General features: G+C 34.6%; 7 protein-coding genes and 1 pseudogene across 9 annotated transcripts in view; 4 read left to right on the plus strand and 4 right to left on the minus strand.

Annotated features, from left to right (window-relative positions):
• Window positions 1-131, minus strand: part of LOC118061374 (peroxisomal membrane protein PMP22) — a 3,297-nt gene extending 3,166 nt beyond the window's left edge. The window contains exon 1 of the mRNA XM_035074806.2: window positions 1-131. This exon is cut by the window's left edge and continues 141 nt beyond it. The gene's annotated coding sequence lies outside the window, so the exon portion shown is untranslated.
• A 3,051-nt stretch (window positions 132-3,182) lies between these two features.
• On the plus strand, window positions 3,183-4,040 carry LOC118061400 (probable F-box protein At4g22030; annotated as a pseudogene).
• A 3,191-nt stretch (window positions 4,041-7,231) lies between these two features.
• On the plus strand, window positions 7,232-8,583 carry LOC118061375 (probable F-box protein At4g22030). Its single transcript, XM_035074807.2, has one exon. The coding sequence runs from the start codon at window positions 7,263-7,265 to the stop codon at window positions 8,535-8,537; it is 1,275 nt and encodes a 424-aa protein (XP_034930698.1). The 5' UTR covers window positions 7,232-7,262; the 3' UTR covers window positions 8,538-8,583.
• A 2,154-nt stretch (window positions 8,584-10,737) lies between these two features.
• Window positions 10,738-11,994, plus strand: LOC118061401 (probable F-box protein At4g22030). The gene has a single exon (XM_035074823.1). The coding sequence runs from the start codon at window positions 10,738-10,740 to the stop codon at window positions 11,992-11,994; it is 1,257 nt and encodes a 418-aa protein (XP_034930714.1).
• Window positions 11,995-13,603: 1,609 nt separating this feature from the next.
• On the minus strand, window positions 13,604-16,569 carry LOC118061376 (aminomethyltransferase, mitochondrial). Its single transcript, XM_035074808.2, has 4 exons — window positions 16,301-16,569; window positions 15,118-15,696; window positions 14,672-14,790; window positions 13,604-14,371 (listed from the first exon to the last, which is right to left on the minus strand). Exons 2-4 carry the CDS (start codon window positions 15,676-15,678, stop codon window positions 13,825-13,827), a joined length of 1,227 nt encoding a protein of 408 aa, XP_034930699.1. The 5' UTR covers window positions 15,679-15,696; window positions 16,301-16,569; the 3' UTR covers window positions 13,604-13,824.
• Window positions 16,570-19,995: 3,426 nt separating this feature from the next.
• On the plus strand, window positions 19,996-23,579 carry LOC118061377 (uncharacterized). Of its 2 annotated transcripts, XM_035074809.2 has the most exons (7): window positions 19,996-20,293; window positions 20,954-21,221; window positions 21,310-21,429; window positions 21,523-21,681; window positions 22,225-22,397; window positions 22,826-22,931; window positions 23,325-23,579. In XM_035074809.2, the coding sequence occupies exons 2-7, from the start codon at window positions 20,979-20,981 to the stop codon at window positions 23,352-23,354; spliced, it is 831 nt and encodes a 276-aa protein (XP_034930700.1). In that variant the 5' UTR covers window positions 19,996-20,293; window positions 20,954-20,978; the 3' UTR covers window positions 23,355-23,579. The 2 variants fall into 2 exon arrangements, with proteins under 2 accessions (XP_034930700.1, XP_034930701.1); XM_035074810.2 differs by lacking the exon at window positions 19,996-20,293 and having other exon boundaries at window positions 21,079-21,221; window positions 21,310-21,415.
• Window positions 23,580-28,337: 4,758 nt separating this feature from the next.
• On the minus strand, window positions 28,338-35,356 carry LOC118061379 (uncharacterized). 2 transcript variants are annotated; one of them, XM_073412216.1, is made up of 7 exons: window positions 35,158-35,356; window positions 34,951-35,027; window positions 34,811-34,847; window positions 33,522-33,726; window positions 32,929-33,070; window positions 32,670-32,787; window positions 28,338-28,673 (listed from the first exon to the last, which is right to left on the minus strand). In XM_073412216.1, the coding sequence occupies exons 1-7, from the start codon at window positions 35,231-35,233 to the stop codon at window positions 28,582-28,584; spliced, it is 747 nt and encodes a 248-aa protein (XP_073268317.1). In that variant the 5' UTR covers window positions 35,234-35,356; the 3' UTR covers window positions 28,338-28,581. The 2 variants fall into 2 exon arrangements, with proteins under 2 accessions (XP_073268317.1, XP_034930702.2); XM_035074811.2 differs by lacking the exon at window positions 28,338-28,673 and having other exon boundaries at window positions 32,419-32,787.
• A 5,132-nt stretch (window positions 35,357-40,488) lies between these two features.
• Window positions 40,489-43,580, minus strand: LOC118061380 (glucan endo-1,3-beta-glucosidase 1). The gene is made up of 4 exons (XM_035074812.2): window positions 43,330-43,580; window positions 41,932-43,236; window positions 41,090-41,117; window positions 40,489-40,895 (listed from the first exon to the last, which is right to left on the minus strand). The coding sequence occupies exons 1-4, from the start codon at window positions 43,400-43,402 to the stop codon at window positions 40,715-40,717; spliced, it is 1,587 nt and encodes a 528-aa protein (XP_034930703.1). The 5' UTR covers window positions 43,403-43,580; the 3' UTR covers window positions 40,489-40,714.
• Between the last annotated feature and the right edge of the window lie 27,813 nt (window positions 43,581-71,393).

A 71,393-nucleotide genomic window follows, 5' to 3' on the forward strand; every position in this document is an offset into this window, starting at 1 on the left:
ACCTAACTCCCTCTCGTCTCCTCTCTTGCTAACCTGACCAGCTGCTCGCTCTAGAATATCTAACAAGACATAAAAAAGTGACAAGTGGTACATAAGTTTTGGAGTCTCAGTTCTGTCTATGGAAGCCAATAGCAACATGAGTTACATGAGTTGACTCAACCATAGTTATTAAGCATAAGTAGGTGATTAACCGGTGGTGCAACGTTCGAGTCACAAATTCATTATCATAATTTATAATTTGGTTCAATAAATTTTTTTAAGTCAGAAAAATATTATTATTTTAAAAAATAAAACAAGATTTTAATTAAATTAATTGAATCATACCAGATCAATATCAATTATGGATTGAATTTTTTTTATAGATCAAAAGATAAACCTATCGTATCATGATCGTGTACCGGACTTCAAAACAACATGGGGATATTCAATGTCCTTTGCTTTGGAAATAGCTGTCGTATAGCAATTTTTTTAGTTGGTCAAGAAAATGATTTGCTAGCCCTTCTATTTGTTTATGGACACCAACTTGAAAATGTAAAATTATTGTGATTTGACTTTTCTTTTGATAAAACATATGCCTGTCTCTCTACTAGCATCTTGATGTTAAAATTTATTATTATTTTTTTTTTTAGGGTATCAAGTTAATAATTCCTAGAGAATAATAAATAATCAAGAAAATATTCTTTGATGGAATCATAATTTAATTTGCGTACACCTTTGTATGAAAATGATAGATTATTTGGTTTAGGAATAAGGTCGTAGTTTTGAAATTATTTAAAGAAATAAGCTATCTACATGAAAATTAGGTATCCATAATAAAGAAAAAAATTATTTAGTTTAAGGCTAAAAATATTTTAATTTTTTTCTTTAACTCACCTATAACTAATTAATTATCTGAGCATCAAATGGGATAGCACTACTCTAATGGCTAGCACAAAGCTATATGGAACTCATCCATGAGAAGAGTTCTTCTTATACACACTATCAATATAACAGTGGAGCTTCATTACCAATTTTAATGACAATTTAAGATCAAGCTTTTTAATGACAATTTAAGATGAAGCTTGGCATATGGTTCGGTTTAGAGTCTAGGTTACTGGTCATAGATCAATCTAAATTAATCCAAAAATGAATCTAAATTAATCCAAAAATAATAATGTTTTATACAATTAATAAAATTAAATTTCTTCTAATCTTGATCAATTTCACCAGGTTAGAAATTAGCTTGTTGGGTCATCGAGTTTGACCCGTCATCATCCAAAATAATTAAAAAAAATTTAATTTACTACTAACTTTGAATAAATAGGTTAATGTTGATAAATAATTCAAGTTTAATAACTATATTTATCTCATAACAAAATATTTATTAAAATTTCAATGTCATCTATTATTTAGAGAGTGTTTGGAAGTGTGGTAGCGGTTGCTTTTTAAATAATTTTTCGTGCCGAAAAGCATAATAATTTTTTTTTCATTTTTTAAAAATCATTTTTTAATATCAGCACATCAAAACGATCTAGAAAGTACAAACCAAACTCAATTTTAACAAAAAAAAATAAAAAATTAAAATTTTACAAAAAAGTGTTTGGACTGCCGTGCCAAACAACCTCTTAATTAGTTTAACTTGATTTGAATGTTCAGGCTTTGTTATAGATTACATTGTTAGCTTTATGGTTTTTTTTTTTAGGCCCAAGTTTATTATGTTTGTACTGGATGCCATGTTTTTTGTGTGGACTTACATGACTTAATCTACAAGGCCTAGTACACTACCTGTTTACAATGAGGATTTCTCAATGTTTGAAAAAAATTAAAAATAAAAATGAAAAACTTCCTTCCTTTTCTTGAAAAATATAAAAAAAAGAAAGTCAGAGATTTAAATCATTCTTTTTCTTGTATAGAATCAACTTTGGGTTTTCCATTTTAAAGTGAGTTTTTCTCTTTACTTTGGCTATCAAATATTTTGATATCTAAATTGAATCTCCTTTTGAATTTTGATAAATCATTTATATATAAATTGGAGTATTTTTTTTTAAAAAATATTTTAATAAATTTTTAATGAAATTTAAATTCGAAACTTAAAACTTGAAATCATAATTGTTAAAACTCAATTAGGTTAATCTAATAAATCCATATGGTTTAAAGTTTGATTTAAAAAAAATATTTACTTAATGAAATATGATTTATCCAGTTAAGTTAACCTAATCAGAATTTATCTGATACTTAATGAAATATGATTAAAATCGTACTAAGTCAATAAATAAGAATTATTTTAAAAAATAAAATAATGATGTTTTAATAAAAATAATTCATTTGAATTTGAACTATTAAGATGTGCCATGTGAGCAAACTTAATTAGTCATCTAGGGCCAAGCGCACGATTTCTTTTGTACAATCTTTTATTTTTTTTTCAAATCTTAATTAAAATTTATTATAAAAAAAATTATTCAACATATGCTTAAAATATTATTTCATTAAATATTATTTTATTTTGCCTTTGTTTTCAAATAATAATTTAAAAAATATTTTTTATAATATTAACAATCACTTCATTTATTATTATATATCATCAACCTAATATGTTTTTTTTTTTTTTAGAATCTGTAATCCTGAACATTCAGTAAATATAAAATTTATATTTTATTATAATTTTTTTAAAAGATTTTCACAAATTTCTTATTTTCCTTTTCAATTGCATATAATATATCAAGATATTAATTTTAATATTTGTTTAGTAACCCAACTTTTCCTTTATTTCCCTTATTATTAATTCTAAACTAATCCCAATTAATTAACAAGTCAATGATGTAATCAAGGAGAAGCCATTACCCAATTAAAAAATATTCCAAGTTTTCTTGAAGCAAGAGCTAATATATTGAGTCCAAATCAAGAAAATTTTGCATGATCGCAATGGTGCTGAGAAAACATAAATGATAACAGCTGAAGTACGTAAGAATTTTGAAGGAGACAAATATTCTATGGGGTGAACGGGTCCGGTCAGCAGCCATTAGCCAATGCTGTGTTGTGCCTTGCCAGCTCTTTTGCAAAGTCAATTCACACACATATGACCTTCACTGTTGCTTGCTTTATACACCCTCCGTTGTCTTCCTCCATTTTCATCATCAACCTCTCCTCATACGTACAAACACATTAAAGAAACCGAAGAAAATCAAAGAAATCCCATATACAATATGTCATCTTTGCAAGCTTCAAGCTTTCTTTTCTCTTCTACTTGTAGTTGTTCGACAAGAACCCACGCAGCCATTTCAGTCCCTAGACTTCCAAGAATTCCCTTTTCAGATCCAAAAAATCCATTGAATTGAACCTGTTGAGGATTTTAATTTACGAGATGGGTCCAAAGGCACAATCCCATTAGAAAACAATAATGTTGCAAATAACACAAGACTTGATCAATATGAGCCAATCATATCTACAACCGGTACTACAGCAACAGCCAAGCTTTATGCGATCTTGGAAGCTGTCGGTATAGAGTAGAGATGCATGGAAATATTGGCGAGCAACGTGACAACTGGAACAAGCTTCTTTTGAACTCGATTAATATGAATCACTCTCACAGCTGCAACCATGGCTGGTATTGCAGTAGGTGGTGCAGCAGGAGCTCCTCTTTTGGCTCTGAAGTTACCATCAACTCTTTTATTTCTGCAGCTACAGGGATGTTAATCTTCATGAACAAAATCCAACCTTCGCAGTTAGCAGAAGAGCAAAGAAATGCCACAAGATTGTTCAAGCAACTTTATAGCCAAATTCAAACTACACTTGCTCTTCGCGATCCTACCGAGTTAGATGTGAAGACTGCAATGGAGAAAACATTGGCTCTTGATAAAGATTACCCTCTTCCTTTGCTAGGGAAAATGATTGCAAAGTTTCCTGAACATTTCGAGCCTGCTGTCTGGTGGCCTAAATCACATGAATCCCCAAGGAAGCAGCACAAAACACAAGCGAAGAATGGGTGGAGTGAAGATCTTGAAAAGGAAATGAGGGAGTTTATTGAAGTGATAAAGAGAAAAGTTAGTGAATACTCCAAATAGTCCTGACAAATGGTGGTTTTAGACAAGATTTAGCATTTTTGAATCACGAAACGCTAGGTTTTCATTTCGTATCACAAAATTATGGCCATCTTAGGTCCATTAATTACTTACAGGCCTTGTCGTGGAGGTGGTGGAGACGACGATGGATTTGTTGGCAGTGCTAGCTGCAACTGGAAGAGAAAAAAAAGGAAGAAATCTACAGAGAGAAGACGGAGGAGCTATTAGTGGTTACCTATATCGTTGGTGAGAAAATGAGTTCACAAGGAATCTGAGCCACCGTCTGTCACAACATGGAGAAGATTATGGTGGCAAAAGAACTAGTAAAGAGAGAAAAAAAGAGAAAGAGACGTTGACTAGAAAAATTGGTTTTAGACCAACTTTAAATTTGATGGGTCAAAAATATAAGCCTTACAATTTTGATATTTCATTTTTTTCTTGGCTTTTTTTTTTTTAAAAAAAAGTTATTATTATTTTTTAATTTTATCATTTAATTACAGTATTGTTTTTATTTTGAAAAATAGTCTACCCTGGGTCTAAAGCTAGTATCATCTAAGCAAAATTGATGATTAAACAATAAATTTTCAATTTTTTTTCTTCATAACCTCAAAAGTAACCCAACTTTTCCTTTATTTCCCTTATTCTTACTTTATTTCCCTTATTCTTAATTTTATCCTTATCCCAATTAACAATTAAATGATGTAATCAATGAGAAGACATTAGGTTGACTACTCCTATATAATTTAATTTGAAACCCGAACTGGAAAGGATTCTAGTTGATTTCAAGGATAACCAATTTATTTGGGTTTAAAGATACTTTCAAAGAGTTCTCCATGACAATACACATGTGTTATATTATTATTATATTTATTTTAAAAACACTAGCATTATAATTATTAAGGTACTTGTATTTGTTCAAATTGAAACTTTCTTTTGGAACAATGATAAATTAAATATTCTATTGAAAAATCTTAAAAAGAAAAAAAGAAAAGAAAAAAGATCATGTTAATGATGTTGCGGGCAGGGGGCATTAATGAACTATCATATGCCTCTTAAGAAGGTATTGTTGTTGGGAAGGAAAAGACTTTGGGTTTAATCATAAAATTATGATTAAAGTTCAAGAATTGCCACCTAGTATTATGGTTATTAAGAACCTATAGTTTTGCTAGAGTCTAGGTAAATGATTAATTGTGCAAGGAAAAGAAGCATCACCCCAAATGCATCCTACCTAAAATAAGCAGCACTGTTTTTAGATGTTTTTCTAAGTCAGGTTTTCATTCGTTAGTGTTTTTCTTAGGTCTAAGATATATCATTTTAAATTATCTAATTGAGTTTAATCCTAACCATTCTAGAGTTTGAATTTTAGCATCGTATTTATTTTAAGCTTTGTATCTTTAATACATGAGGGTGTACTCTATTATTTAATCTTACACTAGAGATATTAAAGTCTATATTTAAACCCTAATATAAAATGATTGGAAAATGATTTTTTATATTTTGGTAAAATTTTATTAGATAATCATAAACTGGTTACAATATCCATTTTTTTAAAAAAAAAGATGAGAAAGATGCAATTTTTTTATTTTTTTTATACGAAAATATGGTTGGAAAACTTTTTAAGATTTGATCATATGCATGAAAACAAAATATTTTTTTTTTTTAAAGAGGAAATTAATTTAAAAATCTTAAGATTTGATCATATGCATGAAAACAAAAATTTTTTTTTTTAAAGAGGAAATTAATTTAAAAATTTTGAGATTTTTGTTGAAATATTTAAGAGGAAACTAGGTATTTAATACCGGATCTATATCTTACAGTGTAAATATATAGCCTGATATTATGCAAAATTGATAAAAAAATATGAGAGAAAATCAAAAATATTTTGAAATGCCCCTTGTAAAGTTTTTAGATTTGTTTTTCATTTTTTAATATATAATATTGTAATATATATTATTATATTATTTATAATTAAATAATAATAAATATGTGGGCTTGGCTAGCTCAGCTAATTGGGCTGAGCCCAATAGGTTAGACAATCTCATGCCATCATTTATTTTAATTTGGGTCGAACCCAACCTAACCATTTGGGCATGACTAGCACTGGTCGACCCAAAATAAAGGGTTAATTATTTCCACCACATGCATAATGCATTATCGTTCTATATGCATAATAATGGCAAGGGGGGAGGATGGATAAGGAGAAGGTGGAGGAAGGATGAGTTGCTTGGCGTGGAGAGCTGCTAGTGGCCTTGCCATGGAGCTGGTGGAGAGGACAGTGGATTCACTGGCAGTGCTAGCTGCATTTGGAAGAGGAAGAAAAGCAAAAAATCTACAAAAGGTAGATGGAGGAGATATTGGTGGTTACCCCTATCGTCAGTGAGGAGATGAGCTTGTAGGGAGTCTGAGTTGCCGTCTGTCACAACGTGGAGAAGGTTATGGTGGCAAAAGAACTAGTAGAGAGTGTTAGAAAATTGGTTTTTGGCCAACTTTGGATCTGATAGGTCAAGAACATAAGTCTTACAATTTTGATATCTCATTTTTTTCTTGGTTTTTTTTATATAAAAGTTATTATTATTTTGAAAAATAGTCTTCCCTGGGTCCAAAGCTAGAATCATCTAAGCAAAATCGGTGATTAAACAATAAATTTTTAATTTTTTTTCTTCATAACCTAAAAAGTAACCCAACTTTTCCTTTATTTCCCTATTAATATAATTCTATCCTAATCCCAATTAACAAGTTAATGATGTAATCAAGGAGAAGACATTGGCCATTTCCAAATAATCTAGTTTTCTGTAGTTCTTTATATCGTGAGACTAACTTGTGGTAGGGGCAAAAAGAACTTGAAGCAAGAGCTAATGTATTGAGTCCAAATCAAGAAAATTTTGCATGAGCAATGATGCCACACGAAGCTGAGAAAACATAAATTATAACAGCAGAATTGATCAATTTAAGTTGCAGTCTAAGGCCCGGTAGAGGCAAAGGCAGAGGCTGGAGTAAGAATCTTGAAGTAGACAAATTTTCCATGAGGTGAACGGGTCCGGTCAGCGGCCATAAGCCAATGTTGTGTTGGACGTTGTCAGCTCTGTTATGCAGTCAATTCAACACAGATGACCTTCACTGTTGGTTGCTCTATATACCCTCCGTTGTCTTCCTCCATTTTCACCATCAACCTCTCCCTCATACGTACAAACACATTAAAGAAACCAAAGAAATCCCATATACAATATGGCATCGTTGCAAGCTTCAAGCTTTCTTTTCTCTTCTACTTGTAGTTGTTCAACAAGAACCCACGCAGCCATTTCAATCCCTAAACTTCCAAGAATTCCTTTTTCAGCTCCAAAAAATCCATTGAAACCGGTTGAGGATTTGAATTTACGAGATGGGTTCAAAGGTACAATCCCATTAGAAAACAATAATGTTGCAAATAACACAAGGCTTGATCAATATGAGCCAATCATTTCTACAACCAGTAGTACAGCAACAGCCAAGCTTTTAGCGATCTTGGAAGCTGTCGGTGATAGAGTAGAGATGCATGGAAATATTGGCGAGCAACGTGACAACTGGAACAAGCTTCTTTTGAACTCAATTAATATGATCACTCTCACAGCTACAACTATGGCTGGTGTAGCAGCAGGTGGCGCAGCAGGAGCTCCACTTTTGGCTTTGAAGTTATCGTCAACTCTTTTATTTTCTGCAGCTACAGGGATGTTAATCATCATGAACAAAATCCAACCTTCACAGCTCGCAGAAGAGCAAAGAAATGCCACAAGATTGTTCAAGCAACTTTACAGCCAAATACAAAACACACTAGCTCTTCATGATCCTACTGATACAGATGTGAAGGATACAATGGACAGGGTTTTGGCTCTTGATGAAGCTTTTCCTCTTCCTTTGTTAGGGAAAATGATTGAAAAGTTTCCTGACAAATTTGAGCCTGCTATTTGGTGGCCTAAGTCAAACAAGTCTCACAGTAGAAAACACGTGAAAGCACAAGAAAAGAATGGGTGGAATGAGGATCTTGAAGAGGAGATGAGGGAGGTGATTGAAGTGATAAAGAGAAAAGACAGTGAAGATTATATGAGACTTGGGAACTTGGCATTGAAGGTGAACAAGATTTTAGCCGTCTCAGGTCCATTGCTTACTGGCATTGCAGCTGCTGGGTCTGCCTTTGTAGGCCATGGATCATGGGCAGCAATCGTGGCAGTCACAGCAGGTGCATTGGCCAGCACGGTAAATACATTTGAGCACGGTGGCCAAGTTGGTATGGTGGTTGAAATGTATAGAAACAGTGCTGGATTCTTTACTCTTTTAGAGGAATCAATTGAATCCACAATTCAAGAGAAAGATTTGGAGGAAAGGGAAGATGGAGAAATGTCTGAAATGAGTGTTGCATTGAAGCTTGGAAGAAGCTTGTCACAGCTTAGAGATCTTGCCAGAAAATCAACTTCTTCTCACAAAGATGGAAGCACCATAGATGAGTTTGCTAGCAAACTATTTTGAAAGTAGATTTTTTCTACATTACTAGCTAATCCACATTCCTTCATTACGTTCTAATACCAATTCCTTTGTACAAACTACATAGTGAAAGCTTGTTTGCAAATCCAATATTATTTTATTTTATTTTTGCATTATAAAATTTTAAATTGTCAACACCTCCATTGAATTGTTGAATTTTCTATCATGAGATCAAATGGACTGCGATAGGATGTTGTTTCTAGCTGTGGAAATTAAGGGTTAGCCATGCGCCCAATGGTAGAAATTTGAAGTATACAAGTTATTAAGGGGTGAACAGGTCCTGTCAACAGCTATTGTCCACTCTTCCTGGCAGTCAATTTTTTGAATTCGATTAAAAAAAATATTACCTTCACTTTTCGCAAGATGTTTTTTTTTAAAGGTTACTACTAGATAGTGATTTGTGCTAGACCATATCAAATTTTTTCTAATATAGTTGATAATAATATTTTTAAAATAGTAAAATAAATTTTCAACCAAACCTATCAATTAAAAAATATTCAATAAACTTGGTTAATTTAATAATATAATTAAAAAAATCAATAACAAAAAAAAACTAACTATTGACTAATAAAAAAATTAAATACTTACTAATATTTTTAAAAAATACCCTTAAATATTCTCAAAATATCTTAGTAATTTTATTTAATAACAAAAAAAAATTAATTTTTTTAATTAAGTATTATAAATAACTTCCATTTGGTCTCTCCTCTAGCATTATCAACCTCTTCTCCTAGATTAATATGAAGTAATCAATTACATTACAACTTTGTATACCAAAATTAACTTTTAAATACATTTCTTTATAAAACTTAATTACTAAAATAAATGATAGATATACATTATACAATATTTCATAATTGTCAGTATTATATTTTTTATGATATTATTTTTTAATTTAAGTGACAATTGTATGCATCTTTACTAATATTCAAATACCATTAAAGTTTAATGGTACTTAAAACAAATGACTTATAACAAATGTCAATAATTAAAATCTTATTATAATTACGAGTAATATTGATATAATTGACTTTGAAAGTTATATAAATGTCACTAAATACAATAAATTAAGATAATTGCTTAAAATATCAAACACATAATTAATTTTCTCTCCTATCTTTTCTTTCTTTGGCTTGGCTACCCACATACTTTTAGCCTCCATGCATGTCAGAAACACATATCACACCATCCTGTCTAACCCATAAACCATCTTCTTTAACTCTCTCAGGCCACCACTTTCACCAGCTACACAAGTTATCCTTTTCTAGTGCTTGCTAGTGATCACCATAATCTCTAGAGACATAACCATTGTACTATGAATGAAATATTTTAAAATATTTATAAATGGCGAGGATGATCAGGTATGAAGGCACAGGACTCTTATGACAACAGATATACTAAAAATCCATGCTTACACTCTCAAGTTTCTTGCTCCTGTAATACTTTTATTAAATTAAGTATTAAAGAGTCTGTTTTGTCGGTGATAGCTAGTTACCTAACCCAACAACCAATCCACTACTAGCTGTGAAGGATCAAATCCATTTGAAGTTCATCAATACCTAATATTTCCTTCAAGAGTATGATCTCGCATGAGTCTTTGGCTTCAGTGATTTCTAAGGGCATATACGTACAAGGGAAGGGCAGTGGCTTTCCACCGGGACAACAAGGACGTGGTGTTCTTGTGCTTCCATGACAATTACATCTCGTGAAATATCCAGAGCCGAGAGTTGGAAAGTTATCGGTCAGCTTCCATATAAATTTTGCCTTCATATAATTCGGAAGAATTAATGATATTTCCATGGATGGGATTTAAGAAACAAGAGGTCCCCTACTCGTGCATGGAAGTTAAGTCTTAAGAAAATCTTGCATGAGTGATGGTGTCGCAGACTCGCAGGAAGCTAAGGTAGGATACAACCGCTGCAGATCAAGTTTTACAATGTCAGACCTGAGACTAAAGAAACAATTCTAAAGGGGTGAATTGATCCAGTCAGCAGCCAACGTGGTGGTTTGTCAACTCTATAATATACAGTCAATTCAACCCGTATGACATTTTCTTTCCACTTGTGGTGGTTGCTATAAATACCTTCCATGGCCTCCCTCCATTTTCATCCATCATCAACCCTCTCCTCCCTACATACAAAGAAACCGAAGAACAAAAGAAATCAAAGAAACCCCATATTACAATATGGCCTCTTTAAGAGCTTCAGGCTTGCTATTCTCTTTGTCTTCTTGTAGCTGTTCAAAGGGAATCAATGCTGCCATTTCTGTCCCTAAACTTCCAAGGATTCGTTTCCCAGCTACAAAAACTCCATTAAAATTAGTGGAGGAACTGAATTTAAGAAATGGTTTCACAAGTACAATCCCATCAGAAAACACAGGACTAGATCAATATGAGCCAATCAAGTCTACAACTACTACTACAGCGTCAGCCAAGCTTTATGCAATCCTAGAAGCTGTTGCTGATAGAGTTGAGATGCACAAAAACATCGGCGAGCAACGTGACAATTGGAACAAACTTCTCTTGAATTCCATTAATTTGATCACTCTCACAGCTGCAACTATGGTTGGTGTTGCGGCAGGTGGTGCAGCAGGAGCTCCTCTTTTGGCTTTGAAGTTATCATCAACTCTTTTATTTTCAGCAGCTACAGGGATGTTAATCATCATGAACAAAATCCAACCTTCACAGCTCGCAGAAGAGCAAAGAAATGCAACAAGATTGTTCAAGCAACTTTATAGCCAAATTCAAACTACACTTGCTCTTCGCGATCCTACCGAATTAGACGTGAAGGATGCAATGGAGAAAACATTGGCTCTTGATAAAGCTTACCCTCTTCCTTTGTTAGGGAAAATGATTGAAAAGTTTCCTGAACATTTTGAGCCTGCTGTCTGGTGGCCTAAACCACATGAATCCCCAAGGAAACAGCACAAAACACAAGCGAAGAACGGGTGGAGTGAAGATCTTGAAAAGGAAATGAGGGAGGTGATTGAAGTGATAAAGAGAAAAGATAGTGAAGATTATATGAGACTAGGAAACTTGGCATTGAAGGTAAACAAAATTATGGCCATCTCAGGCCCATTACTTACAGGCATTGCAGCTGCTGGGTCTGCCTTTGTAGGCCATGGATCATGGGCAGCAATAGTGGCAGTGACAGCAGGTGCTTTAGCCAGCACAGTCAATACATTTGAGCATGGAGGGCAAGTTGGTATGGTGGTTGAAATGTACAGAAACTCTGCTGGATTCTTTAAACTCTTGGAGGAATCAATTGAATCCACAATTCCAGGAAAAGATTTGGAGAAAAGGGAAGATGGAGAAATGTTTGAAATGAATGTTGCATTGAAGCTTGGAAGGAGCTTGTCACAACTTAGAGATCTTGCTGGAAAATCATCTACTTCTCATGTACATGGAAGCACCATAGATGAGTTTGCTAGCAAACTCTTTTGATAGTATTAGACCTCTCTGTCCATAACTAATTCACATTCTTTTAAAAATTCTTTCTGTACATCAAAGTAACATGTACAGATTAACCCTTAATTTCTTTTGTAAATGACATTAAATTTCTTTCATCAAGATGTTATGTATGAGAAACTTCTCTCTTACTTTACAAGGGTGATGATTACCACTAAATTCATGAGATTTGATATCTAAAATGAAAAGGGAATCAATGTTCTTAAATTTTACATTTGTTCCAAGTGGCTGTAGTTCGAAGAGAGCATTGTCAAAGATTACAAGTTTCATATATTCTTGTCCCTGATGCTTACGGCTAGTTATTAAATATATGTTTCTCAAGCCCTCAAGTTATTGAATAAATATCCTAGTTGATTTAGCCGTCATTTAAGCCACGAAATTCAGAGGTTGGTCTTCGTGTGCTTTGATTCAAAGCTGTAATATTTTTATACATTCCAAGAAGAGAAATGTCAAAGTATAAAGTTTTGAATAATCAGATGTCACAGCTTTTTTTATTTTATTGAGATGTGAACAGTGGAACTTAGAATGAATGGACTTGAATTCAATTTCAAGCCATTTACAGGGCTTAAAGAATCAGTCCAATATGGCCCAAACACAAAGTCCGTCAAACTTGGTTAATTCTATTTTCAAATTGTTTTTAAATTATTTTTTAATTTGAAAAAAAAATATTAAATTAATATTTTTATTATATGATAATTTTCAAATATCTATATATATATATATATATATATATACATCATTTTAATACAATTAAAAAACCTCTTTCCGCATTACCAAACTTTAGTTGAGATTATGAGTATAACCTTTCATCATAAAAATTATAAGGATGAGATGTGCCAAGTCCTCTTGGGATTGGAAACACCAATAGTGGATAAACAAATTGTTCATGGTCAAGGGTTAAATATAAATTTGAGGATTTAATCAAGCTCTTGAACAGTAGCCGCAAATGAGAGATATGTTTGAACATCCTGGGGGGCAAGCGCTTTGTGCTTTGCTTTTCTTATATTATGGGCTGACTCCGTCGCCCGTCTCATCTTTCCAAAGCATGGTAGCTGCAGATGTGTATCGGTCAGCAGATATTCTGTATTCCAAAGGTCTTTTACCAGAAAAGGTCTATTACAGAACCTCTAAAATACGTTGGAATTCTATTATGTATGCTTCGTTGATCAAGAGACAATGGCCTTGGACTCGCACAGTTGATTCCCACAACTTTTGAAAGCCACTTTGCTTTTCGTGTAGGCTTAGAAAGGCTTTGGATTTTCTGAAGGTTCAGAGGGGCTTGGAAAAACAAGCCACCGGCTTAAAAATAGTTGAAGAAACAGGCCGAGAGGCAATGAGCTTGCACAGCTGATTTTCAGCTCTTGGGAGCCGTGTTCAGCAGCTGCGAAGACATGGGGATAAAATATTCGCGTATGCTAGTTTTAGCTATTCAGTGCAGGTCTCGTGTATACATACAAGACATGACAGCTTTTTTAAGAGCTTATAAGCCACCATACTAAAACCGCTGCCTATATACAGGAAAGGCTCACAAAATTCTTTGCCAAGCAGTGTGAAGGGGCGACGGGTGCTTGAAATGAGCAACACGCAAAGAAAGTAGATGTGGTTTTCATTTATTATCATGAAATTTGTTCTCATTTGGAACGATGTAACACAATCATTCCTGTCAACTAATAATGAAAATATGAACAAGATACAGAGAACAACTTGGAGACAGAAATAGGGGAGATTTCGTGGATGGAGTTCATCGAAAACAGGTCAAAACAGGAACCAATTAGAAAATGCAGGAACTGAAGAGCGAAACCTGAGTTAAGATGGCTTGTAATATTTAGTTGGCACAAATGGCTTTTTTGTGACAACTCCATCATAGGCCTTCCCACGAACCAGTATTTTCGCTTTGGTGCCTGACTTGTGGAAACCAGATTTCACGTACCCCATGGCTATATTTTTCTTGAGGCATGGGCTAAATCCTCCACTAGTAATTTCTCCAATGCTAGTCCCTTTCTCATCCTGAATCTCACTGTGGGATCTAGGAGGTGGACCAGTAGAGCTAAATCCTACAAGCCTGATTTTTGGACCTTCTGCAAGTTGTTTGAGTATTACTTCAGCACCCAGAAAGCCGCCTTCTGCCTTCCTTCTCTTCCCTATCGCCCAATTCAGTCCTGCCTCTACTGGTGTTATGTGCTGTTCCATGTCATTACCATATAAGCACAGCCCAGCTTCAAGTCGGAGACTGTCCCGAGCACCAAGCCCTGTCAACCTTACTTTTCCTTCAGATTTTTCTAGGATTGCTTTGGCAAGATCCACTGCATTCTCTGAAGGAACAGAAATTTCAAATCCATCTTCACCAGTGTACCTGAAAATGTCAGCAAAGAGGCAGAAGAAATCCATCATGTCCAAGTATGAAAAACATAAACATGGAAAGACATGGTTTAAATGACATAATTTACTAATTTCTTCTTCACGATGTCAAAATAAAGGGGTACTGTTATAGACAATTACCATGTTCCACTCATTTTGTTGCAAAATAAAGAATAGGGGAAATTAAGCACCCTCAAAACGCTTCTTAAGCTCTTAATGCTACATATAAATGGTCATAGATGTGCATTCCATATTTGAGGACATATAAAGTAGGAGAAACCAAAAGGAAGTGTACCCTGTCCTAGTAATAAAGCAGCGCGCTCCATTGATGTCTGTAATACGGAACTCCCCAAAGTAGACCTTGCTCAAATCCTCTTTTGTCAGGTGTTGGAGAACAGGGGCAGCAAGAGGACCCTGAACCACAAAAAAAAGAGGAAACTCCGTAAGGCCATGATATTAGGACACCGTTGCTCCTGAAAAGGTTTGGCAGTGGCATACAATAGAAGAAGAAAGAGTAGTTCAAAGCACAAAGGTATTATTACAATGCGGGATAGTACACATTTCAACAACCTGCCAGACATGCTTTAGTTGTATACTAAAGTCACGAATTACTTGAGAGCTGGATTCAAATAATTAATTTTGCAATAATTCATGAATATCAAGACACAATAAAAGATCCAACGAGGAAAAAAAAAAAGAAAACAAAAGAAGGAGAGACAAAGATAAGAACACAAAATTGACCTGGAGGGCAAGAAGAGATCTCTCATCATGGATGTGCCATGAGACATCTCCACCCTTTGCCTTGAATGACTTCATATGTGCCTCGATGTGAGCAAGATCCTTATCTCTACACCCTGCATTCACAACTATGTACATGTGATCATCCGTCACCTTGGTGATCACTGAATCATCAATTGCTCCTCCTTTCTCATTAGTAAAGACAGTTAGAGTCCCAGTTCCAGGTGCAAGCGCAGCAACATCAGCAATAACAAGTTTCTCTAGGAAAGGAACACAGTCCTTTCCCTTCAGGCTAAACCCACACATATGTGACACATCAAAAAGGCTACCATTCTGTCTACAATTCACTGTCGATTCCATGATGGAGTCCTTGTACTGAATGGGCATGCTCCACCCAGCAAATGGCACCATCTTGCCACCATTAGCAACATGGAAGTCATAAAGGACAGTCTTTTTCATCTCAGCTTCTGAGGCAAAGTATCGACGTCCCACGGCCTTCTTATCAGTCTGAGCAAGGCGGCGGGTTATTGATAGGCCAAGTTGCCACAAACCTCCTCCCCTCATCTTCTTAACAGAGTAAATCTAATCAAAACAACAATCATATGAACTCTTTGATACAACTGGTGACACCGAAATGAACATACCATAATCAGCGCAGGCCAAATACAGAATAAAGGTTCGATTTTTATCATGTGTGTAAACATAAAGATTGGATTTTAATCGTATATATGTTTACATATAATCAAACCACAAAGAGACAAACGATACCAGCAACTTAAAACCAGAGCAAAAGGGATCGCAAATATGTTAGTGTCTGAGAGAGGAGAATACAAGGAAACTAGGACATGATTTACAAGCCACTGACATTACCTGTCACAAAACAAACCAAAACATGCAATCCAGGCAACACACTAGCAATCAAAACAAAAATGACAAATCTTTCACTTCCCATTTCCAAACAATATCTCAAAACACAATCAACAATCTAAAACAAAGCCGAATGCAAAAATGAAAATGGGTTTTCTAGATCTCATTAAAATACTCATTACTCACAAGAAGCACCATCATTCAATCTCAAACCCTTGTAAATAAACCACATATAAAAAGAAAAGATGCAATCTTTACAGCATAATTGCATAGCAAATGTCATGAACATGAAAACAGAACAACAAATAGAGAAGCTTACATGGTTGTTCTTGGTGGTGGTGAGTGTTGTTCAAAGGAAAGCAAATCTTGGAGAGCTCAAAAGAGCATCTCATGCAGTGGAGTCTAGATGGATAGAGAGATAAAATATGGCCACTCTTATATGTGTTGGACATTATACTATGTTTTTTGTAGCAAGGATGTTTGGCTGGTGTGTGTAGTAGTGGGTGGAGGAGGGTGTCTCTGCCAAATCAAGAAACAGCCATCTCTACAACCCCATCGCTAGTGAGTGGTGCCTAGGACTATCGACTTTGCAGCCCCATCTTATTTTTGTTTTTTTTCTTGTTTTTAAGGTTAGAATATTTTCATATCAGCTATCTTATAATAAAATTGTATTATTTAGATATCTTGACAATAATCTCATTTGTTCCTTCTAAATTTTCAGTTAGTTTTTTAATGTTTTCCTATAGTTATTAGCATTTAATCTTGGATTAAGAAAAATGAAATTCTTGTAAACTTATTAATATAAGTATAAATAGTCTATTTTTGAGGAGGTTCAAAAATCAAACTTAAATTAGTTACATTTATATTAATTTGAGAATACATATTTAACCCAAAAAAATAAATTAAATATGCAATAATACTGTTTAATTATTGTTTTGGAAAAAAAAATAAAAGAAATAGAAACAGAATATTTTTTTAAAAAAAAAACATAAAAAAATAAATCTGTTTACAAAACAATTTTAAAATAAATTCAAAGAATTTTCATTACCAATGATACGCTACGGTTTTCTGTTTTCAGTTGCCACAGTTTCATGTGTACCTATTAGAATCTAATGGATGTAAAGAGGTACAATCCGACACCAGAGAATATGCACCCTTGATTTCAAGGACCTTACCTGAGACGATGACTGGTACTCTTATATCTGAGTGCATTAGAATTAGGGTGTAAGGTTATTGATGGTGGAACTTAGAGCATGGGATTAGTATCATTAACTGTATATAGAAGAAAAGAGAAGAGGAAAGAGGGTGGTTGGTGAGATTTGAGAGGATGCCACCAAGTCAGGGAAAGGCAATTGGCAGTTCAAATTTGGCTGCTGAATCTTGTTCAATTTCTCAAGCCAGCTTGATTTCCAATTTAAACAAGAGTCAAGGTGAGACCTGGTCGAGTTGCATGCATTTAGCATGAGGCTAAGGATGATCGTGTAGTTTTTGTAAATGGGTCTGACTATGTTATGCTTATTAAAGAATTATTTTAATTTAATAATTTAAATTGTTATTTTAATTTAATAATTTAAATTGTTAGACGAAGTTTCAGGATATAATTTATATTATTCTATAATACATCTTTTCAAGTGAAAGCATTTTAAATTTAAAATTTGTATAGATTTATATTATCTTTATACTTTAATTTTTATCAAATAAATAAAAATAACGAGATTCGAACTCAAGATCATTTGGTTATCAAAACTATGATACCACATGTTAAAGAATCATCTCAACCCAATAATTTAAGCTATTAAATGAGATTCTAGGATGTAATTTATATTATTCTCTAATAATAATTAAAATAAGTGAAATTAAGTTTGTATCTGTCATATCCTTTGCAGATCAAGTTCTGTGGGTATTTATTTTACACAATTAGGACTACAAATGAATTCTCTATTTCTTCTTTCTATTTACGACCGCTCCACAATCTTGTCAAAATCTGAAAATGAGTGGCAAGAAATTTGTTGTCAAGAACAAGGCAACCCCATCTGTCAGTTCTACAAGATTTTCCCTGTAATTTCAGTATTGTATCTCATGCTTAAGATAGACATTTTGAAAGATGATCAAACTCTTCAAAACTAAACCAGAAAGAGAGAATAATACCAACAGGTGTGTTTGGTGAAACAGAGAAGAGAATAGGATCCGAATCTGAGTATCTGTGTCTCACCCTTGATAATTACCATAAAAATCATTTCCATGTTGCATTACAATCTGATAATCACATGCATTTGTTCATGTTTTCTAGCATTTGCAATCGCGGCTTGAAAAATTATGGTTTAAGAAAAACTAGAAATTATAACTTATTATTAACTAAGATTTCAGAATAGAGTGGGACTTGTGTAAAAAATCATTTCCATGTTGCATTATAATTAGCTAATCAAAAGCATTTTCTCATGTTTTCTGGCACTTGAGGGGGTTTTTTGGACCAAAGACCTTGCTTAGTTAAGTGTGTGTTTGTCATTATATTAGCTTTTGAAAAAATAGCAATTTTAATAAAAATTATAAATTATAATTTTTTCGTTTTTAGTACAAGTCATGCAAAATTATGGTGTATTTTAAAATGATTATCTAAGGGTTTATTTGGGATTATGATAGTAATTATGATTTAAATTGCTTTTCGTTTAAAAATATATTAAAATAATATTTTTTTTATTTAAAAAAATTAATTTTTATATCAATACATCAAAATGATCTTACAACATAAAAAAAAATTATTAAAAAAAAAAAACACCCTTAGTCTTTGACTTCCAAACTCTAGTTTGGATTATTGAGCTTTCTTTGATGACTTTTTATGAAACTATTGTGCTTTTGTAAATTTTTCCTGCAAGTCTTCTATTATTGCAGCTGCCACGATATTTGTACAAGTATATCTTGATTAAGTTATCACTTTTAAATATTTGATTGCAAGGTGGTAGGAGGATGGTTACAAACTTACAAGGAAAATTGTTGTCAGGAGTTATTGACATTCTTAAAGCTCTAGCTTCCATGTTTGCTAGCAATTGAACTACTGTGGAAACTAGATGAACTAAAACTAAACATGAAACAATCAATATAGATATGTAACCCTTCGGTATTATTTGCAAAAACATCTAAAAGTGTTCATGAACTAGGATGTAAAATCACAAGGGTAATTAGGCAAGTTTTCCACATCAAGAAATTAGATATGAATGTCTTGATTTTGTTAGTAGCCAACCAGTTTTGTACATCGAAAAACTAGAATGAGAGTTTCTACAAATTATATTGCATTAGACGCGGTTAGTGATTATATTCATTTAAATATTCAAATTATTTATTATTTAATAAAAAAATCCATCATTTAAGTTGATATCTATCATATTCAAGTTAAATTATTAGTATTAATTTGCATAGTTTTAAAACCCGAACCGGCCCGGCGGGTTGACCCGGGACCCGGCCGACCCGGGCATGGGACCGGTCCGGGTGAAGGCCAAAACCCGTTTGGGAATTGGCCCGGCCAGACCCGGTCGACCCGGGACCCGGTTGACCCGGCAAGACCCGGTCAACATCCAGCCCCAAACCCGTTGACTTTTATTTTTTTTTGTTTTTTTTGCTAAAACGACGTCGTTTTGATTTTTTTTAAAAAAAAATTAAATTTTTTTTTTACCCGGCCGACCCGGCGACCCGGTGACCCGATCAAAAACCCGGAACCCGGGCCTTGGACCGGGTCGACCACCGGGCCGGGTCTTAAAACTATCCTAATTTGAGTATGATTTTGTTAGATGGTTGAATGAGTAATGATGTAGTTTTTTATTTGTAATTTATTAGTATCATTTTTTTAAAATAGTTTTTATTTAAAAATATATTAAAATGATATATATATATATATATATATATATATATATATATATATATATATATATATATATTTAAAAAAAAATATATTTTTAATATAATATATTAAAACTATATATAAAAGAAAAAGAAAACGGGTTCTTAAATATCGAACTTTGCCACGCAAAATTCCAGCAAAGGACAAACCTTCCAAAGTCACAGTCACCAAAATAGCGATTCTAACAACAATAACCAGAAAAAAATTATGGTGGAATCAAGCCATCATTGGAATCTGTCATAGCCATTCAATAAATTGGTGGCTTAAGTACTTCCCCATATCATTCAAAGAGATTCTTTCTTCCTTTCACTCTTTATTAACCAACCAACTGTCCATACTTGAGTTTTCATCAAATTGTCGATTGCATCATTACCCTCTTAGCTACGTTGCTGCTAATGAGCTTATCTGAATCTAAATAAGGTAAAGTTCATTTCTTTTGATATGTTGCTTCTTTATTTTTATTTTTAAAGTTTGTTGTGTTTTAATGGCGTTGGAGTTCAAAGATTGGATTTTTATGGCCATAATCCTTAGAGCAGAAAAACCTATGTCTTTGTTTGCTTGATTTTTATGGTTGTAATCTTATTGGAACTGAAACCCATGTTTTTGTTTGCTAAACTTCTGGTTGGTTGCCTAGAAACATGAGGGTACTAGAGAAGCAAAGTGATATGGAAGTGGCACTTGATGTGTTTGTAGCTTATGAATGTTCGTAATGAGAATTTGTTTATAGTTATTAGCTAATGAAAAACTACTAAGCATAAGCATGAAGTCTATAGCTTCAATTTTCTTATAGTTGATGAAGCACAGAGGATTATGGAAATCAATTAGAAGCTTCTTTTGTCTAAATGAGAACTCAAACTTCAACAGGGTTAAACTTGAATGCTGTTACCAGACTTTTTGTTTGTAGGGGGGGGGGGGGAGATAGTATTGTTTTCAGTGTGTTTCAGCTAAACAGTATCCTGAAACCAATTTTGGGACACAAAGACTAAGTGTTGATTTAATATCATCTAAGCAAGGATTATGATTATATCTGAATTTCGTTGTCTCCTTAAACAATATGGGTGTTTGTCTTCTGTTTTGAAGGTAATGAATTTATGATGGTTTAGCCATGGTAACCATCAATCCATCAGGAGTTATTAGCAAGTGCAGCGCATATCTGGGTGTTAACACACTTCATGATGCTTCTTTTTGCAAGATTACCCATGTCAATACTTTGAGTACTGCGTTTTCTCCTAGAATTGTATGTGGTCCTTGCAGTAATGTAGCGAATGATTCCACAGTTTCTTGGAAGGGGTGCAGCCAACTCAGAACCCATCATGTATTACAGCGAGTGGCTTCAAATAGGTGGCTGGTAAGTATCAGTGAAGCTTCAGGGTTGAAGATTTCTTTTGATTTGAGTTTGATTGGGCGTTCAGTAATGGTTACATTACATGCTACAGTGCCGATCACATGATTCTAATTCACCTGATGATGAGTATCATTCTTCTCGAAACATAGCAATCAGTTTGTTTAGGCGATACAGGAATGTCATTGACCGTGGAGGAGGTGACAACTTAAAAGTATATTAAGCAATTTAATCTTTATCCATCATTATGTGGGTCTCTTTTTGCTGTCATTCCCAAATTACATGTTTGAGTGATGCTGCCTGTCAGGAGTTTATCAGTGCTGGAGTGAATGCATATGCTGTTGGCTGCACTGAAGAAGGATTACGTAAGGAACTTACTGCTATTAGAGAATCTGGTGTTGAAATCGAAGCATTGCAGAATTACGGTGGGAGCACCAGTGTGAAGTCCAAGATACTTGCTGAGGAGGTAAGTTAATCCTGCCTTGTTGGCCAGTTCAATGTATGACAGTATATACTTAAAATTAAGGATGAATCAACACCATGGAATCTAATACGCCTCAGTGTTGCATCTTTCTTTCTTGCTGGGATATTATAGGCTTTGAACTACTTTTTAGTCAACGCTTCTCTCACCACAGTAAGGATCCTTGACATGCACTGTCAATATTGTATATGGCGGTTTTTATTGTTGCTGTCTTTATGATGCAGCATTTGTTTGAATTTATAATAGATACTGTAAGGAAGAAGACAGAATGCTAATAAAAGGAATCCATGCCCTCACTTTCTGTTGTTATGAGATACCAATGGATGCCAGAAGAATTATTTGCATTTTTTGTTTACGATCTTTATGTTCCCAACAAAACTTTTTGCAACCTGCATTTCTATGACTATTGTGATTTGCAATGATAGTTTTACTGTTGATCAGATAAATCTATCACTAGGATTACAAGTAATAAGGAAATGGATGATGGGCTAACTTGTGGCATCACAATTTTTTTTTTTCAAACTGCAGGTTGATGAGTGTATTCTGTGGTTGAGCATTATATTTATCACAATCTTGTGTACACCACAACCAACTATAGTTCGATGGTCATCTACGCTTCCAGTGTCAGATGACATACGGCTTCAGTGGAAAGGGTTTTGTGCGGTCATAGCAAATGCTTACTACATGAGAGGAATGGCATGGTGAGCTGCTTTGATCATATCTGTTTTGCTAGTATTTTGTCCACAACTCGTTGATATCAAGCTTACATGAACTTGTTACATGGTTGGTGTGCTTCCTTGACAGTCCAATCAAAGTACCAGTAAAATTTGGGTTATAACTACTTTTTTTTGTTGGTTTAACCCGTATAGAGGTTTCCCTATTGGTTGTTTGTGTGGAATGAGTAAGAGCTCGCCACAAAATTTTCCAAGTTCAGTTACATAATTTTCTTTCACTATTGTTTCAAATTGTTTGCTCTCAACATTGTAGTCCTGGTCATTTCTCAGTTTCATGTGTTTGGAAAGAACATGCCTTCTTTACTTCACCTGGCATATCATTTCGACATCTAAAAAAACAATTGCATTTAAGATTGCATGACTGGACTCAACTTTCTCTTTCATTTTTGCCAAAGGCTTCCAGTTAAGACGCTTCAGCTAGAACAAATGGCAGTTTCAGGACGTGCTGAGGAGCCATCAGTTGTTGCCAGCCGAATGCGACTTGTTTTCAGCACACTTGAGGTTAGCATACTTTGCCATCGTTTTTCAGTTAATGAACAGAGATCTAATACAAAACCTTCTTGATGAACACCATACAGAACCTGCTGCCTGTTTTTGACAAATTTCAATTCCTGAAGAAACTTATAGACCTTAAGTCATGAATTTTTTGTGCGTCATGTCTTAGTTATTAGTCTGTCAAAGTTACATTTCTTGAGAATTACTACCCCAAATTCATTCCAAGTAAAATGATGCGTTGCCTATTCTCTTTATTAAAATACCGATGATTGGTTGAAGGAATGCTTTGTAAGTGAGAGCAGGGAGTGTTGGGTTCAGAGAAATCACGTCCTTGAATATGTTGTATTTTGCTATTGTTTTCTCATTATACCATTTGGAACATTGATTTGGCTTGTGCAGGTAGTAAGTCCACAATGGCCAAGAGTCTAATAAAAGAGCTTCAGTGCAGAGATTCTTCTTTTCCCTTGATCTCGATGAAGCTTCCGGTTCCAGTTAGTCATTACAAATTATTGCAGCTTTACATTTAGCAATTTCTTAATGGTTTTTAAGCAGAAATGCCCATATAATAATAAAAGTGTCATAGCATGTTTGATGTATAATCGATGGCATGTAAATTTGCAAGGATTCAGCCAGAAATCTTCAATTATTGTTTCATGTGATTGTTAATCAACACCTGAAAATAATTTGGCAAGCAATCACACATGCTTCTTCTTGTCCAGCGTGAATATTCCACCACTTTATGCATCTGTGGAGATAATTGTTGTTTCCAAATGTTCATTATAAACAAGGCTATGGAATTTCAGCACCATGAGGTTTATTTTAGGCGATTCCAAGTTGGTTTTCATCTGCTGTCTGATATCTGTGAGGTTGCATGGTCAATGACATCAAGAAGCCTTATAAACACTGGCTAAAAAGTTTGAATTATGCCATTCATACCGTGTCTGGCAAATTTTCGAGTAGAAAAAAGTTGTGGACTGGAGTTGTGTACATTACAGAGCTCCCATGCTTTATCAGGGACACTGCTAAAAGATCAGGGAGTAAGAAACTGCAGATTATGTACATGCAGTTTCTCCAAATTTCCCCCCAATTGTGCTTCCTTGCAAGAAAGTTTTTTATAATACATAAACTGGTTACGCAACTCCCAGTAGCGCAACCAATTAACATTCAACAAGTGTGCTACTCCCATTAACTCAATTTTATTTTACAAGTCTCTGCTTGCCACTCGACTCCTTCGTTCCTCATTCTCCTTCAATCCAACTGAATACAGAATACGCGAGGAGGAAAAATTTTGAAACAGGAAGGAACAAGCATGCATTTGATTTTGCCGTTCAACTTGTTTTTTAAAATGTTTTTAAACTGCTTTTCAATTAAAAAAACATTAAAATAATAATTTTTACATGTTTTTAGATAATTTTCATGTGCTGATATATATATATATAAACCCATAATTTTAATATATTTTCAATTGAAAATCACCTCTACATAACACAAACTAAATCATAAGTTTGAGCAATAATGAAGTTAGCTCTTGAATTTTAATTTTTTTATTTGATTAACTCAAAATATTTTTTAATTAAAAATAGATATTTTAATAGTTTTTATCGCATGTGATCTTCTAAAAACAAGACATATATTTGTGAAAACACATGATTTGAAAAACATTAACCGAGAGGAAAAAACCTAGACGAAGAGGCCTATTTCTTTTAGTAAAAAATAGTTCCAATCACTTAAATCAAAGAAATTAAAATTCAGAAACTAAATTAATTTTGACTCAAAATACATGATAGTTTTACTTAATTTAGCTTCCTGGGTCTAAGTAGAGATGGGGGTTTGAAGCTGGTGTGGTATTATTATGGGCTAAGCTGGGATGGATTGGGCCCATGATCGAATAAAGCGTTTATTGAGAAAGGAATAACTATTTTACTATAATATTAATATTAATATTAATAATGCCTAAATATTTTCAGTTTTTTCTTTTATTAAGGTGAACTTAATGTATTCAGATTGTTAATATATGGATAAGAAAATATTCTTGTAAAATATGCATTTGATTTAATGATATATATTTTATGAAAATTTTGAAATTAATAATTTTAAGATGAATTAAATATTATGAGATATATGTTTAGTGAAAAAAATCCCTATACATCTTGACTTTCCTTAATTTATTGTACCATACAAAATCATATATATATATATATATATAGTTAGCTTTAACCTTAAAGTTATATATTTACGAAATAATTAATAAACACCAAAAGAATATTTTGTTGGTATTAAATTATATTTTTATGGGCTTTTAAAATATAACAAATGAATTTGCTGATGAAAAACAGTAGAATTATTATAATTTCTTACAGCAACGGTTTTAATGGATATAAAATATTCATTATTACTAGAAAATTAATAAACGATGATTGTCAATGTTTAAGCTAAATTACTTGCGGATTTGCGGATGAAGAGGGGGCATTATAGTTTTTTTTAATAGCAGTGGTCTTAATGGATATAAAATGTGCAGTACTTTCATGTCATGTCGACGTCTGCTACAATTCATCTCCTAAATAAATGTTGCAATTTAATTAATTTTAAAAAGTGTAGTTTAATTAATTAAATTTTGAGTTTATTTTTTTAAAAAAAATATTAATTTAAGTGTTTAAATCTTAAAATCACTAAAAATTTATTTAATTATTAATTTTAAAATTTTTAAAAATTAATCAAGATATGTATAAGTTAGTCCGAACATTCGCTATTAACAAAAATAAATGAATGTTGCACTTTTCACTAAACTTGTAAATTTCATATAAATTCACGTAGGGGATTACAAAGTTCAAGAATTCGATGGCGGCAGTATCCATCCAGGATGAAAGATCCTAAGGAATTAAACATGTAAATTTAGAAAAATGAAAGTTTAATGTATGCATTGCTTTGATCATGATAGTGCAAAGCCAAATGTAAGAACAAGGTTCCATAAGTTAATTAATGGCAAATCTAGAAGTTGGGTTTCGGTCTGTTTACCACCATGTCACGATCGTACAAATTCTTCGGACTTATTTTGATTAAGACTTGCACAAACATTTAACTGTATCATGGATATATAGTACATGATTGATGATTAATTAAATTAATTTTCATGTGGGTTTTTTTAATTATAATAATAATAATGAAGTCAAAACTTAATAATTAGATCTAAAATTTTTAAAATTTAGTCAAAATTTTAAAATGGATGGATAAAGAATGTAAAATATAATAAAGAGTAATCTAAGATGTGATCAACACATTTATGAATGATGGAAATAAGAAAATACAATCACAAATATAACATAAATTAATTAAAATACAAATGATTCCCACAACATTTGAAGTGATTTCATTGGAAAGCAACATAGTCTCAAGGATCAATCATGTAGGATAAAGAAATCCCAATAAAAATCACCTTATTTAAGTTGGAGAGATTTTGCTCATTCCCTAGCATATTATTATTAAAACCATAACCTACGTACAAGACCCCGTCAATAAGTAGCACGCACACAAGATCATAATATTCGAGTTCTTGTCAAGGCCGTGCACCTCCAAACCCACCACCGTATCCGCCACCGTAACCACCACCTTTCCCACCACCTTGAGAATCACTGCCCCCACCACCACCTCCGCCCCCACCACCACCTCCACCTCCACTTCCAGACCCAAATCCACTTCCAAAGCCAAAGCCAAACCCTCCACCTTTTTTACCACCTCCACCACCTCCCCCTCCCCCTCCTCCACCACCAAGACTTCCCTTTCCAGCTCCACCGCCAAAGCCAGCACCAAAACCAGATCCAGATCCAAAGTCATAACCAGGGACATAATTAGAGTTGGATGTCTCTTCCCCATGAAGTGCACCCTCCTTGCTCATTGCTAACTTCCTAGCATCTGTGATAAGAACAAGTGCAAAAAGCAAAGACAAAATAAGCCTTGCAGCCATCATTAGGAGAAAGAAACACCTTAACTAGCTTGAGATGATGTTTTCTTATGCAATGACCAAACCAGTAGAGAATTTATATATATAGCCGTAGAACTTCGAGATGACTAGTTGATGAAATTAAGGGTGTAGTTGAGAATTAATGTTGCAAATTCTACACATCCAATCATTTATACGCCGTGTTTATATAGTTAATAGAGCCATCTGCCTTCAGTGAGAAACTGCCCCCACACAATGTCGCCTCTCCCTATATCAATCAATCCTCCATTGATGAACCTAGCTAGCTTTCAATAGAATTCACCACTAACATTCATTCATTCATTTCTTTCTAGTAATTTAGGAACACACCAAGAGGCAAAAGATAGTAGTTGCCATGCATTTTTATGAAATTCCCCAAAATCCATGTGAGGCCATTCAAATGGTGAGTTATCTAGTAACTTAGGACCACACCAAGAGACACCCCACATTTATTTATTTCCATTGGCAAGATATTTTCGAGTCGTTTTCTTTTGTCCATCAAGATTATTTTTCTAATCTTAAGTTTTGATGATCACATCATGTTCGTTCATATATATTGATGCATTCTCCAGAAATTTGTTTAATAAAAACATTCCATTAAGTATCATGCAACTCAAGGGGGGAGAATGCATTCAATTTAACGAATTAGTTTAATTTTAAATTTTAAATTGTTAAATAAAATTTTAAGAATAATTTCATAATACTTCATGATACACTGTTTAATTTCAAATAAAAGCTTTTACGTGAAACTTGCATAAACATAATACAATCTTATACTGATTTTTTTTTCTTTGTTCTTTTTTTATAATAATCGAGGGTGTTATTAACAGATACTAGTGCCAAATAGCCAACGAGAAACTAGCATGGAAAAAAAAATTCTCTATTTACAAAAAAAGAAAAAAAAAAAAAGAAAAGATTTATATTATCCATATAACATGAAATACGAGCAATATTAATTAAAGCACATGAGTAGCTAGTAGGCATAACTGTTAATGAAAAGAAACAGGAAATGAGGTGGTTATATATATATGAAAAAAAAATGACCCTATTGCAATAAATCGCCGATAAATAGGTTGCTTTTACTGCCGACAATTTTGGGTGTGGCATAGGAAAATTTATAATCCCTAATTTCCAGGTTTCTATACCATGACAAAATATTTAAGACCTCTTGACCTTTTCCATTAATTGTCTGCTAAATTTGTTGCTACATCAGGAAATTTAAGTATGTATTTAATAATATGATTGAAAGTATTTTTTAAAATGTTTTTTATTTGAAAAGATAATAAATTAATTTTAATATTTTCTTAATTATTTTAGAGCTATATATATATAACCATATCTTATTAGTTAATATGTAAGATTCAATCTAAAGAGGGATGGCCGTCGACATACTTGCAATTAATATTTTTTTTATAAAAAAAACCTAATCATCCAGGCTATTTGCTCGTCAGCACTTGGCATTGAAGAACATTCAAATGCAGAGACTTAAAATTTTAGGTCCCCAGCCTTCTTTTTGTTCACAAATTAGCAAATATACTAACTTCTGAGGAGTCTATTTGAATTACAAAGTTTGGGTGATTAATTTCCTCAAGTTCCTGCTGGGACTTACAAAAATGATCAGGTCGAGAGACTTCTCAAAAGGCTCCAAAATGTTGATTAGCGCTTCATAATTTGCTTACTTTAAGCAAGAGTGAGCTCAAGAGAAACACCTGAGCTACTCTTTGCTTTGCTAAGCTTCAAAAGGGGCTTGGAAACATTTGAGTTTAGGGATGAAGACTGACGCGGAATAATAAGTAAAAGAATTAAAGCAAGAAAAAGAAAGAAGCTTTAAAGAAGAAAGAAGCTAAAGAAGAGGAGGAGAGGGGTTGGAGATGTGCAAATCTGCATTTTTTCATTCATTCAAAAGTGTCTTCCCAAATAACAAAAGAGCATATAAATAGTCTCAACCTAGAACATCCTGCTATTGGGCTCGGCCCATCAAACCAAACTGTTTAACATAAATAATAAAAATAACAATGAGCAAGCCCAAAGGGGCTAAATAAATAAAATTACAATGAGCCGGCCCAAATGGGCTAAATAAATAAAAACAACAATGAGATAGGCCCAATGGGCTTAGTCTCCCAACCAAAGCGTGACAGGCTGGGCCATCCTACGTCGTCTCCGTCCATATACTCGTGTAATCTGTGGCGTGGGCCTGGTGTCCCCATCAACTCTCCCGGGGTTAGAGAAACTCGACCCTGTCGAGTGTAGCAGTGGCCGACTCTGATAGTACTCCCAAAGATCTGGGTCAAGCTGTTGCAAAGTATCTCTAGTAATCCAAGTGCAGTCTGAGTCGGGTCGACCCACCCAGCGAACTAGAAACCGCTGAATCTCACCATTCCTGTTAAAAACAACTTGTTCATCCAGAATAGCATCAATATTATCCTTTTGTGCTGATGTCAAGGTAAAAGGGATAGAGGTTTCATTAGGATCATCAGGAGGGGGGTTAAGTGGTGTTTCGAATGGGTCATTTGGAATAGGAAGTGGTTTGTGGTATGCAACTAGATCCTCAATGTTAAATGTAGAGCTAATGCCAAAATCATGTGGTAAATCAAGAACATAAGCATTTGGACCAACCCGTTGTAGCACTTTGAAAGGCCCGGCACTACGTGCATGCAATTTTCGATTAGCTCCCGAAGGAAACCGTTCGGGTCTAATCCGTATCATAACATAGTCTCCAACATTAAACTCATTATGTCGTCTATGTGCATCAGCTTGAAGTTTATATTACGCATTACTTGCTTGAATTTGTTTAGTGATCTCAATATGCAAATCCTGAATTCTATGTGCAAAAGACTCGGCTGACTCAGACACTCTAGCATGAAGGGACATAGGAAGAAGATCTAAAGGTCTCCTAGGCTTGTAACCATGTACAACTTCAAAGGGACTCATGCCTATTGACCTATTGATGGAGCTATTATAGGCAAACTGGGCCGTAGGAAGAATCAGATCCCAATTCCGATTATGATCACTCACTAGACACCTTAAAAGGTTACCCAAACTCCTGTTAACCACCTCAGTTTGACCATCAGTTTGGGGGTGGTAAGCAGTAGAAAACTTCAATTTGGTTCCCACCATATGCCAAAGGGTTTTCCAGAAATAACTTGTAAATCTAACATCCCTATCTGAAACTATGGTTTGGGGAAGGCCGTACAACTTGACAATCTCGTCAAAATAGAGTTTTGCGACTCTGGAAGCATCTGTGGTCTTAGTACAAGGAATAAAATGGGCCATCTTAGAGAAGCGATCGACAACCACAAAAATAGAATCATGTTTCTTTGCAGTACGTGGAAGCCCAAGCACAAAATCCATGCTTACATCTTGCCAAGGGCAAGTAGGCACGGGTAATGGAGTGTAAAGACCAGTATTTTGTTTTCTATGCTTAGCGAGTTGGCAAGTTCGACACTGACCTACTAATTTGGCGACATCTCTTTTCAAACTAGACCAAAAAAACTGACGTTCCACTTCTTCGATGGTTTTATTCCTTCCAAAATGTCCTGAGAGACCTCCAGCATGAATCTCCCATATCAAAAAATCACGCACAGATGTTTTCGGGATACAAAGCTTATTATCTCGAAATAGGTACCCATCTTGGAGGTGATAACCATTTATAACACGGTGATGCTCATCCTTCAATGTCAAGTATATTTCTCCAAATTCTGGGCAAGATTCATACTCCTCCTTAAGTCTCTCAAATCCTGTGACTCCAACACTCATTACAGATAACAGCGTCACCCGACGACTCAAAGCATCTGCAGCCTTATTCTCTATTCCAGATTTATGTTTCAAAACAAATGAGTATGCTTGCAAATATTCAACCCAATGACCATGCCTATGATTAAGCTTCTTTTGGGAGTTAAGATAGCGAAGGGCCTCATGATCGGAGTAAAGAACAAACTCTTGTGGTAACAAGTAATGACGCCAATAGCGCAAGGCCTGAACCACCGCATAAAACTCCTTATCATAAGTTGAGTACTTTTGTTTTGCCTCATTAAGTTTCTCACTAAAGTAAGCTACAGGGTGACGTTCTTGACTAAGTACTCCACCTATGCCAACTCCCGAAGCATCACATTCTACTTCAAACACTTTAGTAAAATCAGGTAGCCGCATTACTGGGGCCTCCGTCATTTTCTTCTTAACCTCTTCAAATGCCCTATTAGCTCCTTTACTCCACTTAAACTCACCTTGTTTCAAACAATCTGTAATAGGTGACATGATGGTGCTAAATCCCTTAATAAAACGACGATAGAAAGTGGCAAGCCCATGAAAACTACGAACCTCATGAATAGTCTTAGGTTCCGGCCAATCTACTATCGCTTGAACTTTTTGGGGATCAGCAGAAACTCCTTTCCATGATACTATAAACCCTAAAAAGACCACTTGATCAGTAAAGAATGAACACTTTTTGACATTTGCAAACAAACTTGTCTTTCTTAGGGTGGTACAAACCTGAATAAGATGATCGAAATGTTCTTCCTTGGTTTTGCTGTAAATAAGAATATCATCAAAGTATACCACCAAGAACTTTCCCATAAATGGCCGAAGCACTTGTGTCATTACTCTCATAAAAGTGCTTGGTGCATTAGACAGGCCAAAAGGCATGACTAGCCATTCATATAAACCATCCTTAGTCTTAAAAGCTGTTTTCCACTCATCTCCAGGACGGATCCTAATCTGATGATACCCACTTTTTAAGTCAATCTTAGAAAAGATTTGGGCTCCTGCCATCATATCTAGCATGTCATCCAATCGAGGAATTGGAAAACGATACTTGATTGTAATTCTATTTATGGCTCGACTGTCAATACACATTCTCCATGATCCATCTTTCTTGGGTGTTAACAGTGCAGGTATACCGATGGTTGCGACTGATGGTTTGGAACCGAAGACAAGGGCGGCGCTGTGGGTTGTTGTGGGTGGTTTTGTGTTGCCGAGGCCGGAGATCCACTGATGTCTCCTGCGGTGTCAGTCTGGTGGTTGCCGCTGGTCTGTGTCGGAGGTAGCAACTCGGCGTGGATCGGTGGATTTGCAGGTCTTCTCGGTGGTGGGTTTGTCGCTGTGACGGGTGGAGGCGCCGCTGATGGTAGAAGCGCCGTTGATGGCAGGGGTGCCTCTGTGACTGGCTGAGACGTCGCAGATGGCAGGGGCACCGCTGCTGGAAACCCAGTTAGTCGCGGATGAACAGTAAATTTTTTTTTTTTCGATGAACAGTAACTTTTTTTTTTTTTCAGATTAGTTGTAACACATAGATCGATTAATTGTAAGAACAATTAAAAGCCGTGCTCTGATACCAAATTTGACGCGGAACAATAAGTAAAAGAATTAAAGCAAGAAAAAGAAAGAAGCTTTAAAGAAGAAAGAAGCTAAAGAAGAGGAGGAGAGGGGTTGGAGATGTGCAAATCTGCATTTTTTCATTCATTCAAAAGTGTCTTCCCAAATAACAAAAGAGCATATAAATAGTCTCAACCTAGAACATCCTGCTATTGGGCTCGGCCCATCAAACCAAACTGTTTAACATAAATAATAAAAATAACAATGAGCAAGCCCAAAGGGGCTAAATAAATAAAATTACAATGAGCCGGCCCAAATGGGCTAAATAAATAAAAACAACAATGAGATAGGCCCAATGGGCTTAGTCTCCCAACCAAAGCGTGACAGGCTGGGCCATCCTACGTCGTCTCCGTCCATATACTCGTGTAATCTGTGGCGTGGGCCTGGTGTCCCCATCAAAGACGTTCTGTCACCATCTGTTCTCCGTGCAATCTCAGTCGATTCTTCTAAACTCTGATGGCTTTTCTTGCAACCTGAGGCTGCTGCTGGCATCTTCTTATCTTGGTCATTCGTCTCCTGAAATATCAAATACCATAAACTGCACGTATTCAGTTCTACGAAATTAATTTCAATATATATATATTGAGTTTCTTAGGAGATCGCTTGGAACATATCACAAAATATTAATAAATACTTGATAAGGAGTTGGGAGATTACTTTGCTAACGCAGCTCTTGAGTAGATCAGTGAAGATAATGTAAGTATCAGGTTTCTGCTCGCACTCCTCGCTTGCTATTTCTTCATGTAAGAATGGTTCTTTCACTCTCTTTCCAATCCACTGGCGCCCTTTCTTCTGTCTCCTGCAAATATACCCCAAACTGTACTCATATATATATGGGTATTTGATTCTCAATAAGTCTGACCAAAAGGAAAAAATCATTACAAAAGAACATGATAGCAGAGAAAAAGATGTAATGAGTAGAAAAGCAAGAGAATAACGCATCTCATGAGTGAGGATTTTGACTACTACTAATAATGAAATTCTTTTTTCTTAATTAGCTGTGATGGTCAATATTTTGCACTTTAATTGCTCAACAGAATTAGCTTTTTGTTTCCTATTTCGTCCCGTTTTAGATTTTGTGAATTTAATCCTTAATTGTTTAAAATCAGAGTTATAATATTTAACTTGTAGGTCCATCCAACCAAAGACATGAGTTATGAATCCCTGACTGTAAATAAATGTAATCCCATTATTAATTGATATAATTATTAGAAATACGTTGTGGAGAAAAAAGATTGAAATTGACGAACCTTTGAGATGTCAAGCTAGCATTTTTTAGGGCAAGCCCGTTAGCAGGATTATGAACACCTCCACAACCTTGATAGAGAAGTGCCTTGTTATTGACGAGTCCCTTGCCATTTAAACGATTCTGCTGGCAGCACATTGTATGTGAGAAATAATTTGAATGATGCATCCTAGGCTCCTTACCGTTCTTCTTTGCTTTCATGTCAGCTTCTGCGCCAAGGAAATCATGTTGGGAAATTTTGATATTTTAATGTATGTATTTGAAATTAAATTAAAAGTAAAATGCACTCAATCCTAAAATTAAAACTTTGTTAAAATTTATTTTTTAAAATACACTCTTTAACATGGAATATTAGTATAATTTAAATAAATTATGGGTAAATATATATTTGATCTAAAAAAATTTTAAATTGATATATTTTGAGAAACTCAAAAGCTTTTTAAAGCTTAGACAATTTTTTCAGCAAAAAAACGTTAGAGTTAAACCTAAAATTGTTAGGTTTAATTATGATTTTACAGCGGGTAATATAAGTTGGTAATGAAGAGAATTTATTCTGATAATAATCAGTTTTAGTTTTAAAATTATTAATAAAAAGAGGATGATGAATAGTGTTTTTGGTTGATTTTTATGCACAATTTCTTCACAAATTCAGCTTAATTTTTTACACTCTTCTTACCTGATGCTTAGCTTAGCTCCTCTGTTTTTAATATCTTTTTTCTCTTTATTTTCCCTCCTAGTTTATTGCTTAGGATATGTCCTTACACATAGATATTTGAGTACATTTGAGTTTGTTGAATCTTATTTAAGAATGCACATTAATATTGTTAAAATTCCAAGAAACTTATTAAAATGAATTTTTTTCCATTAAGTGAATAACAATAAAAATCTAAGAATAAATAATCGATCATAAACTATTCATATTCAACTCAATAAAGATTCTAATTTCTCCAATAAATAAATACTTTATTTTTAGTGGGTGTGTGTGTGTTTGGGCATGGAGCTGAATAACGTCTATCACGTACTGTTGCAGCTTTAATGTAATTCTTCTTTTAGATGATAACATTCTCACATATATAAAGTACATATAATTATTCTCAGAACTAAGGAAAAATAATTAAGATTATTCATTAGCTTAATTACATGGCAATCATTGCTTGGTTACCTTCACATAAACTCATAATTAATGCCATTGATAAACACTGCCATTTCCTTTGACTATTTCTCCTCTACAAAGAATAAATATTAAGCATAAATATGATCCATTAATTAATACTTAATACATTTATTATGTACCTTGGATCATCCGCTCATGCTTCGTGCTCCTGTACATCTGGCCACAAACATGCCGAAGCTTTTACTAAAAGCTCTTAATTCAGAGTTATAACAAAGTTTTTTTTTTTTTTAAAAAATCAGCAAATTTGATCATAACCAACCTGAAGGTGGCTCTTTACGTGAGATATGGTAAGGTCCTCCACATCCATGATCTGCAGAACCATCTTTGGAGTTGCCCCTATGATGATTAATATTATACAAAACCCCCATAATAATAAAAAACATGTAAAAACTAGAAATCATATTTATAAATTATAAAAAAAACAAAGTGAAGGGGTTGTGTATATAAAATCTAAGAGATAACTTACGATCCTCTCCACCAAGCCTTTCAACTGCATGCACAAAGCAGTGATGAAGATCTGGTGTCCAACGAAGCCTGGGCATTTTTGATCGTCTCTCAGTACTGTTCCTCACGAGCACCCGCGTCAAGAGAAGACGATGGAGACCCTTTATTTGGAGAGCTCTCAGCTTCAATTCTCTCCATTGTCGTCTATGGGATTCATCAAAAAGAAAGATGGAGAAAAGTACTGGCTTCGTCTATGCAATACAAAAGAGAATAAATAGCAGGGAGACTTGGGTTCATAATTTTGTCACTTTGCTCAGCTTTTTTCTTATACGGCGGCCATTTTAGTCATCCTAGGGTTTCGATTACAGAAAGGAAAAACTGGGCAAGGAATTTCAGAGACTTGGGTTAATAATTTTGTTCAAGGAATGCCTCCATGATCATTGGGTGAAAAGAAAAGTTGAGAAAACTACACTTGTATCCAAAAGGTAATTAATTGAAAATCTTGACTTTTTTACTGCCTTGCCTTTCATCTCTATTCTCAGCCACTCTTATTGCTGCAGGTTGTACAGCTGCAAATCATAATATTCTTGATGAGATCATTTCTTAATATTCGTTCAAATAAAACAAAAGGTAACCTCTCAAAATAGCAAACTAAACATGCAAGCAACCATTCCCAGAGCAAATTCCCACGCCCAATAACCTAAACCAAACGTTACAGCAAGAAATTTCACAACAAAACAAAGCTAGAAAACCCAGGCGTTTGAAAGTGAAAGAACATGGGCACATGACCTAAGCCTTGCATGAACTCAAGGAAACATACCAAGAATTAATTTATAGAATAGGAGCTTGATAGGGTTTTAAACTGCACCATTGATGGTGGGATAGTTTTTTTTTCTCTCTCGAGGTTGAGAGAGGGCATGATGGGAAGCATAAATTAATGGTTTTTGTTCTTTTTCTTCTTCTATTTCATTGTTACACAAATGGTAAAACAAATTATGAATGTTGGGATGTGATGAATTTTTTAAAAATTTTCAAGATCAATTATTAACTCATGTACATAAATTTTTAAAGTTAATAGTAAAATTTTAATTCAAATACATTACTAAAATATTTAAAAATACATAAAATTGAAGTGAAAGGAAAAAATAAATTCATTATTGAAGTTACTTTTTTTTTTTTTCTTGGATTTTTTTTATGTTTTTCCCTTACTTTTCTCTCTTTCTCTCTCGCCTTTTCTTTTCTTTCCTTTTCTATTCCGCTTTTGCCCAGTCGGCAACATATAAAAGGAAGTAATAGCTGATTTTTTATTTTATTTTTTTAATGGCAAATAATCATGAGTTGTTTTGCTTTTATTTGACGATCTTTTTTTTTTAATACTTTCAAACTCCGTTCATTCTAAAATTTTAACCAGATTTTATTAAATATATATTTTAAGATCCCTTATAAAATTTTAGCTCAATTTGATGGTCAGATTAAAAATTACGCCAAATAATATAAAACTGGTTAAATTATGATTTTTTCCTTAAATTTCTGAATTTTTTCAAAAATTTTGAAATTTTAACCAAAGTTAAAGTATGGTATTAGAAGTCTCCATCTAAAGTTTTAAAACTTTTTAATAACTCAATTGAGAATTATAATTTTTTTTAACCTTTAAAATGTTTAACCTAGAAAACGGTTTAAAATGGGGAAATATTCTTAATTTGGATGGATTTGCCACAAGCATGGACAAGTGTTTTATGATATCGGAAGCATAATTAATGCTAAAATGGAAAAAAGATATTGGAGAATTCTTGTCTAGGTTTTGTGCCAAACCTTTCTTTAAGTTTCGTCTTTTCAAAGGAACGTTTGCCATAGATATTCCCATCCCTTGATAGTGATGATACATGGAGAAAACAATGCTACTAAATTCTAAGTCCATGTTTTATTGAATGTTAATGATTGTGACAATTATTATAAATAAGCTGACTCACTATGACAAATAGTTAAGCTTCTTTTCAAAAAGCCCTTTATCAACACCATCATTATCAAAGCTGATGAACAAAAATGATGGTGTTTCTAGGAGCGGTAGCCATCAAAAGAAAGACAAGACAGTGTTAGAATAAAAGCGGGTTTGAAAGGATTATTTAGTTATTTTTAAAAATATTTTTTATTAGAAAATATATTAAAATAATATATATTTTTTTATTTTTTAAAATTTATTTTTAACATCAGCGTATCAAAATGATCTAAAAACAAAAAAAAATATATTAATTTAAAATAAAGAAAAAAATATAATTTTTTTTTTTAAAAACGCTTTTGAAACATAAAAAAAAAATTAGGACCTAAGGTTTTGTATTTAACTTTTCGTAATAACCATATTTTTTATTATTTTTTTTAATTTTAAATTAATTTTTTTATATGGTGATATTAATAATAAATTAAATAAATTATTATTTTTAAATCTATAAATAAAAATCATTTTAAAAAAATAACCTTTATTACTTTTCTAATTAAAATATAAAATAAATATACATTTGGTAACACGCAATGGTTTCTAGATTTTTCGAATAAAAACACACAAAAATATATAATGTTTTTAAAAATCCTACCATAAGATAAAATATCAAACAGCAATTACTTGCCTTATGCTCCAGGATGGGCTATATCTGTTGCCCGGGTTGGGTTCCATGATGGGCTTGTGACTTGCACCTGTGGTCAAGATGGGCTCTACGATGGGCTATAAGGCTTCACATCCTGTGGAATGAGGAAAGAAAGAGATAAACATTGCTGGCTAAGTAAATTGACCAAGAAATGAGGAATGGATCTTTCAATGAGGTTATCACAGTCTTTAAAATCCTGACTTCCCATTTTCTGTACTGCATCGTTCAAAAATTTACCACAGTCTGGTTTCCCGGAGAACTCCCTCCCTTTTGATCTGAAGACTTTCTTGCTTGCCGCCGGCTCAAGCTACGTGAACACGCTATTTGTCAACAGCCCTGAAAAGTAAGCAGTTCGTTTATCTCAATCTGATGATCCAAATCTCTGACAAAGCCCTAGTTCATAACATACATTGAAAATGGTCTTGCGTTTTGGAATTGTGCTGACCTTATCTTTTTCAAGATCCTTTCTCCTATAAATCAGGTTCAGGCAATATGGATTGTGGGACAGATACACAGATGTGCATCCTGAATCTGATCAGACTTTCACAATAGGCATCAGTGATCCAAAAAAGATTGGTTCTTTGCTCATGTAGACAGGTTTTTTTCCTTCTCTTATTAAACCTCTCATCGGAGTCATGTTATGGTAGTTCTTGAAGAATGAGTCTTCTTTTCGACATTGTACCTCAAATCATGATTCCTGACAGCAGCATGATTCAGTGTAGATTTTACAAATGGACACAAGGCTTGACTCTTTTGATCTCTATAAACCATAAAAGAAAATGGTTTTTCATGGTGGTCTGGTGCCATTGTTCAACTCACAATTGCACCTCTAAAACTGATGACATCCACTCTTCAAACTCTGCAGCTTATAGTAAATAGCATTTTCTGATGTTTCTTCATTGACAGAAGGGTAGCAGATAAGTACATTCCATCAACATGGACATTTAAATTTCTTCTCAACTCAATAAAAAATGGGATTTACAAGCTGAGATTGGCCATCGCCTCAGCAACCCGTTCTGACCTCCAGGTGAAGATTGCGAAGTTAACTGGAAAAAAAAAAACACAAAACTCTTAAATATTTTCGAAAATGTTAACTCCAGCATTCTTGCAGGTGTATCTCAATGATATGGATCAAGAACACATGGTCTTCCAAGTGATGAATTTGGGAGAAGAGAATGCAGTTTGTCGGCATGGAATTCATGGATTATAACGGCTATTTAGCATTGTTATTCTCAAAAAACCATCTCAACCCAATAATTTAAGTTGTTAGATGAGCTCCTAGAATGTGATTTATATTATTTTATAATACACCCCCTCAAATAAAAACCCTTTGGACTTAAAACTTGCACATGCCAACATTACCTTGTGTTTAATTTTTATCAAATAAATAAAGACGGTGATATTCGAACTCGTGACCGCTTAATCATCAAGGTTCTGATACCATGTTAAAAAATCATCTTAATTCAATAGCTTATACTAATAAGCGAGATTTCAGGATATAATTTATATTATTTTTTAACAAATATTTTTTTTTATTATTATTAAATAGAGATAATTCCATGTTTTTTAGTACAGGTAAGAGGTGCTTCGTGGAATTTAATATGATTATTTAAGGCTAGAAGCTCCTGCATCTCCAGCAAATTCAAAGCAGCGGGAAGAACTAGAATCATTTCAGTTTGACTATCATGTTTAACTTATTTCAGTTTGACGATCATGCTTTCTAATGGTGATGATCATTTGCTTCATTTCATACACAATTGCACCACAAAACTAAAAATTACTGCAGCCATTTTCAAGCACAAGCAGCTTAGATATTCTTCACAACTTGAATAACTCAGCCACCTATCGGAGCTCACTAAATCAGTAGATTCTGGACAATCCATAAATTGATATTGGGGATGACATGGATAGTTAATTTAATTAACAAAAAAAAATTCATTTTAATATGAAAAGTTACATACAAAATCTTTAAAGTGTTTGTTGGGTTAATCGAGAACTAATTATTTTTGCATAATTATTAAACTTGATCAAGCTTAATTTAGATTGAAGTTCCAATTAAATCAAATATATGATAACCCAGTTTATCTAACATATTAATTTATCGTTCCATCAAAATCTTTTTTTTATATTTTTAAAACAATCTTGGTTTTTTAAAAGAAAAAATTGAAACAGATTAATGAAAGCTCATTTAATCTGCATGACTTCTAACCCGGATCGTATAACAAACAGGTTTAATAAATTTGATTTTGTGCAACAAAGATTGCATTTTTACAAGTTTTTGAAAGTTCATGCTGGTTACCACTTTTGAGTGTGGAACAAAGTCCAACTCTGTGGACAAAACATTGAAGGAGGAACCGCTAAAAAATCACACGTTGGGACACAAGTGGGACCTATGGGACAAAGGAGCGTAGGTGGGACCCGCAAGGCATTCATGAGCTGATGATGTGCTTTCGGTTCTTGCTCGTGTCATTTGAGCATCTTGGATTCACATTATGGGGCCAGCAATCTGGCTGGTGTGTTGAGGTAAATTTTCAAGAGTCCTCTACGTAGCACCCTTCGCTGCTGTTTATGACAAGAATGGCTTAAATTTTCAAAACAAGGAATATCTCTTGAAGATCCTCTTATTCTCTTGCTCATAATCATGGCCCCAAACAATCCCTCTCTTTAGGCCTCCATGTTTGCTGTTGTATTCTCTTGCTTAAAGAAAGTATACCGTACTAATCAACTTTTTAGGTCCCTTTATTGATTACATAGAAGAGCCCACAAAAAAATTGTCATTACTTAACTCCTCTCAAGATGAGGATCCTACCTGATCCATCACTCAAGTGAGTCTTTGCTTCGAACGATTCTTGGACTAAACACAGCCTAGCACAGCAAGAGTTAATCAGCATCAACGAATCAAACACTATTTGGTTACAAAAAATTGTTTTATTTTACACCTCAAGACGCCACAAAAGGAATGTGTAACAAAATAGAGAAAATTATAGTCAAGAAAGCTTGCAATGCCTTGTCCATTGCACTGATTCTACTGCTTCTGATACTGATTAATCTTGAACCACCTGCTGCATTGCTTGGTGTGGTTGTATTCACCACCGTCCTCGTCTTATTCGTTATTTTCTTGCTGCATCCAAAGTTAGATGATCGGTAAGGCATTGCTGCAAGGTGTTCTAATTAAGTAATGGTTTTGCTTTTTGCTTTTTGCATTTTCCATCTCTTGACAACCATAAAGGGAATGCAAAGATGCAGAAAAGGAACTAAAGTGTGATATACTGGTGAAACAATTAGGCCACCATGTTAAAGGGAAGAGTTTGTTACCTTCCAGGAAATATACAGCTTCCATGACCTGCCAACATTTACCAACAAGGAAGAAAATGGATCTTAGATTTGGAGAAAATAACCTGGCACTTGGTGTTTATGAAAGAAAGATGAATTATTTTCAAAAAAACCAACAGGTGAAAAACATAGCACAAACAGGACTCATTTCGCAAGAATTTATGAAAGAAAGATGAATTATTTTCAAAAGCAATCTTGTTATACATGGCCTTGAGATTTTGTTATTTTCCTGACTCCATGGGGCTCACTTGGTATAGTTTCCAAGTTGAAATCATAAATTGTTTTTGACTTGGCTGCTTCACAGCACAGAATGTTATTCCATGCCCTCTCCACACTCCAATCACTCAAGAACCCATGTGACCCTGTCAGGCTGGAATCACACAGCATCTATCCTTGGAGTCATATTTGTTCTCATTAGTTTCCATCAGTATTATCATTGGAGGGTGCGGGTGCGACTATTTACTTTCCTTCAGTGGTGTGGCATCAGGCAATTAGCACCTTTTGAACTTTTAATCCTAAATACTTGAGCTTAAGGTGACCTTTTTGACCACTCAATTACCCTAAGGCACTTAATAAATGACTGCAGATACACTATTTGAATTAACAGCATTCCCTTCTCCCTCGTGTAAATGCTCTGGATTTGAACTAGGCCACATTGTTTGTCTAAGCAGTACCCACACATTCTATTTTTAATATAGAACAGCAGTTCAATGACTCACTATTGACAAAACAAATTCAAGATCATACCCTGTATTCTGTTAAAATCAAACGAAACATAAAAGACCTGTGATTGTTTATGGCGGAGAAGAGCATAAAACACTTACTTGGATCGGTAGTGGTGATCATGGCTACACCCTTGAAATCACAGGACCCAGCAGCCCTTCCTTCCTTCTGGTAATAACTATCAAATGCATAAGAGGCATGGTTCTTCACATTATTAGGCTGGTAGCAATTCTCCCCTGGCTGAATCTCACTGCAATTAGCCTGTCCTGGTCCACATGCCCAATCCAATGCTGCTTGCAATGTCTTTGAATCAACACCATCCATAACAATACAATATGTTTGGTTGGTGGTATCATTAGCCAAAAAGGTCCCACTTCCAGATACATGAAGCAGATAAACTGGCGTCGCATTTGCATAAAACAACCCCCAATTTGCTTCTGATACCGGTGGTGACCTCAAGTCCTCATTGAACAACTCATATAAGTACACACTAGAAGTGATTTCAGGGTGCAAAGGAGTCCCGCTTTGATCAAGAACATGCTTAATCATATTAGAATTATAAGTATCTGCGTTGTCGATTGTGGCATAAGGCTCCTTCGAATCACCCTTTGAAGGCCAACCACTCTCAGTAACAAGAACCACGACATCAGTAAAATTAAAATTCTTCATCGAATAATAAGCAGCATCAACCATAGCATCAAGAACATTAGTGTAATGCAGCAAAGTATTAGGATCAACCATTTCTTTAGACGGCGTCAAGGGCTTAAACAAAGAGTTTTCAAGCGGCACCACTCCTTTATTTTGCATAAACACATAGTAAGGATAAAGATTCATCATCAAAGGAGAGCCAGTTTTTGATAAAAACTGAAGCAAAGGTTGCATAACCGAGCTCCAACTCTGATTAAAAAAAGCCTGAGAAGGTGGAAATGGATCAAGAATTATTGAGGCAGAATGTGGAGTTGAAATCTTGATCTGATTATGCAAGTTTGCAGCCACTAAAGCACTATAAAGAGACTCCATAGCTGGCACAAGCAAAGGAGCTGAAGACGGTACAGTAGTCAAAACCTCATCACCAACAGCAATTGCAGTAATTACAGTTTGTGGATAATAAGCAACAACATTTTTACCAATCCAAGAAGCTGCTGTTGCATTAGAGGAGCCAATAGCAAGAAGCTGATTATTCGGGACACTAATAATGACCCGGATCTTGGTCTTAGCCAAGGCCTTGAGCATGTCAGGGTCGGCATCATAAAGCCTGATATGTGTAACCTTTTGAAATTGTAGAAGCGAAACAAGCTCTGTTGCTGACATTAGATTGGACACATCTACTCCTATGTTGATTCCCACAAACGGCTCATTATCTTGTTGGTCCTTGATTTGCGCCACTGCTATTTTCGATGATAAAGCTGCAAATTTGACACAAAAACATCAGACCCACGAAAGCGTTGCTCTTAGTTTCTTGAAAAAGTGGATAAACAAGTGCGGTTTCTGTCAATTACCTTGTGATATTGTAAAAAGCGAAGTGTACAACAAGAAGAAGATAGTGGAGAGCGGAAGCTTAGAGAGTGCCATAACTGAGGAAGAACTTGAGTTTCACTACTTCATCTCCTGGTTCTGGTTCAGCTAAAGATTCTTGCATTATCTTGTAGGGTCTTGCGGTTCTCTTTTAAGTGAATTTTGTAGGTAGGTTCTGGTTTGTCTTTGGAGTTTGCTTGCTGTCTTCAAGAACGAAGAAAGAATTCCAAAGAAGTCTGCTTCTGACAAGAGCGAATGATATTGGCATATTGCGGGACAAATCTTAATCATAACCCCCAACTATGTAATTAGTAACAATTTAACCCTAAATAATCTTTTATATCAATTTCATCCTTCAAGATTTGTAAAAGAAACTTCGTTCAGAAATTATACAGCAAGGATAATAACTTTCTCCTACACATTAGAATCACTATTTACTATTTAGTGATAATATTGACATAAGAAATTGCCTGAGAGTGAGAACGATACTATTCTAATAGTTTGGGGGGCATATTTGAAGTTTACCCTAAAAGGTTGTTGATCTATATGAATTCCCTAAACTGGCCTTGGGACCGACAAGTTCTTTTTGTATCTTTTCCAAGCTCTCTTCGATACAAAAGGGGGAAGCACTGGAACAAGAGGAGGAGCCTTATGGTAACTTCAGCTAGGTTGACATGGCGAGTTCTTGAAGTGATGAAAGCCAATCACAGGCTGGCATTTTCAGTGAGAGAGACGTTAGAGAACTAGCCCACCAGGACAGCACCATCTACTTCCTGCCAAAGTGTCTTTCTGTAGAGTTAGCTCTTCTCACCAGGACAGTTTTTTATATTTGAATGAGGGCAGACGAATACCGAGTGAGTTTTTTTACATATTTATTGTATCACTTCTTTAATTATTTTTCTTTTTTATCCTATTTAGAGATACTAATGCTAATTAGATTATATACTAGCTATATAGATTTTCGATGAAGATTCTTTTCTGATTAGGATTTCGATGTAAAAATGGTATAAATAGGAATGTTTAACTTACGTTTTAGAATTATTAATGTTCAAAATTTATCAAATCAAAGTGTTGTCTGTTGGAGCTCACTAATTCGATCAAATAATTAACACTTGAACACACACAGGACATTTCTTTTGTTTGTTGTTTTTTCCTTATTTTGTATTTTACAAATACAAGTAAATCTTACACGGAAGCCAATAGTTGACAAGATAAAACTGGAAAGAAACTAGATTTAGCAGCAGCAAATCTTCTTCTTTTTTTACCCAAAAATATGCGAAATTGCCAGGGAACTAAAAAGCATGCAAACATTTAAGACCCTTTTCTTTTAATATATATATATAATAATTAGAAGTAAAGATACAATAATCATTCCCTGTTCGAGCTGTGTACAGAGGCAGTAGAACAAGCCTATCAAAAGATGTAGGAACTGGTAACAACCCCAACAGACACAAAGCACATAGCACCTATCTAAGCATAATACAATACAATAAAATAAAATACAAGAAGGACAGAACACAAGGCAGACCGCAGGCAACAAATTCATAGGGACAATAGTTCTTACGACTAGCTAGGACTTACCTTCTTCAAGACAGACACATATTCTATTTTGACCTAACTCATTACACAACCAGAGTGAACTTCAGACAGATCCAAAAGATAGTTTCTGCTTGCCTGCCACACTAAACATGAGCCCAGCCTCATGCTTCAATTTATGGAGAGTTATTACAGCTGATCATCAAATGAATACCAGAAACCGTAATGCTTTCTTTCAGCTCTGATACGATAAATTCTTTCGCCATTCTCTTCCTCGTCCATAGTCAAGGTAAGTTTATCTCCTTTCTTGAGCCCTTTCTGATGAACATAGTCATGCCATTCGCCATTTAGCCAAGGTTTCGGATACCTACCTTCATTGTGGATGGAGACCTCAAATCTCCATTGTTGTTCTTGCATGTCAAATGCAACAAATTGGACCGAGTTCTGACCATCTGGCATGGGGAAGGCCGAGAGACTCCTAGCCGGAAATTCCAGTCGATCATTGTTTACATCGCTCTCGGAGAGTATTTTGTTCATCACCTCCATTTCTAGTTATAATCAAATGGGATGAGCAAATGAGTAGGAGGATTAAAGCAGGAAGTCAAGTTAGTGGTGTGAGAGTTCAAGAAAGATAGTGATCACATGTAATTTTGAGAATTAGAAAAATTAGAACAGTTACATGTAGTGTTTCGTTAATTATATATCGCGCAACATTTCAGGATTGTGATCATGATCTATTTTTGTAATAAAATAAAGTTCTCCCCCAGCATACTTCCGTCATGACTCCAGCCCTTCAACTTCAACTATTGCACAATATGCATAAACTTCATAGATAAGGCGAGACCAGAATTTACCTTCAGGAAGCTGCTGGGACAGTGTTGAAGCGTGCAGAAGCTGCGGTAGATGAAGCCACAAGCCGATGACTGGTGGTTCTATTCTACCTGTCCGTGATAGTGGCGTTATTCACCAACAATTGCCGAGGGAGAGCAGGGCCTTTTGGTTCTGCTGTCTTTCCCTCTTTCGTTACTACCGCTGCTGTCTTTGGTTGTTGGAGGTGGTGCTGTTTTCGGTGACTGATTTGGTGAGTTTGGGGTGCAGTGGGTGTTCGCTGTGTGGTGGTTTGGTGATGAGATGGACGACGCGTGGTGATTGCTTGGCGAGAGAGAGGGCAGTCGATGTGAGAAGCGTGGAGGTTTGGAGTATGGCGATGGGGGCTGTGGTTTTCTTGCCGGCGTGATGATTACGATCGGTGATGGGGGTTTGGACGAAAATGGCGATGTAATTGTTTGGGTCTGCTGCTGGTTGGCGACGGTGGTTTGTGTGTGGGTGCTGAGCAGTGGGTAGTGGCGGCTGGGCTACCGTAGTGATTGGTTTGAAGGGAGGGTTTGGTGATGGAGGCTGGCGTTGAAGGCAGCAGGCAGCGCTACTGGTGAGATGTTAGGATTTGTATGGAAACCCTACAAAACAAAGGATAAAATGAGAAAGGATAAACACAAGAATTTATTTAACTATGCAAATATAAAAAGATTTTAACAAGTAATATAAAAATTACAATTTCTCTTTATTAATTAATAAAACAACTAAAAATTTCTTTATTAATAAAAAAAAATATCTTATTTATTTTCTTACAAATAACTACAACTTTTCTTTACTCTTCTTTTTTTACTTTTTATATTATTTTTTGTACGGTGCATATGAGGGTATTTGAGAGTGTGGTAGCGATTATTTTTCAAATAGTTTTTCTTGCCGAAAAGCATGCCAATAATGTTTTTTTTATTTTTTAAAAATTATTTTTGATATCAGCACATCAAAACGATCCAAAAACTACAAACCACATTTAATTTTAACAGAAAAAAATTTAAAGTTTTTCAAAAAACAAGTACAACCACAATGCCAAACGGGCAGATCTTGAAGTGATGAAAGTCAACCACATGCTAGCATTTTCAGTGAAAGAGATGTTAGAGAACTAGCCCACCAAGACAGCACCATCTACTTCCTGCCAAAGTGTCTTTCTGTAGAGTTAGCTCTTCTCACTTGCATCTTGATGATTTCTTTTTGTCCAATTTATCTCATATTTTTTGGGCATTGGGCAAGTGTACTTTCTGAGCAAATCTTAGATTTATATATGTGTTCTTCAAATACAAGTGTGCAACTGGCTATAAAGCATGAGCGCTTCCTTTACATTTTCATCAAATCAAAGCTTTTGTTTAGATTTATTAGTATAATCTACCACTCTACTTGTTGTTAAAAGACAATTTGAGTTCTTTTTTTATTATTATTTCTTTCAAAATTTAGTAATTAATAAACTTGATTGGAGAGTATGTTTGTTCATTAGATGTGTTCATAGATATATTAAAGTAGAGGAATAAAACAATGCATGATTTTTAGCAAGATGCAAAAATTAATGATGGATACCCTCCTCCATAATGGGAGCTGGCATGGTTAAATTATTATTATTCTGCTGTTATTCAAATAGAATAAAAACAAATTTTACATGGTTTTAGGATTAAATTTTACTCCCAATAGGATAATTTTGTTTTATTCAACGGACACTCGTTCATATATTCATCAATTACAATAATATTAGTGAAAAAATATATTTTGTTTCAGATGAATTACAGATTACAAGTGGGCTCGTAATTGATCTGTAGGCCATCGGAGTACAGGGGTGGTGGCAGGCAGAGGAATGGCTTAAAAGAAGAAAGCAGAAAACACTGCTTGCTGCAGTGTATCAAACAAAATAGACAGTGGCTCCTTCCAGAGTCCCATTCTCAACACTGTGCCCTTCACGGGTTTAAGAGAACAGAAGAGAACATCTGCGTCATGTTCACATGTAGGTCACCACTCGTACAAGCAAGCCTCCTTTTTTAGAACAAAAAAAAAAAAAAAAATCCTCTTTGAATCCCTTTATGGAAATTGACTCTCCATTGCCAGAGGCCTCGATTAAATTTCATCAGCTTTGTTTTTGAAGATAGAAGGTGGCTTATTTATCTGGACTGTCATCTCCTTGCCCGTAAATATTTTCACATGAATGATCCTACTGTTTACCAGGTTGGGTGGCTACAGAAGATAAATAAATGGCATTTAAACCCGACCCAAGAACCCGTGATTTAGAGTCTGATCTTGGGTAAGGTTTCAGTTTGAACTCCAGAAGCTATTAACTCTGTCAAATCTAATTAGATTAACGAATCAATTAACTTGGGACTTGATTAAATCTAATTAGATTAACACTAATAAATTAAAAAATAAATAAGATGATATCGTTCTAAAATAATGACTGATATGGAGTAATTAGGTGATTCACGAGCTGACTCGACAGCCTAATAATATGAAACTTTTAATTTCTAGATCATATATATATATATATATATATATATATATATATGCTTTTTAATATTTAAGTTGGTGTTCAACCACCAGAACCAGAAGGGTTGCTCAACTGCATAATAGAAAGCCAAATCTTCTCAGACCTAAAAGTTCAGCAGTGCATAATAATACATAATAATATATTGTTGGTTCATTATCAACCAAGCCAAGTACTTGTTTAATTTTATAACTAGCGAGGAAAGGACATATGCTTCACGCCATTCAAAGAGACATAAGATTCTCAGAATTATAGTCACCTGGAATCCTAGGGGACTTCATTTTCCCTGCCTGGATCACACGATTGAATAATTACCATTATTTTTTTAATTTTTTTTTTGGCATTGCGGCATTTGGCCTTGCTGTACAGTTTTATTTTTGAATTTATTTTTTATTTTTTTAGATTTAAATTATTTTTTATATTTTTAAATTGTTTTGATATATTATATCAAAAATAATTCTTTAAAAAAATAATTTTAAAAAATATTTTTAAGTAAAAACACTTTAATAATCTTCTTCTACTACTTTTTTTTTCCACACCTAGAAATACTAGAGAATGGGTAGGGTATTATGAGAAAAGTTTTCTTAATTTCCTTTTTTGGGCATTAAATATAGGGCTAACAGGGAAATAGATTATATATATATATATATATTATATATATATATATATATATATATAATCATTGACTTTTAAGAAAAAATATTACTTGATTCTTAAAAGCGAGAATAAAGATATGCTATTACCTCGAAGGCAGATATAGAGGGGAGATCACTTGCATGCACTCTATGATGGAATGATTGGTGATGTTGTTCAACAAACGAAATAGATGAACTACATGTTGCTTAGCTAACAAATTAAATATAATGATCCGAACCTACTCAAAGATTTATACCTAGAAAAAAGAGTATATCCTGTTTGCGTTAAGAATGTTGGAAAAATCGATAATAAGCAAGGAGTAACTACTAAATGATCAGTTCTGTATATTATGGAAAGAAGTGTAAACAAATTCAAGTAATCTGCCTTCATCCATATTAGAGTCCTTTAAAAGTAAGTATGTTTATATTTATTCTTTTTTTAATTTTACGTTTCAAAAATATTTTTTAAAAAAAATTAAATTTTATTTTTCTTTATTTTAAATTAATATATTTTTTGATATTTTCAGATTATTTTTATATTTTGATGTCAAAAATATTTTTTTTAAAATAAAAAGTATTTTGATATATTTTAAAAGTAAAAAAATAATTTAAAAAAACAACCACTATCACATTATTTTAACATTTTTTATATCCTTTTGAAACTAAAAATAAACATAGTTATAATACATACCAGCCACATGTTTACGCTTCACCACGTATTGAATCTTTTTTTTTTTGGGTCAATGCATAAAAAAATGCAATCATATTGGCAAAGCGTTTTATACCATTAAAAAAATAATTGCAAATTAAAAAAGATAATGTATATATTTAATAAAATAAATTGAAAACTATATATACCAATAAATGTTAAAAAATTTCTTACAATAACCAAATATTGAGCTGATACATGTAGACAAATTAAAATACATATTAAGATATCTAATAATGAACATAGAGCCCTTTAATTTTTTATTTATTTAATTATACAAAAATAAAATAATTCTTGTAAGTAATTATTTCAAATCCATTGAAAACAATTTATAGTACAATTCTTTCTTTTCTTACTAACATATTTCTTTCAAATAAATAAAATATGTTTTTCATGGGTTTTTAATCTAATAAAAAATTGTAAGCAATTATAATCAATACAAAAAAATATAAATGATTTTAAACAAGGGCCAAGCGATGTTGAGGTTAGGAGTAATAGAAAGGTGCCTGTGCTTCGACGCTGTACGTAGGGCCTAATGATTATGTGATTTGGGCCTCTCCAAAGTTTCAAACATGCATCAGATATTGTTGCCGTTTCTTATGAAGGGAGTTTTGTTGTTTCTGGTGATGCTGTGGATCCTGCCTCCTGTAGAAAAAATAAATAAATTATTATCTCGATACAATTTTTATATATTGTTTTATAATAATGATGGGGATAGTGATATCATCTAAATACGGGTTTGGAAAGGAATTTGTGGGGTGATGGAGGAGCTGACTTTTATCTCTGTTGACTTCTTTGTTGACTTTGATCCATATAGATGCTCCAACAATATTTACCTATTATGAAGTGAAAGGTTTTTCGCAACTTAAATATTGTGGTGAAAAATACTTTCAATTAAAATCGATGAATATTTAAAATAATTTAGAGAAGTTTTTGGTCAACTTTTAATATTTAAATACCAACCTACTAGATTCAATATTTATACTATAATATTGACCATTAATTCTCATGAATTAAAGTTATACGAGTTATTGAAATATTGGTTAAATTTTCATAGATTTAATAAACTGATTATTAAATTTAAAATATATGCTAAAAAAATAAAACATATCATGTATTTTTAATTTTTTAACAAGATATGATTTTTTGTATTTTTTAGAGACTTGGCCGAATGCATACAAAATAAAAAATATATTTTTTGTATTTTTAAAATAATTTTTTTTTAGAAGTTTTTGGAATTTTTTAAATTTAGGTGAAAACTAGGTATTTTTAATATTGGGTTAATATCTTATAATACAAGTATATAACTCCGATATTAAGCTCAATGACCATTGCTGTGCTGGTGCATGCTGCTTCTGCTAGAGCTATTGTCCTCCACAACTATTGATGAATGGTCTGGAGTTGGTGCAGAGGAAAGGAGAACTTGATGCTATTGCTAAGTTCGTATAATTGTGGCTGCTACTGGAATGAGAACAACTACCAAGCTGTCGAGGCTCGCGGTGTCGTTGCTGACCCTTCACTAATGCAGATGAGGATATGATGTGCTGGTGGAGGAGGAGCATGTGGCCTGAGGTGCTGTTGTTGCACGGTTGAGGAGAAAGTTGTTGCTGTTTGCTCACGGTGTCGCTGCTGACATTGCAGCAATCTTTTAAAATTTTCAAGAAAAAAAAATAGATATTTGAGATCTGATTAAGAAGTTACCATTTATTATTATTAGAAATTCTAACTAATCAAAAAAAATTTTATAATACAAGATTGATAATACATAACTCAAAAAGTATGGTATTCATGACTAACACTGGTGAATAAATCCGTAAAATTTAGATAAAAATATTTTATTTATTTAATATTTTTTAGAGCAAACAAAAAAAGTGGGAAGGATCCATAAGTAAAACAAAGAAAATTCCTGAACTTTTTGTAATTTTTTGATATTTAAAATTAAATATCAAAAAAAAAAAAGTGAAATAAAATTAAAAAGACATAAAATATGTTTTATCAAATACATTTTTAACCCCCAAAAAATTGAGCTGACTGAGGCCCAGCCCTGCTCTACAATTCCCTTCTCTATTTGTTTTAGGGGCCAGATTTAACCCAGTCATACAGGCTGAGCTTGATACAGCCGGCCTGGCTTGCTCACTTGCTTAGTTTAGTGACCATATCGTGTAGCAGCGAGCACGCGTGAATTAATTCACGCATGTTTTACATTGTAGAGAGTTAATTAAAATGGCAAGACGGGGGGGATAAGAGAAGAACTTACCTGGTGAGGCTCTCGTTGCTGGGATTCTGGAAGAAGATTGATTTTCGCCCTTCTGCTTCCCCTCTCCTCTGCTCTTTGGTCTTCTCTTCCTCTGCCTCTCTGTTTTTTGTTTTTGGCTTTTCATGTCTCTCTATATTTGTTTTTCTCGTCCTCCTCTGTCCTGCTCCTCTCTTTTCTTTCTTTGTTTGTGTGTTTTCGGCTGAGTCTCTGATCTGGGGTGAGAAAAGGAATTCCCTTGCCAAGAGCCTCTCTGGCTTTTTGTGTTTTCTCCCCCTTCCCTGTCTTACTTTGTCCTCTAGTCTCTCGATTCTCTCTCTGCTTCTTTTGTTTTTCTTGTCCCCTCGGTTTTGGTCTCTGTCTCTGCTTTTATATGGATATATTCCTAGTGGCTCATGATCTTCAGTGACCGTCTCTCTTCTCCTAAGATCAGGATAAATATGGATTAGGAGAGTTACTTTCTGCTGGGATTAGGATACCAACAGTCCTGCCAATACTGGACTGTTGATGATGGTTTCCTTAATGTTGATGGCACATTGTGGCGACGAAGGAAGACTGCAAACGAACAGGATAGATTGGCTGTGTTGATGGGTCGAAACGAGGCTTTCGTCACTTCGCTTCCCCTTTTTTATTGCAGGTGGATCTTTTGTTCCAGGGAGGAAGAGCATGAACAGTCCTCCATGGAACATCGCTGTTTCTTTAAAATATACTATTGTCTTGATATTTAGAAAACAATTGCTTTTATATACATTAAATTTGATTGTTTTCATCATACATTGCGTGCGTAGGGAAAAATCCTCTTCCATTAATCTCTAAATTTCAATCCACATTTTGGAAAGCTATGAACAAACATTACAAGTTTTAGTTGTTAAATGATCCCTCTAAAAACAATGTTTTATGTTTCTGTTCTTTTCTTTTAGCTTAAAGAAAGCTCAATTAGCTTTTTTATAAACTATATAACGCCTTATTTCAATTTATACACGTAGGATGCTCACGATTACTGAAGGTCTATTGCTGCTTCATTTAAACTGTCTTCACAAGAATCACAGGGATTTGAAGTAGCGGAACTAGTGGCTTACAAGGATTCATTGGATGGCCTTGGAACCGTAGGATGAGGGCGATTCTTAGGAACCGTATGAAAAGAAAGGTTAATAGCTTCCTGCCAATTTCTCATATTTTTATGGTATAAAAAGAAAATGATTTTCTGCTGCTAAATCTAATTCATAAAAAGAATTGATTTTATGTATATCATAAAGATTTTCATGGAGAATCCAAACTATAGCCAGTGATCTTCTCATGAAATTACATAGAGCAAGCAATGTATTATTATACAAAAATATATTTTTATATATTTTTATGAAAATACCCAATAACCAAGAAATGTAAAAGAGCAGAATTAAGTAAATAAAATATTCGAGAAACGATAAGTCAATAATGTCAGGCCAGCCAGGAACTGCTGAAGCCAAACAGTACTGGCAGTTGCATATTGAAAAATTAAAAGAATCATTAAAGCAGTTTTTGTTATCTTATTTCAGCCACCACTCAAGGGAGACAGAAGGTACGTCAGCTGATTTCATAATCTGATGTCATGGATGATTTCATAATCTGACGTTTTATGCATGATTTCACCTTTCAATCATTTTTAATGCGAAATTAAGGAAATAATTAAATCGTTTTATGCATGGTTTCACCTTTCGTCTTGTTTACTCATTTTATGGAAAGTTTAATAACAATACTATGCTACAGCTGACCTTTGCTTACCAAAAGTGTACATATATCTGCCATGCTCTCCGATAATTAAAGGTGTTGGAAGCAAGGTTATCAATTCCATTTCGTTTTGCTTGAAATAATCGAAACATTTCATACCAATTTAAAAAACAGAACAAAACGGAACAAATTTCATCTTATTTTAAATCTCGGTCCGTTCCGGATTTTTCAGTTAAATTCCGCCCGAAACGTTCCGGTTTCATTCCACATGTTCCGTTTCGCTCTTGAAAAGCCATTGAATCTTGCTCAATTTCATTAATTAAACCACCCGATTATAAAAAACTCTTTTTTTATTACTATTTTCAATAGCAATGATATTAATAATAATATTAAAAATTATTATTACTATTTTCATTAACAATGATATTAATTTTTTAAAATTAGATTTATCACTAAGATATATGGTTTATATTCATGTTGTTTTTTTTCATGTTTATACTTTGTAGGAATTTGAGCAAAAATAAGGATGTTTTAGATTTCATTAGCCATTTGATAACGTTGACCTAACTTTATATTTAAAATATTTTTGTTAAAATATTTTACTTTCATAATATTTTGATATTTTGTTTAAGTTGAATTACTTTAAGTTAAAGATCTATTTAATCTTAACTATTTAGAAATATTTTAAATTTTGAAATTATATTTGTTTGGCATTGTGTTTGTATTGCATAATTTATAATTAATTTATCTTGAATTTGAATTATTTTTGTTAAATATATATATGAACAGTACAACTTCAAAACGGCACACCGAAACACTTCGAAACTGAAACATTCTATTCCAATTGAAAAAACAAAACACCTACCGAAACAGAATTGACAACCTTGATTGGAAGTGGTTTGGTAATAATCTATGTTTTCTTTCTCTTGGACTCATAAAGTTTAACAAAGACAAACTGAAAACTAACCTGAAACTAAACTGATCATATATCTATCATGCTCTCCCAATAATTGAAGGTGCTGGAAGGGGTTTAATGCAATTCTTGTTTTTAGACTAATATGGTGCTCTAGAGTCAGCTTTCGCATATTTTAACAATTCTGAATAATCCTGAAATTAATAATTATATAAGTTTTTAATAATTTTAAAGTTTGTGAGATTTAAATTGATAATTTTTAAAAAAATTACATATTTTAGAGTTGGTTTAATGCTATTCTTGCCCATTTTTCTCAATGGAATTCTTTTGTTGCACTTCAGAGAGAATATGATTGTTCTTTCTTCTGGTTTTCTCATTCTAGCTATGTTTTGGAAGCATCTCCCAAGCTTTTCACTCATTAGAGAGAGCTAAGCAGGAGACTCCTATAAGTACAGCAAATCCCCCTTTTTAAAATCAAGAGGGCAAAGGCTGATCCATGAGCTCCTTCCCTTAGTTTTTCTTTTAGCTCGTCTTGTAACTGCTGATGTTGTATAAGATTGGCATTGTTCAAAACATCATTATTTTCCTCCCGGAATAAATTCCTATTTACTATATCTTTCACATTCTGATCCCAATCATCATTTAGGGAATCCAAGGTCGGTAAAGAAACCATTTCGTCTTGGGAGAAATACCCACTGTAAGATGAATCTTATTATCAAAGAAGATATCATTTTTCATTTAAGACTATTTTAAAATCTCAATTCAAAATTAAGTTTTCGAGGTATGTGGAAACAATATAAGTAATAATCCTGATATTTATTAATATCAAAGTTAAAAATATTAACTCTAATATTTATATATATTTACACTGGAGTTAAAATATCAATCCTAATATTTACTGACATCAAAATAAAAAATATCATATATTTTTTTAATATAATATTTATCAATGTCAGAATTGAAAGTATTTGTTATTAAATATTTACTGGCTCGAGAATCAAAAATATTACATGTAGATCATCAAAAGTATAATACAACCAAGCCTTAATAATTTAAAATAAAATTAGCAATACAACCTACCTTAGATACAAAACTTAAGGGGTGATAATATATTCTCTTTTACGTAATCAGTCTCATACCATGGTTTTTTTAAAAAAAACTTATTAACACATATAATTTTTTGATTTTTTAATTACATGTATGCATAAACTTTTATATTTTCACTTAAAACTTTTTTAAATACAAAAATATATCAAAAAAATCTATGTATAAATTTTTTTATTAAAAATAAAATTAATATCTAACCCACGAGTTAAGAATCTTGTATTATATTATAGTATGTGTTCGTGGCAGGTTAGTGTGCTAGGTGTTTTTTTATTTTCCTGTTTTGTATAGTTTGCACAATATGTTTTAGATTCTTAATTAATCAGCTCTTTTGTGCAGCGTACGCTCTCATACAAATTAATCCTTGCTAGCTTCTGGTTCCATGGCTAGCTAGCAAGAGAAGAGTTTAGAGGCTAAATTAATTTATACATGTATGGAGCTTTCATTTTGTCAGTAGTGGTGTTATTTATTTATGTATCTTCAACTTCTGTATCAATGCATCTGTTATTTTAAAGGAATAATAATAAAAAAAAATTCTCCAAACACAAAAACTCACGGGCATTAATTTTTTTATAAATTCTTTCAGTAGAGGCTGCTAGCTTTTATACATGTATGGAACTTTCATTTCGTCGGTATTGGTGTTATTTATGTGATGTGTCTTCAACTTCTGTATCAATGCGTCTGTTAGTTTACTATCAATTTGGTCCTTTAAAAATTAATTTTATAAAACAAAATCCAAAGACAAATTGAATCCATTTAAAACTAGCATTTATACATGAATTTTTTTTTATTGGACTGGGACTGATATCCTAAGGCTAGCTTGCATGTCATTTAAGACTAACTTTTTCTACTTAAGCGATATCATGAATAAGATTTCTATAATACTCATAAATAACCATCTCAAGTACAAAAAAAACTTTGGATGTTATTTGAAATGGACACCGAGTTCTTTTGGTTTGGTGGAGAAAGTGTGAAAAGAATAGAGAATGTGTAAACACAAATCGTGGATTAAAAGCCTAATGTAGCTAAATTTGTAGCATAATAATTAATTAATTAATTAGATGGTGAGACTTTTATAAAATGATCAAGAAAAAAAAAATCAAAACTCAATAGAATAAGATCAAATTAAAAACATCAATAAAAAAATCCGAACATATAGAATTTTTTCAAAATATTTTTTACATAAAAAAATTCTTAAATATAAATGAAAAAAAAAACCCTTATGCATGTACGCATCTAATTAAATAAATAAAGAATCATTATGTAAAGAAATGAAAAAAAACCATTAAAGATAATAAAATAAAAAATTAAAAAACAAATATGCATCAACATACTTAATATCACAACATTAATGAGTTATATATTTGATGTATCTTCAACTTCTCAATCTAAGCTTCGATTATTTTATTATGAATTTGTTCCTTTAACAATTCATTTTATAGAACAAAATCCAAAAGACAAATAGAAATTAAAAATAAAAATTATACATTAAAGGAAAAATATAAATTCTCCAAGAAAATAGTTATGAACATAAAAAAAATTGTTTGGATTGCAATAAGTGCAGTCAATTGAGATTAAATTTTCTATGAAATTTTCTCAATGCTCTTAAATAATAATCTCAGATTAAGATATTATTTAAAGTTAGCATTTTTTTTTTTTTTTTAAAGATTGGAACTCATATATACTCACAATAATCTTATGCTAAAAAGTCCTTGTGGGTATAGCTCAATTGGTGAGTTCTCGAGTATACTCTTTAAATGTCATTAGTTCGAGTTAATAAAAACTTATATAGTTGTTAATTTAGGACACGTTGGATTAGTTAAGATATATGTAAACTCATCCGAACACCCATATTAATTAAAAAAAATCTTGTGCTAAAAAATTTAAATTTAATTAATTAGAAAAACAAGATGGACAGGATTCAAATTCATTAACAGGAATAAAGGCCCCTTGAAAGATATTATATTTCAAGAATTAATAAATAAAGAGTGGGTCCTTATAGACGATGCCAAGTCTTCCAGAAGCCTTGCTGGATCAATACGATCTGGTCTGCTAATCACCGAAAGTTGGAAAATGATATCACACCACTTTAATTTTGCTGGATAAAAAATAATGTGAAGGTTAGGGAGTGCGTGTTGAGTCTAGAAATTATATGTTTGACCTGATTTTTACAGTCTTTGACTAGCTTCTTGTGATCTGATCAAAAGGCATGTCGACTGAGACTTGTATGGCTAGAAATTAATGGTTGCTTTTATTTACAATTGATGGCGTTATTTGAAGTGTGAAAAGGTAAGAGAATTTTCATTTTACGTTTTTTCTCTCTCATTCTCAGACTAATAAACATGTTTTATTTAAAAAATGTTAAATGCTAATAAATTTAAGAACTCTCAGTCCAAATGGTGTTAAGAAGAAAAAAAAAGATAGTTTCCAATGTTGAGAAAAAAGATCATAAATTTATTTCTAAAAAGGTAAAAGGTTGAAATGTTATAGTTTCCAAGTTAAAATCATAAATTTGTTGGCTGCTTTAGCACAAAATCTTATTCCATGCCCTTTCCGCGCTCGAATCATGCATGGAGTCATATTGGTTCTCATATAAACTCGGTGATTTGATAATAATTTGGGAATGTGGTTATTTTTTTATTTATAAAATATATTAAAATAATATATTTTTTTATTTTTTAAAAATTATTTTTGATATCATCATATTAAAATAATCTAAAAATATCAAAATAATATTAATTAAAATAATTTTAAAATAAAAAAAATAAACCATGTAAAACAAAAATATTAATTGGACTGAAGTTGCTTTCAACGTTACCCTTTTTCGAGGTTCACTGAATATTACCCTTAAAATTGTCGGCGCCTTTGGCCCTTAAAATATATTAACCATATTTGCTGATAAGAAGGATTAAATTAAAGCTTTTGAGATACAGTTGCTAAAAAGTATCCAATTGAGAAAGGGCTTATAGACTGGGATTGATGACTTTGGTGAGGTCAGATGAATAAGTTTTGACGGTAATATTAATTTTTCCAGATACATTATTATATAATTACTTTTTATCTAAGTGGAGAGAATAACTACGCCTTAAAATCGGAATCAATTGAGAAAGAAAATAAAGTTTAGGGCCGTTCAATCATGGTGTATTCTCACCCTTTCTTCTTTTCTATTTTCTTCGACAGAACCTCTTATCTTTAATATTGTGTATCCCCCACGTCCCTACCATGGATGACGTGGTATCCAATTGAAGAAGAAGAAGAATTAACAGAGCAAAGCAAAGAAATAATGTGGTATAAATGGACCACAACCTCTTCTACTTTCACACCACTATCCCTGCTTAAAAAATCCAAATAATTAGGCAAATGCACTTCTTATCTCTTTTATAAAATTTTCTCAGCCCTTTTAATTTACTAGAAATGGAGGAGGTGGCAATGGAAAAATCAGTGTCCAAGAGTGATGCAACAAATAATCGAATGGAACTTCCGATGAAAAGCCTAGGGAACTTCCCCATCCCTGCTGGTCAAAATTATTTCAATTTTGATGCAATGGACACGCTAGGCCGGCGATGGGGATTCAAGGTCTCCATTCGCAATGTGGGAAGATATAAGAAACCATGGATGTCTGGCCAATGGAGGAGGTATGCTCAGGAGAAAGGGTTGAAGAAAGGAGATAGAGTTAAGTTGATAATGCAAGTGGAGGGAAATGGTGTCAGGAGTTATCGTATCACGGCTGAAAGAAACCTGACGATCGGCATCTGGATACCGGTTGAAGAGTTTGCAAGATAGAGATGGAAATACCTAAGGTGAGCTAAATCGGGGCTGCAACGCCCAATTGTATCCATTGTAGTTTTTTTTTTTTTTTTTGGTGTGGTCAAAATCGGAGCTAAAACGCCCAATTGTATCCTTTGTAGTTGTTTGCACCATTAATCACTAGTTCCTGTGCTTTGTATATAGTACTGTTGACATACCAGTACTCGGCGGGCTCTTGTTTTTTAATATCCGTTTTTTCTTTTATATGGAAAGGGCATGCATGCTACCATGAGTTTTTTAGCTTGTAATTCCATCTTTGCATAAGATATTTTTCTGTTTTTTAATTTAATTTAATTTTCAATTTCTTATATGCATTGGAAGATTGTTGAAAATTATAAGAGAAGCTCTAATTAATAGACCAATTTCTTATATATTAAAACGAACTTTGACTGCAATGGATAGATCCACATCTGACAAAACCGAGGAAGGATCGATACACTCATTAGAAAGAGAGGGATGTTTAGAGTTTCTTATAATAATATAACAATTATAATTATGAACGTGCCACATATTCATACCTGCCACATATTTTCAAATGTCAAAGAGGTACCTTAAAGGTATCTCTTTAAGCCCTAAAATATAAAGAGATACCTTTCAAGTTTGTATGATATTATTAAATTTAATATCTGAAATTGTGTTTTATTCAACTTATATATTACTGATCTTTTAATTATTACTTATTTTTCTAATTTGAGATTGGTACTTTTGACAAGGCATCAAAATAATTTAAATAATTCTAGCGCAGTAAAACATGCATCAAAAATTCACAATTTTACATCAAATTGATGTTCTTTACCTGCGAGAGAAAAAGAAAGAACATATCTCGTTTTCTTTTATTTTGAGAAATAGAACATAAACTGTGAATCATGGTGGACCAAGTGAATGCTAGGTTTTATACCAGCTGAAATGTTCTCTCTCCCTCTCCCTCTCTTTTATCATAAAAAGCCAAAAGCCAAAAGCCGGTTACATTTTATACCAAATCACTTTCTCGTGAATTTTAACCTAATTTTATAACTGTGGGTTACATAAAACGTTACTTAATTTTATTTTATAAATTTTGATAAGCAATGAGAAAATATCATTAAATATATGCCTAATAAATTTTGATAACCTTAAGACTTGGGGGAAGTGATTTTTTTCTTATAAATAAAAATTAGAAGATACAAGAATCATCCTTGATGGGGATGTCTCCGAAGGCAGTAGAACAAGCCTGGCCAGAGATGTGGGAACTGGTAACAACTTCAACAGACACAAAGTACATGTCTAAGCATAACAATAAGAAAAAAAGAAAAAAGAAAAAAAAAAGGGGGGGAAGACAAAGGAGAACACAAACTGCATTCAACAAATTCCTAGGGACAGTTATTCTCACGACTATTTAGGACTTCACTTCTTCTAGACAGACACATATTGCATTTGACCTATTTCGGACTGCTCCAAAAGATAGTTTCTGACTGCTTGTCACACTAAGCATTGGGGTTGAACCCACCCTTGCGTTTCGATTTATAATCCATTGAATACCAGAAACCGAAATGCTTTCTTTCAGCTCTGATACAATAAATTCTTTCGCCATTCTCTTGCTCATGCATAGTCAAGAGAACCTTATCTCCTTTCTCCAGCCCTTTCTGACGAACATAGTTATCCCATTCGCCCTTTAGCCAAGGTTTCGGATACTTACCTTCATTGCAGAAGGAGACCTCAAGTCTCCATTGTTGTTCTAGCATGTCAAATGCCACAAATTCGACCGAGTTCGGACCATCAAGCAGGGGGGAGACCGAGAAACTCTTAGCCGGAAATTCCAGTAGCTTATGATTTGCATCGCTCTCGGAGAGTATTTTGCTCATCACCTCCATTTCTAGCTATAATCAAATGGGATGAGAAAATGAGTAGGAGGATTAAAGCACGAAGTCAGGTTAGTGGTGTGAGAGTTCAAGAAAGATAGTGACCACATGTACATTTGAGGATTAGAAAAATTAGAACAGTTACATGACTCCAACCAGGTTTGCATTTATTTTTGTAATAAAATAAAATTCTCCCCCAGCATACTTCCGTCATGACTCCAACCCTTCAACTTCAAATATTGAACAATATGCATGAACTTATTAATGTTATAGATAAGGTGAGATCAGAATTTATCTTCAGGAAGCTGCTGGGACAGCGTTGAAGCGTGCAGAAGCTGGGGTAGGTGAAGCCACAAGCCGATAACTGGTGGCGCGTGATGAGCAGAACCTGGCCTCCTCGTTCTATTCTACCTGTCCGTGATAGTGGCGTTATTCACAAACAACTGACCAGAGAGATCAGGGCCTTTTGGTTCTGCTGTCTTCTCTGCTTTCGTTGGTTGTTGGAGGTGTTGCTGTTTTTGGTGACTGATTTGGTGAGTTTGGGGTGCTGTGGGTGTTTGGAGAGTGGTGGTTTGGTGATGAGATGGACGACGCGTGGTGATTGCTTGGCGAGAGAGAGGGCAGTCGATGTGTGTAGATGTTAGCGTGGAGGTTTGGAGTATGGGAGCTGTGGTTTTCTTGCCGGCGTGATGATTACGATAAGTGATGGGGGCTGTACGGTGATGGGGGTTTGGACGAAAATGGCGATGCAATTGTTTGGGTCTGCTGCTGGTTGGCGATGGTGGTTTGTTTGTGGGTTCTGAGCAGTGGGTAGTGGCGGCTGGGCTAATGTAGTGGTTGGTTTGAAGGGAGGGTTTGGTGATGGTGGAAAGTGCAGACGGAGGCTGGCGTTGAATGCAGTAGGCAGCGCTGCTGGCGAGAGACAAGGGTGGTTATCAGTGTTGGTTTGTTCGGTTATGGAGGCTGGTGGTGAGGATGATGGTAGGGACTATTGTAGCGAAGGGTGGCTGGCCGATATAGGCAGTCGGTAGCGCTGTAGGTGAGGATGATGACTGGGGCTGCTGTTGATGATGTTGGTTGTGATCGCTGGCGAGGAGAGTGGTGGCTGGCCTGATGGGTTTGGTGAGAAGGAGATCGGTGACGAAAGGGAAAGCTGGGTTCGGCGCTGCTGCTTGGTGATAGTGGTAGTTGTGGAAAAGCTGGGCGAGGTAGATTGGTGGTGGTGAAAGGGGAGGTACTGTGGTGGGCAAGAAAATTTACAGGAGTAAAGACCTGGAAGAGGTGTGCCTATGAAGTTGAAGAGCTGCTAGCAGTGTCACGTCTCTACTGCAATGTTGATGATCCAACATAAATATACGGTGTGTGAGATATTTTTTGCCAATCCACACCGTTCCCTCTCTGACATCGTTTTTCGAGTTCAGGACAACCTCTGATGGACAAATGTTGGAGTGCGCGGAGTCGTTGGAGACCTTCTGGCAAAGACTTGATGTTTTGGCAATCTGAGATTGTCAAAGATCGAAGTGAAACCAGGTTCCCCACCCATGCTGGCAATTCCAGATATGAACAAATACATAATAGTTAGGCGTTCAAGGGCTGTGGCATGTTGCATCCGACTCGGCTGGGAAGCTAAGCTTTGACAATTCTCAATGGAGAGTGATCGCAGCGAACTCAACCCTTCTAGGCTTTCCTCTGGCAGGGAGGCTATCTTAGGACAATCGATGATCTCCATGGACACCAGAAAAGTCAGATTTGTCAAAGAATGTAGCTCCTACCAGCCTAATTTTAGAGCTCATCGCCGATGTTCACTACAGAATCCATTTCTTGGATACGGAGAACTTTCAGCAGCGGCAATTCCCCAAGTGCGGGGAGGCTTTGGCAATTCGTGCAGTTGACTAACTCAAGTTGTATGAGAATGCAGAGGACTGGTGGATTCATCCAATCTAATTGAAACTCAATTCCTGGATAGTCATTTACAAACAACTTTATCCTGGAGTTTAGAATCAACATTGTGGGATGCCGGCAGCAATTTCTCCCTTCTTTTCAGGAGGATTTGCAGCGTCAGAGGAAGAAAAAGAATTGTGCATGTTTAAAATAGCGTCATTTTGGACTGGGATGACTTTTTTAATTTGATCCTTGAAGCTTTGGAATTCTATACACAGGCCCCCGGAAAATCTATGATTAGACCCCTAAATCTTGGCGTCATTTTCCAAACGGTTATCGACTTCAATTTTAATTAATTTAGACCTTAATTGATTCTGAAATTTAATATATTTTTAATTAAATTTCTGATTTTATTAATTAAACTAATTATAATTAAGTCCCCAAACTTATCAATTCAACAATTAAACCTCCAATATCATTAATTAAACAAATTTAAAATTTAATTAAGTTCCAAAACTTATCAATTCTTTTAAATTCTAGCAAAATTGAACTCCAAATTTATAATTTCAACCTCATTAAATACCCAAGATTTTTAATTTATGTTGTCTTGATCCAAACCTATATTTTTTTCTTCATTCATTTTTTTTTATGGTGAATTTATGATGTCAAAAATTAGATTATGACACTCCTATAAAACTATTTAATATTCATCCTTAAATATTATTTGTATAATAATCATTCATTTTCTTATACTAATCAATCCATATTTTCCAACCCATTACCAAGAACCTTCTTAGTTTAGGGGTTTGAAATAACTTGCATGACACCGGAATCCACTATCATTTTTAATGTACAAAAAATTCAGGTCACCGAACAATGTTTTCGAAGATCATCGGTAGCTTCTATGCATGTCCCAATCCAAGTTCTAAAACTTAATAATCGGGCTGGTTGAGGTTCATAAATCTCCATTTGATCTTTATATATATATCCAACTCCCTTGTCATTATAACTCCTTGAAATTCTTCAAATTCATTAACCATCTGCACAGTTTAGCCATCCTTGAAATTCTTCAAAATAACCATCCTCAGCCGAACCCTAGAAATGGAGGTGATGGCCAAACTGCTATCGGGAAGCGACACAACTAATAAGCGACTTGAATTTCCGACCGAGAGCTTGTGGGCTTTCTCCTTGCCCGCTGGTCAAAATTCAGTAGAGTTTGATGCACTTGACATGCTAGACCAACCATGGAGATTGAAGATATCGGTTCGCAACAAAGGGAGGTATCCAAAACCTTGGATATCTGGTCAATGGAGCATCTATGCTCATCAGAAAAAGCTTAGGCAAGGAGACAGAGTTACCTTGACAGTGCATGACCAAGAGAATGGTGTGAAAAATTATCGCATCATAGCTGAAAGAAAGCATTTCGGCTTCTGGTATTCGATTGGTCAATAGTGGCTTTCTGTGGATGAGTGCATGAGATTGAGGTAGGAATATGTTTGGGGGTTAAGTGTGGAAGTCATATTCTAGTAGAATAGTGATTTTTCATTAGTTGAAATATGAAACATATTTCTGTATTTGTAATCATAAACCAAAGAAAACTGTTTAAAATTAAAAATAAACCACTATATATGTAGCTCAGCAGGTGCTTTTGGATTTTGGAATCTGACAAATTCTATTGCAAATAAACCACCTTCCATTAAGATATGATAAAGACAAAATTACATAGCTTTAATGGAGGGACCAAATCGTTATTAGAACAAGCAACTCCGAAAGCCATGGTGTCGTTCGGCGGATAGCGGCTTCTCTTTTCTTTCTTGGTTTCTCTCTCTTTCTTGCACTATTCACTGCGATGGATGTGGAAATGTGGACAATGACTCTGGTGGTGGAGCTTTAGTGATGGTGGTTCATGTGACTGTGGCGTGGTGCAGAAATGAGGCGGTGGTAGGGATATCAGAATATATCAGATTGAAGAATGAAGATATATATCAGAATGAAGATCAACATTATCAGAATGAAGATCAAGTCCTTCATGGTTGAACTTCCATATATTCAGCAACAACTAAACTTATCTTTATCTTTCCCTGTAACTTATCCTTCTCTGTAACTTATCTTTCCTTGTAATCAGGCTTGAATTAGTTTCTCGTAGACCTATATGTACAGCGTGATTGATTAATAAAAGAGTGAAACAACATTGTAGAAAACAATTCTTCTATCATGGTATCAGAGCTGCCCAATTCTACTCTTCATTAACTCCTCCTTCTTCTGTCACAAACTGTCGATCTTCTTGCTCAAAACAAAACATGACCACACAAATTGACTCAGCAACTACTTTTTCTTCTTCCACCCCTCCTCACCAAGAGGTTTCTCTTATAACAATAAATACCACCGCACAAACACCTCTCAAACTCACATCCACAAACTACCTTTCCTGAAAACTCCAGTTTGAAACCTTATTCATTGGATATGATCTCATTAGCTACATTGATGGATCAACACCCTGCCCTCCCAACACCATTATCATAGACACAGTCACCATGCCAAATCCCTCTCATAAACTTTGGATACGACAGGATAAGCTTCTGCTTAATGCCTTGATAGGATCCATTTCTCCAACCATTATTCCTTTTATTGCCTGTGCAAAAACAGCTCAAGAAGCATGGAATATCCTTGCCAGCACGTATGCCAAACCTTCACGTGGGCGTATCAAACAAGTTAAACACCAGCTCAAACATCCATCCAAAGGCTCTCGATCTGTCACTGAATTTCTTCACTCTGTCAAAGCCAGTGCTGATGAACTGGCTATATTAGGTGCACCCATGGATCCAGAAGACATTACTGATACAATTTTGGATGGTCTTGATGATGACTATAAGGAACTTGTTCGTGCAGTCCAAGCACGTGACACTTCTATTTCCTTTGATGAGCTCCATGAAAAGCTTCTTTCTTTTGAAGCCATATCCCTCTCCCATGCTACACCACTTCCCATAACTGCCAATCCTATTCAAAGGACTTTTACTCCCTGGCGTGGCTCTCGACCACCCTTCCCCTTTCGCCCTTCTTCTTCATCTCCTTCCAATTCTCAATATTGGCGTTCTTCCCCTGCCTCCACTTTCAGGCCCCACTTCAACTCAAACACTCGCGCCTGCTATCGTCCCACACGTCCTCCCCAGCGTCCATATCAAGGAATTTTGCCAAATATGTGGCATTCAAGGTCACACAGCCAAACGTTGCCCTTCATTTCAGCTAATACCAACCAATGCAACAAATATTGACACTTCAACAGCACACAACTCATCCTCCTCTTGGCAGCCACGTGTGAACTATGTTGCAAACAACTCATCCACCACTCCAGCATGGTTGCTTGACAGTGGAGCCTCTCACCATGTGACAGCAGATTTGGACAATTTATCTTTGCACTCTCCTTACCGTGGATCTGATGATGTTATGATAGGCGATGGTACCAATCTTCCAATTACACACACCGGTTCTTCATTCCTTTCCTCTCCTACCTCATCCTTTACATTGTCTAATGTTCTTTGTGTGCCCACAATGAAAAAAAATTTGATTTCTGTTTATCAGTTTTGTATCTCTAACAATGTTTCTGTTGAGTTCTTACCATCCTTGTTCCTTGTGAAGGATCTTCAGACGGGGGCAATTCTCTTTCAAGGCAGTGTTAAAGATGGAGTGTATGAATGGCCGGCTTCCATAACCCAGTCTCCACCCCTACTAGCTTTCTCCACCACGAAAACCACATGCACCACCTGGCATAGTCGCTTAGGACATCCAGCATTTCCTATTCTGAAACACATTCTCACGCGTTCTGATTTAGAATCATCTTTGTCCATCACCTCTGATTTTTCATGTAATGCATGTCTTTGCAATAAAAGTCATAAGTTGCCATTCTCTAGTTCCTCTCTTACATCCACACATCCCCTGCAAATTGTTTTCTCCGATGTTTGGACTTCTCCCATTCTATCTTCTGATGGATTCAAATACTATGTTATCTTTGTTGATCACTTTACCAAGTATGTCTGGTATTATCCCCTTAAACGCAAATCTGATGTTCATGAAGTCTTCACCCGTTACAAAGTCATTGTAGAAAATTACTTCAACCACCGCATTATCACTCTCTACACTGACAATAGGGGAGAGTATCTAAGTCTCAGAAATTTTCTTTCAACAGCCGGGATTACTCATATGACCACACCACCTCATACCCCTGAAATAAATGGCTATTCTGAACGCAGGCACCGTCACATTGTTGAGACTGGCCTCACGCTACTCTCACATGCATCTCTTCCCTTGACATTTTGGAATCATGCCTTTAGTGCTGCTGTTTACCTCATTAATAGACTGCTTACTCCAACTCTAAATCTCACCAGTCCATTTGAATTAATCTTCAAGACTGCACCCAACTATTCCAAGTTAAAAAGTTTCGGTTGTTTATGCTATCCATGGATTCGTCCATATTCATCACACAAATTAGATCCTAAATCCAAACCGTGTGTCTTCCTTGGATATTCGTTATCTCAAAATGCATATCTTTGTTTTGATCCATCTACTTCCAAAACTTTTGTCTCTCGTCATGTCAAGTTTGTCGAATCTATCTTTCCTTATACTAATCTCCAAAGCACACTTCCACGTCCATCTTCCACTACAGCAGTGTCATGGTTGCCACCAGTTCTTACAGTATCTGTCCCCCTACCATCCCAGCTGCCATCTTACACTCCAACTGTACCTGCACCAGAATTGCCTCCAGCTGCTGCTTCTTCACTTACAACTTCATCAGTTGCATCTTCAGCACCTCCCTCCCCTGCTACACATCAAGAATCCCCCCCACCTCCTCGTTATTCCATGACTACCCGTGCCAAAAATAATATCCTCAAACCGATTCAAAAACTAAACCTTCACACCCAGTTCATTCCTTCCCCAAAATCAGAACCTTCCACTGTTGCTCAAGCTCTCAAAGATCCTGACTGGAGAAGTGCTATGTCAGACGAATATAATGCTCTTGTTAACAATGGAACATGGGAACTTGTTGCTCCAACACATGTTCACAACCTTGTAGGCTGTAAATGGATATTTCGCATCAAGCACAATCCTGATGGCTCTGTTAACAGGTTTAAAGCACGCCTTGTAGCCAAAGGCTTCCATCAAAGACGGGGTGTGGATTATCTGGAGACCTTCAGTCCAGTCATTAAGCCCACCACTATTCGCCTTGTGCTCAGTATTGCCGTTGCAAATCGTTGGTCTCTTCGCCAGCTCGACATCAACAATGCATTCCTCCAAGGTACCTTAGCAGAAACCGTATACATGGTTCAGCCACCTGGCTTCATTGACGCTGATAATCCAACACATGTGTGCAAACTTCACAAAGCTATCTACGGCCTCAAACAAGCTCCAAGAGCTTGGTATCAGGAGCTGCGTACATTTCTCCTGGCATCTGGTTTCAAAAATTCCTATTCTGATACTTCTCTGTTCATCCTACAACTTGGCACCAAATTGTTATATCTTTTAGTGTATGTAGATGATATTATATTAACAGGTAATGATGCAGACCTTGTATCACAGTTTGTTACTTGTCTAGCTAAAAGGTTTTCCCTCAAAGATCTCGGCAATCTATCCTATTTCCTTGGTGTAGAAGTCATTCCTCAGGGGCAAGGCATTCTTCTCTCCCAACGTCGATATATCACAGAGCTGCTTGCCAAAACACATATGGAAATGTCTAAACCAGTCCTTACTCCACTGCCAACCGACTCATCGTCGCTTACATTATCCTCAGGATCACTTCTATCAGACCCTACTGAGTACAGAGCAGTGGTAGGCAGCCTTCAATACTTATCTCTCACTCGACCGAACATTTCTTTTGCTGTTAACAGAATGTCACAGTTCATGCATGCCCCAACTGATGAGCACTGGAATTGTGTTAAAAGAATTTTATGTTATCTATGTGGCACATCAAATGAAGGCCTTCTCCTCAAACACAGCTCTCCACTCTCCTTGCATGCTTTCTCTGACTCGCTTCAAGCCTTCTCGGACGCAGACTGGGCAGGTAACAAAGATGACTACACTTCTACTAGTGCACACCTTGTTTATCTTGGCAATAATCTTATTTCCTGGAGCTCGAAGAAACAACAAACTGTAGCCAGGTCCTCTACTGAAGCGGAATATAGATCAGTTGCTGCGACTGCAGCTGAACTGTGTTGGATTCGTTCCTTACTCTCCGATCTTTGTGTTAACTTGCTTCACACTCCAGTAATCTACTGTGATAATATTGGAGCGACACAATTAAGTTCCAATCCTGTCTTTCATTCCAGAATGAAGCATGTAGCCATTGACTATCACTTTATCCGTGATCAAGTGCAAACTGGTGTTCTACGTGTCGCGCACGTCTCCTCAGCCGATCAGCTTGCTGATCTTCTCACAAAGCCTCTGCCTCGTTCTCGCTTTCAGACTTTACGTAGCAAGATTAGCCTCTCAAGTCGTGGCCTATCTTGAGGGGGCATATCAGAATATATCAGATTGAAGAATGAAGATATATATCAGAATGAAGATCAACATTATCAGAATGAAGATCAAGTCCTTCATGGTTGAACTTCCATATATTCAGCAACAACTAAACTTATCTTTATCTTTCCCTGTAACTTATCCTTCTCTGTAACTTATCTTTCCTTGTAATCAGGCTTGAATTAGTTTCTCGTAGACCTATATGTACAACGTGATTGATTAATAAAAGAGTGAAACAACATTGTAGAAAACAATTCTTCTATCATGGTATCAGAGCTGCCCAATTCTACTCTTCATTAACTCCTCCTTCTTCTGTCACAAACTGTCGATCTTCTTGCTCAAAACAAAACATGACCACACAAATTGACTCAGCAACTACTTTTTCTTCTTCCACCCCTCCTCACCAAGAGGTTTCTCTTATAACAATAAATACCACCGCACAAACACCTCTCAAACTCACATCCACAAACTACCTTTCCTGAAAACTCCAGTTTGAAACCTTATTCATTTGTGCAGGGTTTTTTTCTCTGTGATTTTTCTCTTTTATACTTTTTTTTCTTTCTTTTTCATGGTTTTCTGCTTCTTCTTTCAAAATATCTTCTTCTAATTTTCTCTCTTTTTATCTTTTTCCTCTTCTCTCCAATTTTTTTTCCTCTCAAATTTTTCACCTATCTAAAAATATTCTTAATATTCTTGATTCCTTATTCATTCTAATCCTCTCATTGTAATTTTTTTTCCCTTCAATTCTTACTTGATTATCATTCCACTCATTAAACTTTTTTTGTTGTTCCTTTTTCTTCTTTTACTTTTGGTTTTTATTTTTCAATTTAAGATTTTCAAAATTCTACCAATATAAATAATGATAATTAGGAAAAAGGTCAAATTATGAAATTACCATAAATTAGCCAAATTGAGTTGATAATATTTTTTTTATTTTCCCCTCTTTTTTGAAAATATATTTAAAAAAGGAGGTGAAATATGAGTTATAACACCAATTGTCATTGTTATAGAATGTCTTAACTATACTGTATGGGCTCAAGCTATGTCTAGGTTTCTCAAGGGTAGAAAGCTTTGGCGCTATGTTACTAGCTATATCATTGAACCAAAAAAAAATTGATGGAGATCGAAGACAACATCAAATTAATACAGACCACCTTAAAAAATAGGGTAGCAAAAACCAAAAAATTATTATCGCAACATATGTACATGCTTTATCAGTCTTTAATTTAATAGATTTAAGACTTACAAGTCACTCTGTTACTTTCTAGAAAAACATTACACTTTATACAAACTTTTGACCACTTTATACCACGATACAAAATACACACTTAGTGTATTTGAAATTTCTTTCTGTAGAGTTTTCGATGCATGTTTTGACGTTAGACTGAGACCACTAATGGCACATATTTTTCTTTGTTTTTCACCATTTCTAGTCTAAATACACTCAATCTCATGAAATCCATGGACATGACAATTTCCTCTCTTTCTTTTTGGGTTCGTAAAAGGTTGTTCAGTGATTTTGTTCATGCATTTGATTGCTTTTGTTTCTCTAATAATAGTGATTAATCACATTTGTTCACAATACCTTTTATAATATATAGAAAGCCTGATGATTATCACCTGGCCAAGCAGCCCAGCCCAAGAAGTGAGGGCAAACAGCAATCACTCCGTTAAATTTTGTGATTTAACTTGTCTATTGTGAGAGTTTTACGCTTTGTATTGATAGATTAAGGAGCATAATATTATGAATAAAATAGAATATTTACAAACTTCGTGGAAAGTTACAGAATAAA

The sequence above is a fragment of the Populus alba genome, chromosome 11 (assembly GCF_005239225.2).
Source record: "Populus alba chromosome 11, ASM523922v2, whole genome shotgun sequence".
Taxonomy (NCBI): domain Eukaryota; kingdom Viridiplantae; phylum Streptophyta; class Magnoliopsida; order Malpighiales; family Salicaceae; genus Populus; species Populus alba.

What these genes read in the sequence shown, in the direction of transcription:
- LOC118061401 (XM_035074823.1), top strand. Translation starts at nt 10,738, where the DNA reads ATGGCCTCTTTAAGAGCTTCAGGCTTGCTATTCTCTTTGTCTTCTTGT.
- LOC118061377 (XM_035074809.2), top strand. Translation starts at nt 20,979, where the DNA reads ATGGTAACCATCAATCCATCAGGAGTTATTAGCAAGTGCAGCGCATAT. An exon ending in TGGCTTCAAATAGGTGGCTG is followed by an intron (nt 21,222 to 21,309) that starts GTAAGTATCAGT and finishes TACATGCTACAG; the next exon opens with TGCCGATCACATGATTCTAA. An exon ending in TACATGAGAGGAATGGCATG is followed by an intron (nt 22,398 to 22,825) that starts GTGAGCTGCTTT and finishes TTTTTGCCAAAG; the next exon opens with GCTTCCAGTTAAGACGCTTC.
- LOC118061375 (XM_035074807.2), top strand. Translation starts at nt 7,263, where the DNA reads ATGGCATCGTTGCAAGCTTCAAGCTTTCTTTTCTCTTCTACTTGTAGT.
- LOC118061376 (XM_035074808.2), bottom strand. Translation starts at nt 15,678, where the DNA reads ATGAGGGGAGGAGGTTTGTGGCAACTTGGCCTATCAATAACCCGCCGC. An exon ending in GATCTCTTCTTGCCCTCCAG is followed by an intron (nt 14,791 to 15,117) that starts GTCAATTTTGTG and finishes TTTGTGGTTCAG; the next exon opens with GGTCCTCTTGCTGCCCCTGT. An exon ending in TGCTTTATTACTAGGACAGG is followed by an intron (nt 14,372 to 14,671) that starts GTACACTTCCTT and finishes TGACATTTTCAG; the next exon opens with GTACACTGGTGAAGATGGAT.
- LOC118061380 (XM_035074812.2), bottom strand. Translation starts at nt 43,402, where the DNA reads ATGGCACTCTCTAAGCTTCCGCTCTCCACTATCTTCTTCTTGTTGTAC. An exon ending in GCTTTTTACAATATCACAAG is followed by an intron (nt 43,237 to 43,329) that starts GTAATTGACAGA and finishes TCAAATTTGCAG; the next exon opens with CTTTATCATCGAAAATAGCA. An exon ending in GATCACCACTACCGATCCAA is followed by an intron (nt 41,118 to 41,931) that starts GTAAGTGTTTTA and finishes AAATGTTGGCAG; the next exon opens with GTCATGGAAGCTGTATATTT.
- LOC118061379 (XM_035074811.2), bottom strand. Translation starts at nt 35,233, where the DNA reads ATGCCCAGGCTTCGTTGGACACCAGATCTTCATCACTGCTTTGTGCAT. An exon ending in ACGTAAAGAGCCACCTTCAG is followed by an intron (nt 34,848 to 34,950) that starts GTTGGTTATGAT and finishes GTTTGTGGCCAG; the next exon opens with ATGTACAGGAGCACGAAGCA. An exon ending in TCAAGAGCTGCGTTAGCAAA is followed by an intron (nt 32,788 to 32,928) that starts GTAATCTCCCAA and finishes TTGATATTTCAG; the next exon opens with GAGACGAATGACCAAGATAA.